Raw genomic sequence first — 72,089 nt, 5'->3', positions numbered from 1 at the left:
GACGTCATGGATCAAAGCAGACGGGCGGGATCGGACGCTTCCGTATTTCCATAATTTTCTTTTCTTTTAAATGTTGGTTAGATATCTGCCGGATTTTTAATGCTATTTGGCAAATGACCAAATAATTTTGTGGCAACATAATTCACACCTTTTTGTGACAAAGTGAGATTTAATCCAGAGTAGTGAAGATCATCGTTTCTTCTAGTGTTGTAGCTATGCACTTCGCTGTTACTTTTGAATTGGGGTGGGTCATTAATGACAAATCTCATAAATGAATATACGTACGTCGAAGGTACTGTGAATATCTCAAGTTCATTAAATAAATGTCCACAAGCTGATCTTCGGTGGGCTCCAGCTGTTAGCCTGATGCTATGAATACTTTTCCTCTTAGTGACGAATTGCCCCCAAATACGATACCATGCGTAAGCAGTGAATGAAAATAGGCATAGTAGGCTAATTTAATGATGTTCATCACAAATATTTTGCAATAACCGCAGTAGCGTAAGTAGCTCAACCTAACTATTTCAGCAGATAATCGATGTTTCTTCTGACTCAATTTCTCATCAGTGTACACATCCAGAAATTTTGAATACCCTGCCTTAGCAACAGACTTGCGTTCATAGCCTATATTTATCAGTGTTATGCCATTTACTGCACAGAATTATATTCACTGTTTTTTCTCAAAATTTAATAAGTGTCCACTTGCAGAGAACCACTTAGTAATTATGTGAAAGACATTATTTACAATTTCCTTGAGTGTGATTACTGTACTTGTATCATTAGCAAAAAGAACTAGCTTTGCATCTTCATGAATATAGAGTGGCGAGACATTAAAGTATATTAAGACCAAAAGGAAACAGACTGAAGTCTGTGGGACACCTTTCTTGATACCTCATCAGTTAAAGGACTCTGCTGGTTTTCGCAGACTATTTGTACTGTTAATTTCAGCCTTCTGATTTCTTCCAGTTAAATATGAATTAAACCATTTGTGCACTGTCCCACTCATGCCACAATAATTCAGCTTGTCTAGAAGAAATTCACGATTCACACCATCAAAAGCCTTTGAGAGGTCACAAAATATTCCAATGGATGAAGTTCGGTTATTCAGTGCATTTAATATTTGATCAGTGAAAGCACATATATAGCATTTTCTGTTGAAAAGTCTTTCTGAAAACCAAATTGACATTTAATTAGTTCGCCATTTTTACAGATAAGAGATTTTGCTTCTGAATGCATGACTTTTTCAAGAATTTTGGATAAAGATGTCAGAACTAAGACTGGGTGGTAGTTGTTAGCATCAGACCTATCCCCTTTTTTATGCCGTTGTTTAACAACAGCGTATTTCAGTCCATCTGGAAAAATTCATATGTGGCTGAGAATCCTACTTATTTGTTGGGAACAAGCTTTCAGTACTCTGTAGCACAGCAAGAGGTGTAGGTTGGTGTCGAATAAGAAGATACGGCTGAGAGACGGATAAGAGCATAAACGTGAATGCGAAATAAAGGGTGGGGCTGCGGGGTTCGTACGTAGCATGTACTTAATCATAAGAGCAAACCAGATGTAAACAAACGCAAGCGCGATGATTGGTCAGCAGCCGTAGCTCTCTTACACTGGTGGTGTTCCGCTCTTGGAAGTAGGTCCAACTTAAGCGTTCGATACCTTACTACTATGTCAGTGTGGAAGAACCTTTCAGACATTCTGACGTATTAACAGCCATCAACGTCTATCTTAATCGTACTTTACCTACGTAACTTTTATCTTAAAAATTGTGTACAGTCACAGTGTCTCTGTAACCAGTACTTGTGCTCTGATTGTCTCGCTGTTCATACGTACCGCGAAAGTGGACGACACTGCTTCCTGCTTCGTAGTGAAACACGCGCGTGGAACACCGTTAATGGCGAGAAACAAGTAGTTAATGTTCTTCACAAGATTACAGAGAAAAATCAGCTTTTGACTGTTTTTCAAGTAGGACTATGTATCAGAAATAAGGGAGATGTTAACTGTATGCCTGGCCTGATAGACAGGGTCGTAGACTGACCATCGTGTGTGCCGGCGGGCGGTGGTTCTACACTCCACGTGGTGCGTAATTTTCTTTGTTTGGTTTGAATACCTAAAGCATTTAAATATGAAACTCATCACATCTACATATACATCTATATAATTACTTTGCAATTCACACTTAAGTGCCGGGCAGAGGGTTCATCGGACCGTTTTAATACTACTACTACTACTACTACTACTACTACTACTACTCTACCATTCCACTCTCGAATGGCGCGTGGGAAAAAGGAACACCTATATCTTTCCGTTCGAGCTCTGATTTCTCTTATTTTATTATCATGATCATTTCTTCCTACGTAGTTGGGTGTCGATAAAATATTTACACATTCGGGAGAGAAAGTTGGACATTGAAATTTCGTAAATAGATCTCTCCTCAATCAAGACTGCCTTTGATTCAGTGACTCTCAGCCCAACTCCCGTATCATATCAGTTACACTCTCACCCCTATCTCGCGATAACACGAAATGAGCTGCCCTTCCTTGAACTTTTACGATGTCCTCCGTCAATCCTACCTGGTAAGGATCCCGAACCCCGCAGCAATATTCCAGCAGAGGATGGATAAGTGTGATGTAGGCTGTCTATTTAGTGTTCTGCGAACAAAGCGCAGTCTTTGTTTCACCTTCCCCACATTATTATCTATGTGATCTTTCCAGTTGCTCGTAATTGTAATTCCTAGGTTTTTAGTCGAATAGACAGCCCTAAGATTTGTGCGATTTATCTTATACCCAAAATTACTCGGATTTCTTTTAGTACCCATGTGGATGACCTCGCACTTTCCTTTGCTTAGTGCCAGTTGCCACTTTTCGCACCATACAGAAATTCTCTCTAGGTCATTTTGTAGTTGGAATTGATCGTCTGACTTCACTAAACTGTAAATTACAGCGTCATCTGCGAACAATCTATGGGGGCTGCTCAGATATCTCCTAGATCGTGTAGGTAAATCAGGAACAGCAGAGGGCCTATCACACTACCTTGCGGATCGCCTTATATCACTTCTGTTCTACTCCATGATTTACCGTCTATCGCCACGAACTGTGACCTCTCTCGGAGAGGAAATCACGAATCCAATCACACAACTGAGACGATACTCCATAGGCACGCAATTTGATTAATACTCGCTTGTGAGGAACGGTATCAAAAGCCTTCTGGAAATCTAGGAATATGGAATCGATCTGACATCCCTTGTCGACAGCACTCATTACTTCATCGGAATAAAGAGCTAGCTGTGTTGCACAAGAACGATATTTTCTGAATTCGTGTTGGTTATGTATCAATAAGTCATTTTCTTCAAGGTGATTTATAATGTTAAAGTACAGTATGTGCTCCAGAATCCTCCTGCAAATTGAGGTCAGTGATATGGGTCTGTAATTAAATGGATTACTCCTATTTCTTTTCTTGAATATTGGTGTGACCTGTGCTAGTTTCCAGTCTTTAGGAACAGACCTTTCGTCAAGTGAGCAGTTGTATGTGATTGCCAAGAAAGGCGGTATTGTATCTGCATACTCTGAAAGGAACCTGATTGGTATACCATCTGGACCGGAAGAATTGCCTTTCTTAAGTGATTCGAGTTGTCGCAACACCTAAGCTACCTACTTTTATGTCACGCATGGTAACAGCTGCTGTGGTTTTTCAGAGGCACCATCATCGGTAACTTTTCCATCGCTAACGCGCAGTGACGGTTTGACTGTTTTTTACCACTGGTGTACTTTACATACGACCAGAATCTCTTTGGGTTTTCTACCATATTTTGAGACAATATTTCATTGTGGAAACTATGAAAAGCATCTCGCATAGACGTCCGCACTAAATTTCGAGCTTCCCTGAAAGTTAGCCAGTCTTGGGGATTTTGCGTTCTTCTGACTTTTCCATGCTTTTTTCGTTGCTTCTGCAGCAGTGTTCTGATGTGTTTTGTGTACCGTGATGGATCAGTCCCGTCTCTTATTAACTTAGACGGTATGAATCTATTGCTGTCGATACTGTATCTTTGAATTTGAGCCATATCTGGTCTACACTTACATAATTAGCTTGGGAGGAATGGAGACTCTCTCTTAAGAAGGCATCAAGCGAATTTTTATCTGCTGTTTTAAATAGATATATTTTGCGTCAATTTTTAGTGTTTTGGTTGATATGGTTTTGAGCCATATATGATAATTAACTTGTGGATCACCAATTTTAAGAAAAATGCATGCAATTACATATCACACGAAAATTTCTCGTGTTCATTGCAAGTATACATTCTTAATTACAGATATATTATAAAAGATTGCAAAAGATGGTTGAAGATAAAACATTACGCGATTAAATTCTTTGGAGAATAATTAAAAAGTGCTGTTTGAATATGCCCATTGTTTTGTAGGACAGATGTGGTCTCACATGAGCCAGAGTGATAAATGTCGCAGAAAGATGGAAGACAATTTTGATGGCGTCGAGCACGCTGTAGAAATGATTATTTTTAGAGTTGTGGTCGTAACACTGCAGTCTGAACCCGACAAAATTGATATGGAGCCAAGTTAAGGTATTTGTCGCGAGAAATAACAAGACACTACGCTGTCAAACGTACTGCAACTAATGCGCGAAGCTTTGTGACACGTCACTGCCAAACGATGGCGAACTGCAGAACAGCACGTCACGAAAGAGGAGGAGGAAATGTGGACTTTCTGTCGCTTGGGGTTCTGTCTCTGATAGACTCGTTATCAACCTAGCTGTACTGAAGTGTGTTTAACGGTGGCCGATGTGGTAAGAGTTCAGAGATTACCAGACAACTGACTCTAATGCCTTCGGTGGCTTAAGTATTTTACCACATTGCGCTACTACAGTGCGCTTTTACGCCACACACAGCTCAAGTAGAAAAATTACCCTCGTTAGTCAAGAATTTTCATCACTCCCATTTTAATTACAATAGTATGTTCGCTAATGTCGATGGCATGTTATAGTTTCCGTCCGGTCAGCTGAGGAGAAAATCACCCGAGTTTTACCATATATTATTTCCTTCTGTTTAAAAATTCACATCCAAAGCTGTGTTGTCCTCTGCTCGTCTCTGTTTACGTCTGAACTGCCACTGCTCACACCAGTGCACGTTAGCTGGACCACTTGCCCGGCCAGCGCTGTCAGAGCCAAACGCGCCGGTAAAGCTGTTGCCCCGTATTACAGCACAAGTGGATACGCACAGCATAAAACGAAACCTCATCATCGTACTTGATTGCTCTGGTGACCGCTTGGCATCTGCTCCACCTGAAACTAAATCCAAAGAGGTTCCAGCAAACGCGGAAGATTACATAGTGTAATGTTTACATGAAGTTTAATGTGATGAACGGAGTATATTTCGATGTCCAGATTTGCAATATATTCAACGCACTTTGCCGCATATATCATGCCTTCCAAATTAAAATCTAAAACTGCTAGGGCACAACCACGTACCGTAAAACAAGACTCCCCACCGAGTGTCCTAGCTATGCCACACACTGGCTTTGACCTGTGCCGTGATTTCACGGGACTCTCTCTACTCCCAGTACAGAGGCAGAACACAACACTGACCTTTGTTTCCCTCCCACATTGTTGCTTGGAAGGCAGGGTGTGCTGACAGTATTCTGCAGCTGAGACTGAAAGGGCAGTTCGTGATTTGGTGAAGTGTATGAATGTGCTGTGATGGAAACAAACTAAATAGTCCTTGTTACTACACGTATTTTACGCATACTGCATTTTGGTGAGTGGTTTATCCGGCATTTTCGTCGTCGGTCAAAGAAGATCGGCAGCGGTAGCAACAGGTGCGGTATTTTCTTATTCCTAGTGTGGACACATCTCGTAGAGTACTTGTCCGTGTTTCCTTTCACGAAATTCGTGCAGCAAGAATCGTCATGTGCTGTTAAATGTGCATTCAGTCTGCGTCGGAAAACAATATCTTTACTATTCACTCTTTAGGTGTTTCTGATCATGTGATCTTCTGATGCAAACCTGTAAAGTGTTATATGGAACCCAGAATTCAAATGATGGTTCACTCATCGGTATGCAAATGAACAGACAGTAATAAATTTGTCATCGGGATGGAAATTTCATTTTTAGCTACGTAATGCATACGAAGTTGTACGGAGAATTTTCCCGTCATTTAAAGTTAGACGTCAGTAACATTTCTCATGGCTTCAGTTGTATCGCTTTGTGTTTGGTGGGAAACAGCAGTCGTAGTAGACACCAGGTTATATTCAGTTTCCGCGAAGCGTAAGTGGTGCATTTCGGAGTCATTCTTTATTAAATTGCGCACCACGAAACTCTGTGATACATTTTAGGGTACATAGGTATTGGAAAAGTGAAACGCCCTTCGCAAGTGTGCAGTCCAGGCATGCAGTACGGAGCATTGGACAGCGTCTCCAGTACTTGGAGCTGGAACAACGGTTCTGCTCGCTTGGTCGGCTGTGTTCCTGTGAAAACCAACAAAGTAAATGGCGGAAGACCAGACTTGATGTGGGCCGTCAAGAATGGTTAAAAAAAGAAACTTATCACACTGTTACTCCGTGAGTTAACGACATTTGCACGTGACTGTTATAATTATTTATGCATGAAAAAAGTTGTCATTTGTCATGGCTGCTACTGGATATGAGGTCCTAAATTCCGTATTATGAAACAGCACCGTTTCAAGGCAACTGTACATGGAACATTTTTTAAAACACGACACTTTCTTTCTGATGTGTTATAATCATGCGTCATATAAGGACGTATCGGCTGCTAAAGCCTTCATTACATTCAGTTTACGGTGCGGGGGCTGATCTTCCAGCGGTTGTAAGCGTTGAGTCACAGAGCAGAGGGTGGCTGCGGAGGTGACTCGCGTCCTACCATCTCACCTTCACGTTTGCAGAGGTTCTGGGACTTCTTTATTAATTGCAGTTCTTAAATATTAGATATTTTGTACATACAGTAGTTCCCTCTCTCTGGAGGTGTGCGTCTCAGGTCTGGATTGTCGTTGTCAATAATTTTCAAATCTACATATTAAGTGTGACACTCGCAAATGCGAATAAATATTCACACGTTGATCATCTGGCAAAGCAAATTACCGTTCAAAATAAAAAGCATAGAACTCACTGACACATTTGCAACGGAATAATAAGGTGGCATAGAGTCAGCTATACATAAAATGTAGCCATATGTAAAGTGTACAAAAGACAATTTACGGGCTAGGTTTTCTAGGCCACGTCTTTCCCAGATAAACGTCCCAGATTAAAGTACATCTTCAACCACTAAAATTACGCTTTTCTTCATTTTACTACAACTAATGTTACCGATAGTGACGTGTTTTCGAGATGTGCTAGCTGGTGTTAGTGTTTCGAAACGGCATTACTCACTGGACACAATGTAAACGAGCTGATGGTTTACTCCGCCTGTTAGAATGGCTGCCCGCCTTTTCTGACAACGGACCAACTCCACACATCAGCTTTCAGAGCCATCGGTGGAAATATTGTGGCTATGTCAGGCCAATACAGGTGACTTCTTCTTTGTCGTCCGAAGATCGCGATGCACACCAAAATCGGCAAATCGTATTGATACCACAGACGTGAGCGATGTCTTGCTGCAATCCGCAATGACAAATGAGAAAGGCTCCTGAGAACACGCCCTGTCTCTAAGCACTGCAGCGCCATCACACAGAGGTCGGTATTGAGCCAAACAAGGACTGGCTCTGCTCAGTTAGTGACCTGCGATGAAGCAGTCCTCATCTAGTTAACAGACGAGTGCTATTAAAGTCTCAGATGGAACTTTTTTGTAAATGTTGTGCTTATACTTTAAGGGATCGGTTTGTAATTGTGTGCATAAAGTGATGCTTTATTGTTCGAAGACAGTCATAAATATTCGGATCATCCGTGTGGCAAAGGACTGTATAAAGTTAAGTAAATCTTTTTATCATTCTTGTAATAAAGTGAACTAATGTTTCATATGTTATAGTTTCAAGCATACCTCTCCCAGGGCAATCAAAGAGCCTACAGCTACGCCTGAACGACTGTAGTTTCTTCTGGTCGTAACAACTTCTTTAGCCACCTAAACGTCCCAAGACAAAGGGGAATAGCGAGTAAGCAGTGGAAACGTGACTTCATTACCGCCGAAAAAGGTGAAGAGCCAGCATTGGGCAAGGTGCTGGTGGTTTTTTTTATGGTTGGGAGAATTGAGGGAGGGTCTGCCAAGGCGGTGTTAACAGATTATGCTTGTCAAAGGGAACACCGTCACAGGAGCAGTCTACTCAAATCTCCTGACTAAGCATCGTGGAAAGTTGTCCAAGGAGGCGGGTTTCTACACACACCTACAGCAGTATCCAACAAGCCACCTAACGGTGTGTGGCCGAGGGTACTTCTGATACCACTAACTCACCCGCTCCCCCATTCCTTGTTCCACTCACGAATGGCGCGTGGGAAGATTGATTGTCGGTATGTGTCTGTATCAGCTCTGATGTCTCGAATTTTCTCACCGTGGTCATTTCACGAGATGTGGCTGTACGTAGCAGGAAGTAATATCTTGATCGACTCTTCCCGGAAAGAGCTCTCTCTCAATTTAAATATTAAATCATTCAACGAAGCATAACGGCTCTCTTGTAAAATACCTACTGTTGGATTAGTTGAGCAACTCTGTAACGCTCTCGCGCCGACTAAACGATCCTATGACAAAACGTGAAGCTCTTTCTCGGATCATCTGTCCCTCTTATCAGTAGTATCTGTTAAGGATCCCAGGTTGGTGAACACCACCAAGAATCGGTTGAACAAGCGCCTTGTAAGCCACTTCGTTCGTGATCGAGTCACATCTGGTCCGATATTGAGTAAGCTGGTATTTTTTCCACCAAACGGCAGAGCTGGACGGTGTCAAATACTTCCCTGAAGTCAATATATTTTGTTGAGACACTTTAATGAGCACGTTACTGGAGTCTCTGCTGACTTAGCTGCAGATTCTTTTCGCTTGTGAATCAGTAAGTGGTCTCACTTTTGGTGTTGATGAAGGCGTATTAGCAAAAGCAGTTGCCACAACATTTTCAATATGTGTCGGAGCTAATTGTTGCCAACACTTTAATCTCTCCCTTATTCACAGCCCGATCCACACGAATGCAGAACTTCTGTCGTCAAAATGACGTCACGTTTGCAGAAACTCCTGTGAACTGTAGGTTGCCCTTAACACAGCTGCAAGGGCAGACCACATCGCTATCTCTGCGGAAGACGAAATATTAATAGTAACCTCAGACTTTTTTCAGATGATCCAGTTATCTATGATGTATTGTCTGAAAGAAGCTGCATAAATATTCAGTCAGATCTTGACAAGATTTCGTAGCGGTGGAAAGACGGCAACTTGATTTAAATGTTCATAAATGTAAAACTGTGCCTCCAGAAAACGAAAAAAGGTATTATTCTGTGACTGTAATATCATCGAGTCAATGTTGGAATCTGCCGACACATAAAAAGTACCTGGTATGAGATGGAATGACGACATACGCTTAGTTGTAGGTAAAGCAGGTGACAGACTTCCGTTTACTGGTAGAATACTGGGGAAGAGCAGTCAGCGTACGGTGGACTTTGCTTACAAACCACTCGTACCACCGGTTCCAGATTTTGCTCAAGTGTGTGGGACCCGCACCAAATAAGACTAACACTGGATACTGAACGTATACAGAGAAGGGCAGCACGAATAGTCACAGGTTTCTCTCACCCGTGGGAGTGTAACAGAGTTACGCAATGAACTGAACTTCCAGACTTGTAAAGACAGACCCAAACTATCCCGGAAAGTCTGTTAAAGTTTCAAGAAGCTGCTTTAGATGGTGATGCTAGGAATACAGTATACTACAACCCCCTACGTATCGCTCACATAGAGATCGTGAAGATAAGTTTAGAATAATTACTACACGTACAAAGGCATTCAGTCATTCTCTCCATTCGTGAATGGAACAGGAAGAAACATTAATAACTGGTGCAGTGGGACGTACTCTCTGCCACGGTCGTTTGCAGAGCATATAGATGCAGAAGCGGATGTAGAAGATGCTGTTTAGCATCCTATTATCATAGCGTCTTTCGTAGTTTCGGTCCCTTCTCGTTCTCATTTTCTTCTGTTTTTTAATCGCAGTGCATCTTAATTTTCGTTTCACCACAGACGCAGGAATTCTGCTGTAGGTTTCTTCTGCAGTTTCTTGAGTCGGCTATTCATCCACAGTTGTTCGTACCTCTACTTTAGTCGATTCCAAGCTGAGCTCCCATTTTCTCTGTCAGAATTATCTAATTTCATTCCTCGTTTCAACTCGCAAGTACTTTGGATTCCTAAAATGTTTAATGATTCCAGTTTAAGTGGTCTGGCTGTATATATTTATCATTCGCTTAAGGCTTCTGTGCAGGTTCTGTATCTGGAACATGCAGCGTTTCCGTAAGTGTACTTTCCACTTACAAAACTCCTACAATTTTTTTCTCGCCGAAGTGTCTCTGTAATGCCCGTACTTGGATTTCCAATGTTGTCAATGAACGTTGCGTCCACCGGAAGATAATGGCGTATTTACAGCTACACGTGCAAACTGAGGCAGTCTGTTAGTGGTAGATGAGTGGAACTCAGACATCTGACGACAGTGAAGTGACATTCTTTGAAGCCGAGACATTGAAGTTTGGCGTCGGATCACAGTGGAATCCTCTTTTTCACAAGTATTAGGACATTCTTAAAAGTAGTGTGAATAGTTACTGGGAGTTCTTTCAGAAGCAAATGGGTTCGTTTTACCGGCGATGATCTTTCTAGAGTTAATAAACTTTTTCTGAATTGCCGTTTTTATACAAAGCATCATCAGGAAAAGAAGGGTGAAGTACGAATAAAGTTTCGTAACTATATTTTCCACGTCCACTGGTAACAGGTCTACTGAAATTTCGATAGCGTTGCATCTGGCAGCTGCCACGTAGCTCACACAGACTATTTTTCTTCTCAAACGCCCTTCGGGTTGAAGAAAACGTTAAATTATCCTTCGAGATGAAGTGCGCTAACTGAAAGGTGAACCTCGCACCGATTCACGCGAAATAGTGGGACACACTGCGAGGCTAATCTTGTGGCTAACTTTCTTCAAAAATAAAAAAATTAAAAAATCCAAGTGCAGCGTTCAGAGATCTGTTTACTACAGTAGTACGAGACACTTCGAATTACACCCGAAAATATCGGCGTTCAAGGGTTCGCACGGCTTTTAAGTACAAAACATTGTGAGCATTTCAAATCAAAATGCCTGGATGTGAGAACGTACCGTTGTAATCTTAAACTAGTGTAAACTCTAATGCAGTTTCACGCTAGTAACATTCTGTATTATGTAACTTCTAATTTTATAATCAGTTTGAAGTTTTAATTAACGAAAATAGAAAATTTGTATTTTTGGTTTCTGATTGGATGAAAACACGGATAATCACAAGAAGTTAAAATCCGGTACAAAAAAGTGCGAGTTTTCAAATTTCAAATGAAATACAACCTGATTGCTCGACATTGAGTAGTACTGTTGCTGTACACTATAGTTTCTTCTTGAGGGTATTTTTGTTCTGTCGTTGCAACTACAAAAATGCGTGACTCTTTTCACCAGACGCGTTTCGCTTTGTTGAGGAAAAACATCAGCTGTACCTCAGTAAAGCGAAACGTGTCCGGTGAAAAAATCACGTATCTTTGTAGTTGCAACAAAAATACACTCGAGAATTATGAAGCAACTACGGACACTATGGCCACACAAATGAAGAATTTATAGTTTCTTCATTTGAAAGTAAGTCATTTTTCAGTTTACTACAAAATTTTAATTAAATACGAAGTTCCTTATTTTGGTGCTATTATTAAATAAAACACAAGTATTGCTTAATGGCGATCGGGAATCTTGAAATTCTATTTTTTGCAGTGTTGTTTAGAACTGAATCGTACTTCATCAGGAAGCTGATTTCCGAAAACTGATTCTGAAGCCCTGTAAGTGTGTGGAGAGTCAGAGGGGGCAGAGCAGAGCGGCTGGTCAGGCCGCCTGGAGGGACGCCGTGTGTGTCGCGAAGCGCGGCCGGACAGCCCAGCCTGGAAGTAAATGTGACGCAGAAGGGGAGGGCCCAGTTCGAATCTTGGCTCTGGGCCACGACGTCTCGTCGGACAGACGCAACATGTGGCTGTCGTCTTCTTGTAGCAAGAAAGACGACTGACTAAATTTTTCGGAACGCTGACTGCGCGGCAGATGTGTCGCCACGAGAGAGCGGCGGCAGAGCCAGCGGCACGGGCTGAGGGGGGGCAGGCGCTCCGTACCCAGCACGTGGTTCCGGTGGACGTATTCCTCAAACACACGAAAACATTCCATTACGAGGTACATAATATTTAAATAAAAACAATTACGTCAGCGTAACGAATGTAAACACAACAATTTGCATTAAACCTGTGAAGAGTACTCACGACGGACACTTTCACCCAGAAGCCGTGCTTCCCTATTCATCGCATCTTTCAGAGCGATTCTTGTCTAGGTGCCTTACCAGGATAATTTCTTCTCATACTTTTTTATTTAGTCTTATTCCTTCCAGGCCGTCATCGTAAGATTCCGATCTCGCCGTTTCTCCTCTTACAAAATTGTTCTTCAAATATGACTCAATGGCCTTGTGAAACCTTTACATAGATATCGAAACATACGGTTGATGACAATCTTACCACCGATATACGGGTGTACAGAATGTTTTATACCAGGCGAGGGTGTTCCAGCCTTCTGACTGCCTACGCTCTTATCTTCGCTTCCAACGTTACCGGCACGTAGTGGCGTTTCCCGGACAACACTTGACCTTCCCGTACTGGATCTGTGCAATACGCTTTTGCATTACACGTATCTAACGCAGATCTATTTTCCGGTGTTTGAGTTAGAATTTCCATCACTGTTCTTTTTAATTACAACACTGTGTAAGCTAAGAACGAGAGAATCCTACGCATTCTGTTCGGTCCGCCAAGAAGCGTGCGGTATTGCTGGAATAGTGGCGAACATTACTTCATTCTCTTCAAAAACTAAATGACATTCTAAGTTACGTATATTGTCTGCTCGTCCCTTCGTACGATTTAACTGCAGGGTTCAGATCACGGCAGGTTAGTTGGACAAGATCGGCCGGTAAAGCTGTGGTCCCGTATTACCGCTCAGCCGACGTACGGGTAACGCACGGCGCAAAACGTATCCTTACTGCACTGCAGTCAGCTCGGCTGCCGCTCCTCGTGAAACGCGACTCAATGAGATCCCAGCAAAAAGCGGAATAACACACAGTGTACTGTTTACATCCGGTTTACTCTTATGATGGTCGTAGAATAATGTGTTTGATACTGTAAATACCAGAGCTTCTCATGGCAGTCTGGTTCACTTAAAGAGCGAAACCGGGCAACAAAACACACTCAGTGCGACCGGTGGCTACCGTCGAAAACTCCCACGGCCGTCCCAGACACACGGCTAGTCGCTGCTGAGCCGACGGACATGGGGGCACCGGCGGTGGGGACCCGGCGGCAGCCAGGCGGCGGCGCTCTGCTGTTCCCGCCAGCAGAGCCAGCTGCAAGCGAGGCCGGCCGGAGTTGCCGTCTGCACACACTGAACAGTTCTCGGACTCATTTCACACACGAGAGAGCGGGGCATTTGCGGAAATTGGTATAAACAGGACACTGGACAAAAAGAAACTATTCTGCATATATGACTGCATTGCTTTACTAACATACATAAAAACTAAACCTCATACACATAAAGACATTCTAACAATGCACTTCAAAACATGATTGTAACGCCACTGCTTCATTTCATATTTCATTGTTTTTCCAGAAAATGATTACAATTGAAAATACTGAGAAGATGATAGAACGATTTCTGACAAACGAACGATAATGTAGACATCAAAAATAAGCAAAAAGTTCAGCTACTGTACGGCGTGCACTGCTGCTAACTTGGTACTTATCAGAAGACCTAACAGCTTTCGAAAGCTTTGACTAGGTTAGGAGCAGATTCCAGAAATCCTTGCAGGTGAGATCTTCATAACGAGTCTTAACTATTACAATTGCTTCAACAGTTTGTCGTAAAACGGTTTTTCTTAACAATCCAAAAGGAATTCACAGTTGAAAATACTCTTTCCACAACAGCATTTGTGCCTGGTAAAGCACGAGCAAACCTCACATGCGTCTCTATATTTTTACATCAAGTACCTGTACTTTAAAGTGTATACAATACATCACACCATCTCTCAAGAGTTTCCAAATTAGCTTTTTTCCCATTCCTCAAGTTTCTGGGATACAATTTTGTTCAGGCATCCTGTCTCAACTGAAATGTTGCACATCAGTCTACTGTCTTAAGAATTTCAGACAATTTAAAAGTTAAGCCCAAGAAACGGAAATTTTCAGTGCCACCCAATGAAACTATTTCAGAGGATGAAACACACAAGTTCTTCCCTTCTCTAAAAAAGTCACAAAAGTGTCATAAAATAAATTGATAACTGGCTCGTACCGGACTGAAAATGCCTTCCTTTACAAAGTTAATTAAAATCGAAAAACTAACTTAAGTTTGAAGTTTACCAAATTTCCTGTCACCGATTTTTTTTCTTTAAGCAGCTCTACCTCTTTAGCTGAATGTGTAACTGAAATCGTGGTTCTTTCAAGCTTATGGATTGACTCTGAAAAGATTTTCATTAGCTTTGTGTGAAATGAAGCCAAAGACGTGTCCGTGGGTTCTCACAAAATTTGCTCCAATGTAAGGCACCTATCCTGAGACAGAAGATAAGATTTCAGAGGTTTATACAGCTCAATAACTCTTGCAACTCCTGGCAACAATGACAACCGTCTAGTGTTCATACTACCTAGAACTTGTTTGTATTCAGTATCAACGAAATCACAGAAGGATTTCAGTTTCTCCACACGCTGAGTGTAAATGTGAAAATACTGGAAAAATTTAATTCGCTGTCATTTCTGTGTCGGTGGGAAGAATTTCTGCGCTCTACCTCCGCTCTGTGCCACGTGGACAGCACAACGGATGCCTTCTGTGCTCATCTCGAGAACGCTGTTCAGTTTGCAGCAAACATTGTTTGTTCCTGCCATCTTGTGCCTACCAACGTTGAAATTACAATTATATGCACAAAATGTGACAATCTCGTAAACTATATTCTTATTTTTTAAAATACCCAGACTACAGTTAGCCAATAATGCTACCGTTTCTCCGCCATTGTTCTGAAGAGAGATTACGTTGCGCTGACCAACTTTCTGCACGAATGAATTATCCAGCTAGAATCGGCACCAGCTTCCAGGTTTTGTCATTTGATGCATCATCAGCCATCACAGGGACATTACATCTTCAAATCCTGACTGAACGTAACGTACTGCGTAAGGCCATAAAACGTTCACTTAGATGGACTCGCATTTTGTCCCAGAACATACGCGTTTCTTCTCAAACAGGTCTCTGATGACAAGAACCATGTAGTCCTGTAACAGAAAATACGTGTAAGTACGTGTATGTTTTGCGGTAACGGTGCTTTTATCTTCGCCTGTTTGTAGTTCATTCCTACTAACAAAGCAAGTTACACTGTCAGTTCCCGAAGAAACTGCCGACAGGTGCTTCATTTTCTTCGTGTGATGCGTTATATCGGCAAGCCTTCCATGTTTGTTCAGTGGAAAAAACTGAACGACGCAGCACACATTTTACCTTCGCATAGTCGTGGTTTCCTTCAAAAAAGCGAACTCGTCTTCCATGGTTTTGGAGGAAGACGAATTTCGTTTCCCCGTTTTAACGGGCTCAAGTTAGTTTCACACAACGGACAACAGAGAATGGAGCGCACTGAAGCAAGTTTGCCGAATCTAGTGTTGAAACTGCCGTCTGCTTCTCATTGTTCTCTCAAACAGTCCGAAGACATCGTGTCGGTCGCATCTACTGCAAATGTATGTCATCTACCAGTGAATAGCTAGTTCGTAACTGGAAGTACAATTGCACATTGATAGTCCTGTAACGTTCTTTACCGGAAACTTGTTACATCCGTCCGTTATTTCTGCAGTAGTAAATGATGGATACGAATCGCGAAACTCACGCTTGAGTCTTTTTCACCGAGCGTGATGACCGGAAATCTTCTGTTCACACCTCTCCTCATCCTGTGACCAAAATACAGCTTCTGTATTCCATCTTTGAATTCTAGACAAAGCAAGACTCACGAAAATCTTAAAAAAAAGTCTGTCATGCGAAATTGACGTAGAAATAATTAAAAACACAAAATGAAACAATGTTACTTCTGATTACGAAAAAGCCAGGGCATTTGGCATCCCATTGGATAGTCAACGGGACACAGAACGAAAAAATGGCCAGTCCCATTAAAAACGGGGCTTCTGGTGACGCTAGCCTAGGTCCTAGTGTGTACATGCCTTAAAATGGCTTCTACATGCGACACCTTACCGGAAAGACGAAAACATAATTTCGCAAACTGCTTTTCGGTCTCGTGGTTACATGTTAAGGCCTGAAACGCATTTGCTGCCCAGTTAAATATGGCAGCAGGAAAAGAGCTGTTACGGTATCTGATTCAGCCTGTTGCTATTCCTATGGACGTAGACGAGGTGTAAATAGTTGGTCTAATATTTCTACTTGTCCTTCAATGTACAAGAAGCCACTCCGTCCATATTACCTGAAAGTTTTTAAAATAAGAAGAAACGTGTCAGCCCAAGCATGTTTCAAAACCGGATGCGTTTACATGGAAGCGAAAATAGATTGCGGAATTGGAAAACAGGCAACTAGAAGCGGTTTCCAAAAATAGATTTTTAAGGCTGTACATAACCACCCAGAAGCGGTATCGGAAAGTCGATATAAGAAAGCCGGTTTTTGGAACGCGATGCGAAGGGGGCGTCGGAGGCAGGCGGCCTGGCAGTGCCGACACCGACGTAGACGCCCCGCTCGCTCTGCTGCAGCCGTTCCTCGCCTGCCTGGCAACGCCGCCCCGTGACGTCAGAGCTGGGTGGGGGCGGCCGCGCGCCCCGGCTGTCGGTGCGGCCCAGTCGTGACGCAGCAGCCGTACGGGGAGCAGTGCGCCGCCAGAGCATCTCTTCTCCGCGAGAGTTCCAGAGGAAGGTAAGGCGGGCAGCTGGCCTGTGCTGGAATTTCAGGGAGCTGTGGATGTTCTGCACGCTTTTGTCTGGTTTGTCGCCTAACTCACGGCAGACCTGCTCCTAATCCATTGTCGTACTTTAATTACAAAATAAAATTGTTGCAAACAAACGAATGGCGAATAGTGTTACATTTCACTGTCGAGTGTTTAATAATTCGCTGCTTGTTATTTTCCGTAATGCTACAGTCATCTGATCGCCGAAAGCTTCCATTAGAATAATTTGGAACGAACGGAAAATAGTGCCACATTCCGTCGGGCATTGTTTCGATGTGTCTGTAGTCCCTCGCAGGTATACGTTCTGGGTGTTGACAAATTTTTAAATTCAGATAAATGTTATAGCACGAAATTAATAACATCTGCTATCTAACAGCTATGCTCATCAACATTCATGAGCAGCTGTCCATAATAATAGTAATAATAATAGTAGTAATAATAGGCGTCACTTCTCTGCAAAAAGGAAGAAATGGTGTTGTTGATTTTGTTGTTTTGTCCATAATTAAGTAGTTTATGCTAAGAACGGAATAATGTTTGAGCTTCCACTACCCTCCGTTTCGCGTTTTTAGTGTAAGTTTGAGGTTTCGTCGCTTTGTATTTTTTTTTCGGCAAGGTTCATAATTCATGTGTTGTTAGTTAACTAATAAACTTCTGGGCCGAAAATCGGGCGTTCTTACGTTGCATCCACTCCACGGTTATTATACACTTCCCTGTTGGCTTGTAGTCACGCTTGATTTCGTCACTTTCTGTGACAACTGATTTCGTCTTGACTGCCGTAAATTCTTTGCGGCCAACTTTTCCAGGTAATTTTCCTTTCTGTTAGCAGTTAATACACGTTCAATAGAGTTCATGTTGCTACTCCACTGGAAAGCCGATTTCTTCACAGTAGACGGCCAACTCCAGACATAAACAGCAGTTTGCGTAAATGATTAAATTCAGTTGGTACCATCTGCCGACAAGGTGACTTAACTACAAGACAAGTGAGGCGCTAAGAGCCGTAACGGCCAAGAGCACTTAGCCTTCGACCCCCTATATTTAAGTGAATATCGGAGAAACCAGTGACAGCTCTCAGTGAGTGTTGAGATATAAGTACAATGTGGCCCTACAGTACAGATAAACTGACCCAACAGATGTCAGAAGCATGAATAAATGCTACTGTCTAACAATCGACGATTTGGTGCTTCATGGTTCTCAGCTCCACAAATGTATTACTGTACGATAAATTCCAAAACATCTCGTTCAGAATCTCAGAAAGTGTTTTTTTTCCCCTCAGTGTAACATACGCTGATGTCCGATCTGATTTTGCTATGTGTAGTGTGTATCTGTGGTGTACGCTGCCGCTGGCGGGATTTATGGCGAACGTAGATAAATTTGCTGCCGAGTGCTACCAAGTGGTGGCATTGACGTAACAAGTAATTGAATGGTAAGGGCTAGCAGTGCACGCCGCGAACCGCGCACATTGTTCACCAAATCCTATGTATTGGGCCGGTAGGGAATTAAACGTCACGCCAGTTGCGCATGTGCAGAAACTTGTGTAAGGCCCGTTCCCACAAAAACCCACGGGGCTGGGCCTCGGTTGCCACGTGCGTCGCTGTTTGCAGTTTGCACACGAACCGCTGCCGCGCCGCCAATCACAGAACGCGCTGAGCGTGACGTCAGTCACACAACCCCGGGCCACACGAACTTTCGCCGAAGCGCTCTGGCGTAGACGCGGCGGCAGGTATGAAACACTTACCATCCGATTTAAAGGAAACGGTTCGGTGAAAAAATTTTATTCTTCTGCGACTTACGGCCTGATGCCTTTTGTCGATAAAGAACTGAATTTCTTTTCGTTATTCGTCGTGGTTGCGTGCTCCATCGTATTTACGTAAACCACTACACGACTTTTTAATGAGCTTTCTGAGGTGAAAGTCCATTGCGTGGGCTTCGCCTATAGTTCATTTCAGGTAATACATTATTGCGTATGAAATACAGTCAACATACCGAAATTGTTTTTTAAGTTGAGAGCAGAGCGGTAGCTATCAGCGTTCTCGAGATACACGGTGGTACGTCGGCGGGCCGCCCGCCATGCGGCCCACACTTGGCCCCGCTCCTCGTCAGCCACGTGGCTGTTATCGGCCCCAGATTTCCTAAACGGTTCAAGAAATGGAAAGATAACTTCTAATGAGTCCAATATTTGGTCATATGATAAATATCCAAAATTTATTTACCTATCGAGATGTGAAGGTAACTACAGTTTTTCAACATGGATAGATTTAATTTTTTAAACGGTATTTGATAACAAGTGAAATGAGAATTGCAGTGACATGGAACACTTCAATATTTACAATACTCTAGATTGACCTACAGAAGTTAAAACAGAAACTAATTTGATGGTATGTCATAAGATGTAATTTGCTAGGTATCTACAGCTGTTGATCGTTTCCTTTGGTAAGTAATGAATCCTTTTTTCTTGCTGCAGTGTACTTTATTTGCTAAAGACGCGTTTTGCCCTTTGCTTTAAGGCATCTTTGGTGGAATATAGAATGATTCAGTTTGTTTTGATATGTGACGCTTGTAGATCATAAAAGTTAATAGTATTTTTGTGTGAAAAGGTAATTACTTACACTTAAATAGTTTTTGGCGCAAATCTGCGTTTCTTCTCACGTGGTCAACACATTTTTGTGTTCTCTTTTTTTCTCCTGTCAGTAGCTGTTGACATTTTACCAAAAGCTGTAATTTAAGGTCGTAACTACAGAGTGTTCAATTCATGTCTCCTCTTCTTTCGTTTATGTACATGCTGCCAACCCAACGAATTATATGGTGAAAACTGTTTACTTCTGTTCAGTGAGAGTTACAGAAAGTTGGAAGTGAATGCAATAATTGTCAGAGTGGTTGAAAAGTTTGGTGTGCAGCTGATTTCAGTTTTGGTTTAAGTGTTTTGTGGAGTTCATATAAGAGTAATTCACTACTTACATTAACAGATACAATAGTAGAATAACATTTCAAAGGATGATGATTATTACCAGAATACTAACACCCAATCCCTTTGTCCCTACTCTTACATGAACCCTTCCAAAAATATTTAAACAAAAAATCGAAAATCAGCTGAACATGAAAACTCTTAATACGCTCTGGCAGATACTACACTCTCAATCAACGTCCTACAACGCACCCTAACTACACACACACACACACACACACACACACACTCACTCACTCACTCACAAGGAAACAGACTTCAGTTTCAGCATATATTTCGTTAGGTTGGCAACGTGTAGATAAACAAATCAAATAAGAGACATACATTGAACACACAGTAGTTACGACTCTGAATTAATTTTTGGTAAAATGTCCACCGCTAGTAATAGAAGACTAATTGTGCTCCACACCAAATAGCGCAGAGAATATTAAAATTGTAAACAAAAAAAATTAACGTGAATATGTGCTAATGTCGCAGCTTTCACTCAGTTCATACTCTGTAGAAATCAAACCTGCATTTGGATTGGACTTCCTTAACTCTTGTGGAGAAAGGTGTGCAGTATTCTGCTGCATCCATTTTCAATAAGCTACCGCTCGAATTCAAAAATCGTAGTAGTACATCACGCGCTTTCAAATCGAAATTGAAGTGTTTCCTCATGGGTGCAGTCCTTCTATTCTGTAGAAGATTTCCTTGAAAGATTAAGGTGATTGTTGTTGTATTGTTGATTGACTTTATGGATTTACTTTTTCGCGTTCGTTAACATTTTATTTTTGTCATAACTATTATGTTGTAATGTCATGTACTGACAGGCTCCATGACCTTGGAGATTTGCTCCTCAATTTGGCCCTACGGAGCTTGACGTGTAAACAAAAAAATAAACAATAAGTAAAAATGTCTGTGTACTGTCAGTGCATTCTAAAGTCATGGATAGTTTTCAGTTAATTTTTTATAACTTCGATTGGTAAGAACCAACGCTCTAACAAAGGCTGTTGCTGTATCTCGCTACTGTAGCATAATACTGCAGCAATAAAACGTGAACGAGAGAATAGAAAACGAAAATAACACTCGAGTTGCGAAGGAAATGCGCCATGTACAACATACAAACACAGTGCTCATACAAGCGTCTGCCAATAGCAAAATGTGTGAAAGGTTTTAGGAAGACCTCGTGACGACACATTGCCTCCGATGAGCGTGACGTCACAACTGCTTACATTAGATCCTTCTGAGCAGTAGCGAGCGAGCTCAAGCGCGGTTGACTCGCGCATGAGCAGTACCTTCTGCCGTTTCTGGTTACAGAAGTGTGGCAGTTAGTTGTATGAGCAATAGCAGCAGGCAGCCAGGTGCTGCCCGGAAAAATTTCACCGACGCGCCTAAGCTGGCACATTCACGCATGCGTAACAGGCGCGGGTCTAGCGGACGAGTGGCAAACCAAGGTATCTGTCCCGGGCAGCAATTTCGTGGGGGGGGGGGGGGGGGGGGGTAAAATTCGTATTCTTGACAAAAAAGACATCGTTTCTCAAAGCGCCTAGCATCCAGCGCACGTTGGTCTATCGAGTCTTCATATGATTTTGAAACGCATCACTGTAGGATTTGAACATTTTTGAACAAATTGAAAGTCGATTTCTGAGTGAATCATAAGTTGAAGTTTTGTATGCGTGCGTAGCGTACGTGATGTGTATGCCAGGGGAATCCCCGTCGCGTCTAGAAATAAACTTGCCTGCAGACAAAAGGGGACAGGGCTACACAAGCTGAGCGGAACAAAGCCGAACGGGTGAATGCCAATCGCTGTTTATATGGTTGACTAGGATTGCGAATGATCAGCGTTGTTATAATTACAAGCGAAATCCATAGGCTGAGACTACCAGAGCGGAAATAAACGAGTAACAGGAATAAGAGGTAAGAAAGATTACTTACCTTCTCGGTGTATCCATGAAAAGAAAATTTTGACAGGAAAGTTTTGGCCAGACCGTTACACTAGTAAGGGCCAGTCGTACAGTCCCCGGATGGCAGCCGCTAAAGCTGTATTCTGGCAGTGGCGCGGAAAACGCGTTGCTCGAACGCGTAATAACGCCTGACCGGAGAATAAACGTGGGATAACTAAACCGGTGATTGCGGTAGGGTTAGTGGAGTTAACCGGAGAATAATTTTTGACACTGGCAGGAATAGTTACAAAATAAGTGATAACAAGGTTGTTTGTTCGGACGAGGAAGGAGAAGAAACGGGGACATCACACATATTACGGAAAAATATGAAGATTCCAAATTTATATCAAGTTTCGTACTAGTACTTTCCGATCTAGTGCTTGAGAAGCTAGAGAGTGTGATTGAAATGTGTAACTGTTTCCTAACACAAAAACGTTTTGCTTGTAGGTGGCCGAATAACGAATTTGATATTGGCACTTTGTGAATTATGTGGTGTTATAAAAAAATGCCAAAACATCTTGTTTCTTTGGTGTGTGTAAAAACTGCTGCAATATTATGCAGACCTATTTCGTTTAGCAGACAGTGACAAAATACGCGTAATCAGATCGAGAAACCACACCAGTCTTGGTTACTATTTGTATTAACAGCATCTTTCAGTACTAGACAGCGACATGTCGTTTTCTCATTTAGCAAAACGTTTGACGAACTTGGATGAGGTAATAGATTCTTTCCCAGAAAAGAAAGCACGCCATGTAAAGCTGTAGCAAGAGTAGGGAGAAAAATGCTAGGACTTACGGATTGAAGAAATGTGTACTGTCTTACTTGTCTCTTGTCTTTACTGGTTTTATGTATCCTATATATAATTTTGTCACAAAACAGCAAGTTGTTAGCTAATAAGCAATAAAGAGTGCAAATTTTGTAAAGAGTTCTTGTTCTTTGGGTTACAAATAATCCCAGCCAATATTAATTCAGAGTTTTTTTAGGAGGGGCAGGTGAGACAGCGCAGGACATTTTAATTTCCACCGTCTTGAATATAGTTTGATGGCTTCCATTACACAATATTCCATGTTTGAATTTCACAGAGCGAAATACTGTGACGAGCGACAGAAAAATGCTGTGTGAAGAGGCGTGACATTGCACTTTGGCACACTGCTAACCAAATAACATGTCTCACATTTCCTCGAACACGTGTGTTCTATGGATCAGACCCTTCAGAAAGATGTGCGCTACAAAATGAATATATTTTTTGAAAAAAACACTCTTCTATTACCCCGGTTCGGAAATATCGTAGATACGGGGGCTATGCACAGAGCAGTCTTGAGTTGTGGTGGAGAGGTGGGTAGTCTCCACGTGGCTCATGTTTACGTTTTAGTGATTTTGCTGTTCCCTCTTCGTCTATTGCTCTCGCGTCAAATGAAAACAAAACGGATTTTTTCTGTGCCCGGGAGCTATCAAGTGAAATAAAATATTCACATAATTACGGAAGGCTAAAATTTGTTATTACTTTCAGACTATTTTGTTTTCACCTTTCTGACAGTCAACCATTAATCGCCTTGCAGAACAATGAAGTTACTTTTGTCAGTTCGCTAAAGAAATTTGGCTTTATTAACCTTTTCCGCAGAGGCAGTCAACTTATTTGAAACAAAGTGTATATTTCCACATTATTAGCTAGTTTTAACTGTTCGCTGAATTTCAAGTGCACATTTTCATCTTATAGCACGTTTGGCATTATGCCATAATAAAGAACCAAACATGAGATAACACAGTACCGGTACTCCAAAAAATTTTCATCCGAATCAGGACATGCAAATGTGCAATTTAAGCCGAATTATGCATTTTAGTATGGTGCACGAAATTCCCATGCTCTTGGAGTATTCTCTAATGTCTTTTTTCTTTCATGACATAATGTAAGATCTTTCAATGTTTTATACATACGAACATTCGGCCTTCCTGCGTCATCGTAGCTGCGCAAGTGCGGTGACGCCTCTTATCTGTCGCTCTCTGGCAACTGCTGAAACGATCCTATTTCTAACAGGTCGCGGGAAAATAATGCGAATGATTGATTGAAGAGCGTTACTTCATAGTAAATTTCCTTTTACGCAAGATGATGTATGTGCGAGAATGTACGGTGGATTTCTTAAATCACGGAGCCTTTGATCTCATTTAAAAATTAACCCTTTTAGGACGACCATTCAGAATAATTTCGAGCCCAGATCAGACATTTATGTCGTTGTTACAAATTTTACTGGCCCGTTTGTGGAGTGTATCTTAAGTGACACGTGCAAAAAAAGAAACAAGAAAAAAAAAAAGAAAATTAACATTATATGTAAAAGTTTAATTTCTCTTGCAGTTTATTAATCTTAGACAGTAATAGGTGAAAGCTTTCCTTTTCTTGTAGCAACACTATGTATGTTAGTTTAAACCATGAACGTTTCATGTTTGTGTGTTCGCGCTACTTGACAGTAATGTTCCTGTTGGCTGCCTACATCACGTGTCCTGTGCTCTGAATATCCACTACATCGACTGGCGAGATCACGTGACATGAGCTATGACTGGCTTTGAAAACGCATCGCAATCTCGATTTCAATGCTTCAGAAAGTAACAAGCGGTGTTTGGTGGCATTCGAATTGATACCTTCGTAACACGAAAATATACAGTGTACATGTTGCTGCGCATCAGCCATCTTTCCAATAAGTGTTTTTCTCCCTGAATTTCGTTTCCTAAAGTGCCGGGAAATCCTACGCCAGTGTATAAAACCACAACCATTCAAAGGATTGACAAGTTTTACAGTTTCGAGGAATAGTATGTCACATAACACGGAAAAAGTGTATTTTCACCCGGGAGAAAGTTTATTTTTTGCCGGAAAACCCGGGGAAATCCGGGAATTCTTCTTCCTTGTGCACGTATACACCCTGTAATAACCTTCATCATTTGCTGACAGTCGCCATAAGAAAACTGCGTTAAAGTCTTAACATTTCCCTAACATAAGGCTGTTTGCAGAAAATAATAGAGATACATACACGAGTAAATCACAAGTATATGTGCTAGAGGCTACATTAAACAAATATTCTGGCAATAAATACGCAACTGACGTACGTAATGAAAAGTTATGTTATTTGCTGTTGGGCTTCATTAATAAGAAAAACAATTCGTCTGTGTGTTGATAGTGTTCCACAGTAGTCTATCCTCTGCAGGCCTCTTCATCGCCACGTAATTACTTCATCCTACATCCATTCTAATCTGCTTACCATTGGAAAGCCTCGGTCTTTCCCTACAATTAAGCCTCCATTACCAAACTGAAGATTCCTTGATGCTTCACAATATGCCCTGTCAACCAACTCCTCTTGTAGACAAGTTGTACCATAATTTCCTCTTCCTCCTCTATTCAGTTCAGTAACTTTTCTTTAGTTATACGATCTTCGTATCTAATCTTCAGCATTCTTATTTATTATCACGTTTAGAAAGCGTCCATTGTCTTCTTGACAGAAGTGTTCATCGTCCATGTTTCACTTACATAGCTGAAAGAGGCTACGCTCCACACAAATACCATTATGAAATACCACTCAACCATTAAAATTTATTCGATGTGGACAAATGTTCTTTTTCAGAAACGCTTTTCTTGCTACTGATAGTGTGCATTTTGTATCCTCTCTACTCCTGCTTTCTCAATAACTGCTTCCCTTCAAAGTCATTGCAGCTTGGTTTCTTTACAAGCTGTAGATAATCTTGCGTCCCTGTTTTTTACCACTGATACCTCCGGTGCTTCAAAGAGTGTCTTTCAGTTAATTTTGTCAAAACCTGTCTCTAAATATGCAAATGCTATAAACACAGGTTTGCCTTTCTTCAGTCTGTCTAATTAGCTAAGTGGTAGGATCTGTATTGTCTCTCGTGTTCAGACATTTTCCAGGAATCTAACATTGCGTTCATATCAGTTCGTATAGGTCCTCCCCCTCTCCTTTCTACATACTCCTTCCACCATATATCCTTCTCTTATTTGCTTAGTTCTGGTTACCCAAATGAGCTTTCGGCAGTTGCTTCTCCTTTGAGCAAAGTTTTTTTTTTATTCAATGTCGGCACCCAAGTTTTCCAAGTGCAAAATCCCTTTTGCGATTTTCGACTCTGTCAGCGTATTTTTAGACATCTCTGTTCCCCATGGTCTACTTTATTTGCTACGTTTTTATATTTTTTGTCTATTAAATTAAACATTCGTGTTTTATCCAAAGATTTCAACTGTACCTTTTTCCGATTAACATTCTCCGTTGCATTCACCACTTCTTCTCTCAATGAAGATATCTATTCGTATTGTAATCGATTCCTTCCTCTGTTTCAATCAGCCGTTGCCTGTAACATTAACGAAAAACTCTGCGCCTTAACTTATTCAGGTTCCACGTCCTTAATCTGCTTCCGTTTACTGTCACTTTGCGTAGTTGTAAACTGCAGTCCGTAACCAATAAATTATCGTCTGTGTAAGTCTGTACCAGGAAATGGCTTACAGTTTAAAATCTGGTTCGAAAACTCTGTTCCTAGGCCGGCGGCGGTTGCCAAACAGTTCTAGGCACTTCATTCCGGAACCGCGCGACTGCTATGGTCGCAGGTTGGAATCCTGCCTAGGGCATGGAACCTCAGATGTTAAGTCCCATAGTGCTCAGAGCCATTTAAACCATTTTTTTTCTGTTCCAAGTATGTATTATTCTTTCATGGTTATCGAGCGAAGTGTTTGCGATCATTACATTATGGTATGTGCAGACTTCTGTCAGATGGATTCCCCTTTCATCCCTTCACCCTAAGTCTATATTTTCTTACTATTTTCTCTTTTTATACCTGCTACTGTATTCCAGTCTCCCACCACATTTTAAATTTTGTCCCGCTTAACTGAGTAATCTCTCTTACCGTACATTGTTTCAGTCTGTTCATTGCCTGTGGTGTGAGTGATAGCGTTATGTCTATCTTGGTAATGATATCAACGTTAATGGCAATTTGGAGACGGAGCTGAATGTTGTGGTTCTCTCCATTGGTAGTTGCAACAGCCAACCTACGCTACTGTCAAGTAGTAAATGTGAGGACAATCGTAGCATGCTTTCGATTGCGATAGTAAACGCAAATTACGAGTGTATCATTGTAGACTTCGGAAGCAATTGCCGGATATCTGGTGGTGGTGGTGCTGTTACAGTGAAACACCGAAATCTGGACAATGTCGACTTTCACCGGTGAATGTCAACATTCACATAGTCGCTTAGCGTATGTGGAATATTTGCTAAATACCCTTATTTCTGACTTAAACCGGTAAATGTTGACATTCACCATGCACTAATGGTGAAATTTGAACATGTTGGAGATTTATATTTTCTTCTCCGTAATTCAGTCGCTATAAAACGTCACAAGTGTGACGTAACTTTTTCGCCTCTTTCTGAAAGGAATGACCAAGAACTTAAAATACACAGTACATTCTACATGAGAAAAGAAAATAATAGTTATAAAAAATTACTTAATTATATGATTCAAATCTTATTTATTGCAACAACTTGAACTGTTATGACACTTGGAATTGCACAAGAGCCCCTTGCTTTTACAACTGCATTTATTTGTGGAACTCTTCCTTTTGCAACGACGCCTTGTATAGCCTTGTCCCCCGCCTCTAGAATTAGCTGCAGCTGCTTCTCTCAGCGACATTTCTTGAAAAGAAATCTCATCAATGGAAAGTAACTTTTGCTATGCCTCTTTTTCTTTTAACGCCATACATGGCTTCATAAGGACTTTGGCATATTCCTTCGTGGCATGTAGTGTTCTTGGCAAATTGAACAAAGGATAAACCATCTGACCATTTATTTGTGTCGTTACCGTTCATCTATGCAGTTAGCGTATTCTGTATATCCTGAATGGCCCTTCCAACTGAGTCTTGTTTGACTGTGACGAGGCTTTCCATGAACCGTTTTAACATCTGTCCACATAGCGCATATTTCGGATGTGACTTGATTACTAAAATCTCTACCATTATCTGACTGCAATATTGCTGGTGCACCAAATGTTAAAAATATTCAAAGAACGTGATGCGCTACTTCTTCAGCTCTTTTAGTTTTCAAAGGTCGTAGCTGTACGAACTTGGTTAAATGATCTTGATACACTATTACGAACATATATCCGCCATCTCTGTTGGACTGCAGATCTATCAGATCAACTTGACATCTTGAGTTTAATTCAGAACTAACCATTGGCTTCACAACAATACCTTTCTTAGGTGCACTGCTTTTCATTTGACGCTGTTTGCATAAATTTAAATACAACATTACAAGTCCATACGTAATATTTTTGTATTTAACTTGCAACTCTTTAAGCATGCGTGTTCTTCCTCGGTGGCCTATTCTGATGTTTCATATACTAGACTATACTGTACAATTCTTCATTGGTAAGATAATACTGTATGTTTTGTTTCCCCTGGTTTTAGCGGTAGAATTAACTTCTCTTCATCATTAATTTTTAAAACATCAAAACGTTTTAATCGTCAGTGATCCAAAGGTGTGTTGCATTTAATTTTAGCGGAAACCACTTCAGAAAGCGTTTTAGATCCTTTTTCTTGAGAAAAATAAAAAAAGGGTGTCTTCTCCATTACCCGCAATTAATGCATTTAACTTTACATGAAAAAGATCACGATTTACTGCAATATCCATTTAGTATAAATTAGGGTACCGGAAAAAAATTAAGAAAACGTTGCTGGCGTTATCAAAGCTTGCGTAAGACTGACAAAGCTGATTGACTCCGAGCAGAACAAAGGATTTGGCGGGAGAGAGCCAGTCGCTTGTTTTTTTTTTTTTTTTGACTCTTCTGTTTTGGACCTCCACCAGAACATATGTGTGACTGTCGACACACACCGGACAGGTTCCGAATGTACAACAGTGTAATGAAATATTCGATCTTTCACCGACGTATTTGGTATCTGTTGGCATTCACCGTAGAAAGTCGACATTCTCCAATTTCGGTCATTCACCGTAACAGTGATATTGGAAACACAATATTTCACAAAAGGCTGAACAAAAATAAGTTAAAAATGACGTGTGAATCTTGTGTTACGGGTTACAAACTACCGTATGTTTTATAGGACATGAAGCTTTCGCCATAAGGCATATTTCATGAACACCTGTAGCCGGAAGGTGCTAAATCGTGAGAGGATAGTTTTCAGTTATCGGCTGTCCGGTTCTGAAAAATTATGGAGAAATAAAGTTGCTTATACTCGGCACCAAGGAGTCTATCACTAGTTCATCATCCGAAAATGATGCGAGAATGTAAGAGACGAGAACGTTTTTGCAACAGAGTATCAAAATAGATTAACAAAATATTTGTACCTTTATGAACGTCACGGACAAGCACACTGTGGAAAAAAAAAGAAACATCCACTTGCCTGGTCGCGGCAACACCGACTCAGAGGAAGGCCTCGGCGCTTGTTGGTGACGTCACGTCAGCTAGGCACGGCGAACGCCAGGTCTGCTGCAGGCAGAAACGTAATGGTGGTGTCTCCCTCCCTGACACAGGAAAATGTGAAACTATTGGCGGTAGCTGACCAACACACATTGTTCTGAGAGATTTCTGCAATCAATTAATTATGCAGTTCATTACACTTGTTCACAAATAGTGTACTCCCGAACTTAAATTTCCACTTGTTTTAGGGACGGACATACAAAAACAACTTCATGGACCAGCAGCAACAGAATTCGTGCTTCTTTACCTTATTTGTAAATCTGAGGAAGTTACGTTTGTACTGGGTTGCTTTTACACGAAACTGTGAACATATTGGTGCTCTTCTTTAGGTATCTTGGTTGACTATGGGGTGAGGAGCACTGAATGTTAATGAAATATCTTGCGATTGTACACGCTGGAGGAGGGGGTCGGGGACAGAAGAGGAGGCAAGAGAGAGATACTTGTTTTATCAAATAAAATTTTTTTATCTTGTAAAGTTTCTCCTTTCACTTGCAAGAGGCGAATATTTATCTTTTCTAATGTGCATGTTTAAAAAAGTTTAAGCTCAGCAGTATTTTCGATGTACGAAGCTACACTCCTGGAAATTGAAATAAGAACACCGTGAATTCATTGTCCCAGGAAGGGGAAACTTTATTGACACATTCCTGGGGTCAGATACATCACATGATCACACTGACAGAACCACAGGCACATAGACACAGGCAACAGAGCATGCACAATGTCGGCACTAGTACAGTGTATATCCACCTTTCGCAGCAATGCAGGCTGCTATTCTCCCATGGAGACGATCGTAGAGATGGTGGATGTAGTCCTGTGGAACGGCTTGCCATGCCATTTCCACCTGGCGCCTCAGTTGGACCAGCGTTCGTGCTGGACGTGCAGACCGCGTGAGACGACGCTTCATCCAGTCCCAAACATGCTCAATGGGGGACAGATCCGGAGATCTTGCTGGCCAGGGTAGTTGACTTACACCTTCTAGAGCACGTTGGGTGGCACGGGATACATGCGGACGTGCATTGTCCTGTTCGAACAGCAAGTTCCCTTGCCGGTCTAGGAATGGTAGAACGATGGGTTCGATGACGGTTTGGATGTACCGTGCACTATTCAGTGTCCCCTCGACGATCACCAGTGGTGTACGGCCAGTGTAGGAGATCGCTCCCCACACCAGGATGCCAGGTGTTGGCTCTGTGTGCCTCGGTCGTATGCAGTCCTGATTGTGGCGCTCACCTGCACGGCGCCAAACACGCATACGACCATCATTGGCACCGAGGCAGAAGCGACTCTCATCGCTGAAGACGACACGTCTCCATTCGTCCCTCCATTCACGCCTGTCGCGACACCACTGGAGGCGGGCTGCACGATGTTGGGGCGTGAGCGGAAGACGGCCTAACGGTGTGCGGGACCGTAGCCCAGCTTCATGGAGACGGTTGCGAATGGTCCTCGCCGATACCCCAGGAGCAACAGTGTCCCTAATTTGCTGGGAAGTGGCGGTGCGGTCCCCTACGGCACTGCGTAGGATCCTACGGTCTTGGCGTGCATCCGTGCGTCGCTGCGGTCCGGTCCCAGGTCGACGGGCACGTGCACCTTCCGCCGACCACTGGCGACAACATCGATGTACTGTGGAGACCTCACGCTCCACGTGTTGAGAAATTCGGCGGTACGTCCACCCGGCCTCCCGCATGCCCACTCTACGCCCTCGCTCAAAGTCCGTCAACTGCACATACGGTTCACGTCCACGCTATCGCGGCATGCTACCAGTGTTAAAGACTGCGATGGAGCTCCGTATGCCACGGCAAACTGGCTGACACTGACGGCGGCGGTGCACAAATACTGCGCAGCTAGCGCCATTCGACGGCCAACACCGCGGTTCCTGGTGTGTCCGCTGTGCCGTGCGTGTGATCATTGCTTGTACAGCCCTCTCGCAGTGTCCGGAGCAAGTATGGTGGGTCTGACACACCGGTGTCAATGTGTTCTTTTTTCCATCTCCAGGAGTGTATTTTATTTCCTGTTTAGAATTCCTTTCGTTGAAAACGACTGTAATCTAATGACTGGCAACAGTTGGACTTTTAGACATGTAAATTAGTTCACATTTTCAGTGAGGATGTGAAACGAAAATAAATAAAAGAAACGAGTTCATTGTAATGGGGTTGGGGTAAGTTTCGATAACAAAACAGATCAAGTAACTGTAGTTTCTTGAATGTAAAATGTCCGAAGCTTTCAAGGGGGAAATCATCTTCTCATGTTGATCTACGTTTGTTTCAACAGGATTCAGTAATTGAGAAGTATGATCACATTTGTAGCTTTACGATAGTAAGAAAATCTTTCATCTGAATAAAACTGCAGAATCCAAAACAATACCAAACAGTTTGCCCCAAAATAAGAGATTTATAGTGATGAGCACGCCCAGGCGTTTCTGCCTGCAGCAGACCTGGCGTTTGCCGTGCCTAGCTGTACGCACGTCCGCAGCGCCCAGGAGGCTGTGACTCGGCGCGCCTCATCTCTGCCGGTGGCGCGGGCCGCGTCAGCACTGGCCGTGTCCAGGGCAGGCGTGGCGAGCTGACGGGGCTGCCGCCGATGCACACCGTCTCCACACTGACCGAAGTTCGTAACGTGGAACGTAAACACTGAACGCAATTAACGTTTACCCTCTCATGTGGAAATTAAAATACGATTTTTAATGGTTTGTACACTGTTGCTCTTCCCCATGTCCTAACAAATGTTTCAACGTTGTTTCATTGCCCTACCATGGCTCACTTTTCATGGGAGCCCTCTCGTGTGGTGAGTGTAACTACAACCCCGTCCCCTCCACACACACACACACACACACACACACACACACAACAAAAGTTTTGCAGTTCCCAGAACTCCTGAAGATAGACGTTCACTGTTGATATGGTATGACAGACACAGTCCTTTTGACTGTTCAGAGATGTCACCAAACCCACCCAAAAATGTAAACAACTATGCATGGGCAGCACCTATTAGACAGAGCGGGTCCGACAGCCAATCAGTTCCAGCCATTCCACCTGGAAGGAGGTACACGGCTCGTGTTCTATGTAGTTCAGCCATGCCTAGACGGTAAATACCGCAGTTCGATCGCGTCCGCATTGTCCCTTTGTGCCAGGAAGGGCTCTCAACAAGGGAAGTGTCCAGGCATCTCGGAGTGAACCAAAGCGATGTTGTTCGGACATGGAGGAGATACAGAGAGACAGGAACTGTCCATGACGTGCCTCGCTCAGGCCGCAGTGGGTGACTGCTGCCTACGGATTATGCGTCGCAATAACTCTGACAGCGACGCCACCATGTTGAATAATGCTTTTCGTGCAGCCACAGGACGTCGTATTACGACTCAAACTGTGCGCAATAGGCTGCATGATGCGCAACATCACTCCCGACGTCCATCTTCGCAACCACGACACCGCGCAGCGTGGAACAGATGGGCCCGACAACATGCCAAATGGACCACTCAGGATTGGCATCACGTTCTCTTCACCGATGAGTGTCGCATATGCCTTCAACCAGACAATTTGCCCGAGACATGTTTGGAGACAACCCGGTGAGTCTGAACGCCTTAGGCACACTGTCCAGCGAGTGCAGCAAGGTGGAGGTTCGCTGCTGTTATGGGGTGGCATTATGTGGTGGGCCGACCGACGTATGCCGCTGGTGGTCACGGAAGGCGCCGTAACGGCTGTACGATACGTGAACGCCATCCTCCGACCGATAGTGCAACCATATCGGTAGCATATTGGCGAGGCATTCGTCTTGATGGACGACATTTCGCGCCCCCATCGTGCAGATATTGTGAATGACTTCCATCAGGATTACGACATCGCTCGACTAGTGGCGAGCACGTTCTCCAGTCATGAACCCTACCAAACATGCCTGGGACAGATTGAAAAGGGCTGTTTATGGACGACGTGACCCACCAACCACTCTGCCGGATCTACGCCGAATCGCCATAGAGGAGTGGGACAATCTGGACCAACAGTGCCTTGATGAACTTGTGGATGGTATGCCACGACGAATACAGGCATACATCAATGCAAGAGGACGTGCTACTGGGTATTAGAGGTATTACAATCTGCACCACCACCTCTGAAGGTCTCGCTGTGTGGTGGTACATCATGCAATGTGTGGCTTTCATGAGCAATAAAAAGGGCGGACATGATGTTCATGTTGCTGTCTACTCCATTTTTCTGTACAGGTTCCGGAACTCGCGGAACCCAGGTGAGGCAAGACTACTTTTGATTCTTAGTTTGCGAGATTAACGATTCTTTAGTTCGACTTTTATTGAAGTTAGAATTTTGCCTCGTGTAGGTTTTTCAGAGGCACTTAGTATACAGACAAACGTACGACCAAAAACTCGTGGCAAATTCAGTAGAATGGGAAACCAGTCAGAGTAGCAAATTTTTACTTTTAATTTATTCGATGACTAATTTTGTGCCGAGACCCATTTTCAAATCATCGTAAGTCAAAAATAGCATTTACGAACATGTCAAAAATGTTTGTTGCACATTGGTATTTTCGGAAATACCATTTCCGATTATGTTATGACGATTTCAAAATGGGTCTCGGCTCGAAACTGGTCATCGTATGTATAAAAAGTAAAAACTTGCAACTTGGGCTGGTTTTTTATGTACTGATGAATAGTAGTTCTTGCCCTATGGTACTGCAGCATGCTGGAATTTGGCAAAAGAAAATGTGTTTGTAAGGTTCAGTAGCTGCTGTTAATATTTTCTAGAGGAAATCTGTTTCTCACATGTACAACACTCCAGAATGATTGCAGCTTGCCGTACTTCAGACATTTGGTGGGTGATTTGGTACATGTAATCTATACGTCTTGACTTCTGACTAGCTTTTTCCACTCAACTGATTAGTCATTCGACGTCTCTTCACTGATAAGGGATCTGACTTTGAGCCACGAACAGATTTTAAGCAGTCCTTTAAGGACTGCATGGTTTTCGGAGGTTGGTGGTTTGAGTGGGGAAGCAGAGCCACTTTGCCGGAGAACAGGAGAATCTCGCGTGTGTCTTTTTCAGCAGGAAGGCCGTCCTGGTTTTTACCCAGGCGAAGTGTCTCATATGTTACCTACAATGCAATAGTGTTGCACAATCGCAGTTCCCCGACTAAGTGCATAAAGAAACTCATCGTATGTGTCAGTATGGGCACTGATTCTGTTGTGAGTAATTCTGCCCATTGATCACTTCACGATGTCTGCATACAGGGAAAAAAATCAAATGACGAAAACCGACGTTTGGTAGACACACAGCCGTCAATTTATGTGGCCTCACAGTTGCATTTGTGTGCGCTGATGATGTGATGACGTTCAGAGGGAGCACATGGTCGTAATAAGGACTGAAAAAGCCACACACTATGGGTTTCTTCCAGTATTTAACGACCGTTAAGTTGTGAAAGTTCCTTTCAGCTCCGCAGGAAGTTTCAGTACAGTAATGCAAAGTCTATAGTTACCGCAGATGGATGATGTATTGCTCATAATTACGGACTCGTTATGTATTACCCGAGTTGTTTACGTGTGAGAGCAGCAAGGCTCTTATATTTACTGGAGAAACCAATCTGTTAGTCCCTTAAAAGATAGTGTGATTCTTCCTCCTCCCAAACTGAGTCTCATTTATCTACACCCTTGAAACGACTGTGAAGTGCATGGCAGTGAGTACATCCATTGTATCACTTACTAGGACTTTCTCATGGTCCATTCACGTTCAGGGGTGTGTGAAGAATCATTAAAGTGCCTCTGTGTGTGCAGTAATCAGTCTAAACTTGTCTTCGTGATCTGTGCGAGAGCAATACGAATGGAGTTGTGATGTATTCGCAGAGTCAGGATTTGACGTTGGCTCTACAGACTTTTTAAATGTGGTTTTATGGAATATTGTCTCCTCCAGAAATCACCTGCACTCAGTGCAGGCCTTAGCTCCTCGAAAAGCATGCAGAATGGCAAAATTCTGGGCTAATCTAACAATTGCGGCATTCCAATAAACCTTGAAAACAAGTCAGTGAAATCACTCACCCAGACCCAGTATAGAAACATTCCTATAATGCATATGTCTCGTAATCTGCACGAAACACGCCGCGCCGTGTTTGTGTACGAAATAAAATGTTCACATGCGAATCTCTCCTAAAATAAATCACTCACAAATCTCAAGCTTTCACAAAATATTCAGTACTGTAGTCGCTCTTTGTCAACGGCAAGAGAAGCAATAAAACGCGCAAATTTCTTTATTTTGGAATAAATTTGATCAGCGCGATTTAACACAGGCGTTTACCAGAAGATGGCTCCCAAACGACTTAATTGACTCCCAGATAGCAGTCACAAAGCCATACTCGTACGCACGGGATATGCTTAATTCCTGTTGGCTAATGTGTTAAACAGCCAGTCAGATCATTTCGAGCACTTGTATACTTCAGGTATTTTTAATGTCAGCCAATCAGATTACTGCAGGTAATTTAGACGAGAAATCACGTAATTCCGAAACAAAATAAAATTTAATGAAGACAAAATTAGATTCCATTCCGCAACATAAATTACTTACAAATTTAATACTCAACGCCCCTTCTGGCTGCCTTTCACAAAATCTACCTAAGTCGGGCATACGCCACAAATTCCACTATTGTACAAGAAACGTTCTCACACATACATTTACTTAATTTCCATGAAATTTCAACGTATCTCCTCAGACTCTGCAAAACACGTGCGTAGCCAAAACACGTGCGTAGCCAAAACATGACGAGATAATAATTTTCCAAAGTACTTTTTATTTAGTCAGAAATCTGTGGTAATGAAACGAAAGAAAATTCCGGACAATTAGATTTTATGGACCTGTACTTCTGGTTGTAGTTTCAATTGATGCTATAGATGAATCCATCACAGTCGTCCCTTAGGTAAAAATTTATATCTCCGAAAGTACTGAAGTTATTCATTTGAAATCAGCTGTGCCAGCGTGAGAACCAAAATTCTGCTCTCCTCCCAGCTCCGTGGTAAGCTACGCTTTCGATGTAAGATGACAATTCGTAATAATTAGCTACATTGCAAACCCAGAGAGTGGTTGAAAAAGTGTTCATATAGCTGACATGGCCAGTTTCATCTGGTTGTTTCGTTCAACTGATAAAACTGACCGAGTGAGTAAACAGTTGATCAGCCACTCACGTCTTGCTGCATCAGTGACCTGCCCATCATCCGTGTACTGCTTGCCGTGGAGTGCATCCTTCGTTGGACCAAACAGACGGAAGTCGGAAGGTGCGAGATGCGGATTGTTCAGCTCTGAGTGATCCACCGGTCACATTGAAGGAGAGCACGTTCCCACATCGCAGGAGTCACAGCCGTCTGCATCTGACCGACACGTGGAGGTCGGCCAGATATGCACAACCTTGCTGCGACGATGGCGCTGCTAGGCCAGGCGTTGATCACCAGTAAGCTCTTCTGATGCTGACAGACACCTCGCACTAAGCCTCACGGTGCTTCTGTTCACTGCCAAATCTCCTCAGACATTCTGCAAGCGGGTATGAAGATCTCCGATGCTATGGTTTTCATCCGAAAGAAGCTCAGTGACAGCTCTCAGCTTGGGTCGCACCTCCTTTACGGACGCCATTTTGGAGGCTATATACGGTGCTGTCAGCTGTTGGAATTTCATGAAGCTGTAGGGGCTGAATAGGGACTATTCCACGATGTCTCACAAATTTCACATTTTTCCAACAGAAATTGGCCGAGAAAAAAGTGTAGAGTCGCAGATCGAATGCCCCCGGAGTTTTATAATTAGCTTAGTTGGATGATTATTCTTATGTATTTTAATCAGGGTCCTTGATCTTGGTGTGGCTAGATTCTTCACAATGCCTGTCTTCTTCTCAGCATCTGGTAGCAAGAAATGCGTGTGTTTGAGAATAGCTCCTCCTTAGATTTCTCCCTGAGGTCACTGGAAATTTGTTTAATATCGTTCTCGGCCGAAAACACTAACATGTTATTGCTATCTGAGCTGCACAGTGAAGTCGCTACCACAGCCAGGACAGACACACAGCCAAACCAGTTACAGAAGTACTGGCCTGCACGTCAACTGGTTCCGAAAATGACGAAGAGATTAAGGAAATGCTTTTTGAGAGAAAAGAAATTGGTCAGATTGCTAAGCGAGATGAAATCTTGTGATGGGGCACTCGAAATCGATAGTCGGAATACGAAGTGGAAGAAAAGTTTGGAGGAAAAAGAACTGAAGTAAGGGAATGAAAGGGGAAGCTGCCTGGCAGAATTTTGCACAGAGCACAATTTAACCACTGCTAACAGTTGGTTTGAATCATGAAAGACAATTGTGTACATGTTAGGAGTCAGAATGCACCTCACTGTTTGAGACATACTATATAGTCCTAATGTTTACTATGACAAAAATGTGCTCGGATGGAACCCTGCTTCTCTCATAATGACTCTGGAAATTGCTAATGCCCATTCCAATCAGCTGGAAATTTATTTCCTAAACCAGAGATTACGAGTTGAAATTTTCATGTTAATCAACGACGTGGAAAGAAGTCCCCTCTTAAGAAAAACGAAGAAAGACATTGTTCTCTAACAATCTATCCAGAGTACGATATATTGTCTTAGAAATATTGGATAATGGTTGGTTGTCTATTCAGAAAATACTGTCTGAAAAACTAGTGTTTCGTCGATTATTTGACTATTTCTGGACCAGTTGTTGGTTGATGACGACCAGATGCCATCAGATATGTGGAATTGCAGTGGAAGGCCCCATCACATCGAAAACGCCTCTGAGGGGTGGAAGAAAGTGATACATTAATATCAAAAGCTCAGCCAAATTAATATCGAAAGCTCAGCCAAATGTTTACTCATTAACAAAAAACCTTCGAGAGGGTGTAGAGTGCTTTCGCTGATTAATTTCTAATTCGGATGGAAAAAGAATAAAGAAGTCTGCAATTCATACTGATGAGGCGACTGTAAAGATTCCAAATTGATGGCACCGTGAAATCGTTTCTGACTTGTGTGACCCACACACGGAAATTACACTGTAGGTGGAAACATCACCACCATTGGAAATTACATAAATATTGAAAACTAGTTTAATGCACGTCGTACTCATTGGAAAGCTTGTAAACAACTTTAATGATGGACGAAATGAGACCACTTCCTCATGGTTTTCCTGGGAAACGACACACAGACAGCTAAATACCTGTTGCAGTTTGTGGAACATTCGGTAATGAAGACCGGTAGGGCTACCTTAAAGGTCATGCCTCTCCTAGGGCACCATCACGGCACTCCTATTGAGAGAGACTCTATGAAGAAAAACCTGTGTGGGTGGACAGCAAACAGAAAACCGGTGCAGAAGACACAAATGACAAGCAGCCACGTCCACGCATTCGTCCTTCGTCTGCAGACCTGCTGCAGACCACTGCACGGTGTGTGGTCGAACCACTGTCCTCCCGAATGTGAGTCCAGAGTGTCTCACCGGCGCGCCCTGCATACCCAGTCCACTACTTGCATTTCACGCACGTTTCTCTGTCGGTTACACGTCGCAGACACGCACGAAGATTCTCTCTCCAAAATATGCTGAAGGTGATAGGGACCATGGCTCTCTGTCTACTAATAATTCAGACGCGATCCCGCTCAGTATCTTGGCAAATTTGTGATTACCTAGAAAACCGTTTGAGTGAAAGAATCTGTGAAATTTCAGTGTAAACTACAGTCGCGTTGCGAGTGTCACAATAAAGTAGAATACTACACAACTGATCTTGGGATACATTAAAGATTTATAAGACAATGACGTCTGTTTCTTAGACGAGGAACATGTCGATGCTCGAAGACTGTATGGAAATGTGAACGGCTTTACAGCTTTTACCACTTCGTTTATTGACTTGCAGCAGCACTCGGATGTAGGAAAATACGGTAACAATACCTGTAAACAACAGTAAAAAGTCGTTAATTATGCGATTACAACGCCAGCGTCAAGAGTTTTGAGCCTGTAACATTGAGTGCATAAAAAACGACAAAGCTATATAAAACGGAAACAAGTCTCCAACTAACTAATGAGGGATGGGAAAGGAAGACTTGGGTTGGTCGGGTGGCTTCCAGAAGCCTGCAGTGTACGTGTTGGCCTGCGACCCTGCGTTGACGTCCGGCGCTACGCTCTGTACAGCACTGCCTCGGCGTCTCCATCCACGTCGAGCTGGCGTGACAGAAGCCTTGGGACGAATTCTTAGGCGCTCTCCTGGCACCGCAACGGTCCGGCAGACGTCTTTCGCTGGTGGAATGGAGATGCTAATTCGGCACGATTCGAAAAAAGTGGACGCCGTTCTCGCGAAACCCACTTGTCTGAATTTCGGAAACCAGTTTACACTGTAGGTTGTGGAACTATTTCACTGACTCCGTCGTTTGCCCCCTCATACGACCAGGAGAGTCAAGAGTGATGTCGGAGCTGTGATAGAGCTTACTTTGGTTTAGCCATGACGTATCTGTCATCTAATAAGTATCCGAACGTTCTGTGGGGCAAAGATGCTATACAAACACGTCCACGCCAAAAGGAGATGCAAATATATATTTGTGCGAAAGTTCCACAACACACGTTCTGGAAATGGAGGCAACGAGTTTCATTTCTAAACTGCTCAACCTGGAAATACCTTGGTGCACCATAGCTCGCAACAATCGGATAAAATGGCGACATGATTTATGATTGTATTATGCAGCATTCTTTACCACGGAGGTGGGCGCTGCATCTTTTTCTTAAGAAAGAAGACGCAGATATCAATCTGTTCAAAGGAGAGTTAAACATACCAATGAATTTAGACAGTTACAGTGGTTCAAAACGGTTCAAATGGCTCTGAGCACTATGGGACTTAACATCAGATGACATCAGTCCAATAGAACTACTTAAACCTAACTAACCTAAGGACATCACACACATCGATGCCCGAGGCTGGATTCTAACCTGCGACCGTATCAGGCGCGCGGTTCTGGATTGAAGCGACTAGAACCGCTTGGCCACCATGGCAGGTCAAGTTTAATCGTGCCTACCCTGAGAAATTCACCGAGGAAACTAATTTCTGCATTACATGTGCATTGCTTCTGATGAGGAGTCACGGATCTGAGGAACCTGAGATAAGGAGGAAGAAAATTTTTCTCAGAGGTGCCACGAGCTTGGATTTAGGGCTGAAAGAAGTTTGTTGCTTTGCCAATTTTTTTGCTATGACATAAATAAACCATCTTTTAAATGAGAACGATAACATTTTTAGAAGGTGAAAGCAGTCTATCGTAGCACCGTGCTGGTAGTTACAAACTTTAGGTGATCACGAAGCAGTACGGACCCTTGTCATTTGAAGGAAACTGGTGACGTTGCAATTGATTTAGGGTGTACAACACTTTAACAGCTGTTGTTTCATACAAGTATGCATGCGCCTCGTACAAGTGCTGAGGGTGCAGTGCGAGGGCTGCTCAGTGGCACTGTGTTTCAGGACCACCCACCATGTCGGCAGTTACGGAGGTTCAGAACACCACAACCGAGGCCCTGGCCGCCCTGCTAGACGGGGGTGAAGGCTCCCTGGTGACGCTGGTGGCGGGCGAGACGAGGGTGGCGGCTCACAGGGCCGTGTTGGCAGCCGCGAGCCCCGTGTTCGAAGCGATGTTCGCGCACGACATGCTGGAGGCCAGCTGCGGCCAGGTGAGCATCGACGACGTGGAGGGCCCGGTGCTGAGGCTCCTGGTGGCCTACACGTATACCCTGCGGGCCCCCCAGCTGCCCGACACGGCCCCCCAGCTGCTCTCGGCGGCCGACAAGTACGGCTTGTCGGCCCTGAAGGCTGCCTGCGAGCGGCAGCTGATCTCACAGTTGGCCGTGGAGACCGCAGCGGCGACGGCCGTCAGGGCAGTGAGGCACTCGTGCCCGGACGCCACCAGGGCTGCCGTCGGCTTCATAAAGGACCACCCGCAAGTGATGGCCACGCGGGGCTGGGCGGACGCTGTGCTCGAGTACCCGCAAGAAGTCATTGAAGTCAGCAGTATGCTCGGTGAGCCACCAGCAGAAGCCACGTAAGCACGATTCCCTTTTTGGCAGTGCTAGTGTGAATTTGATGTCGTCCTAGCTTTGTTCGTCCTAGCTTTGCTCGTCCCTGCTTTGCTCGTCCCTGCTTTGCTCGTCCCTGCTTTGCTCGTCCCTGCTTTGCTCGTCCCTGCTTTGTTCGTCCCTGCTTTGTTCGTCCCTGCTTTGTTAATGTCATCTACTTATTGATCGTCGGTCACGATGCTAAGTCTCTCACTGTTTCCACTTCTTCTGCTTCTTATCAATTTCGCCTTTCTCTGATTTACTCTGATTCCATATTCTGTACTAATTAGACTGTTCATTCCATTCAGCAAACCCTGTAATTATTCTTCACTGTCAGTGAGGGAACCAGTCATCAGCAAATCTTATGTCATTTCACCCTGAATTTTAATTCCACTCTACAATCTTTCCAATATTTCCGTCATCGCTTCTTCAATGTATAGATTGAACAGTAGGGGCCAAGGATTACATCCCTGTCTGACACCCTTTTTAATCCGAATACTTCATTCTTGGTCTTCCACTCTTATTTTACTTTCTTGCCTCTTGTACATATTGCAAATTACTCGTCTTTTCCTATAGCTTACATGTATTTTTGTCAGAATTTCTAACATCTTGCACCACTTGATACTGCCGAACACTTTCTCCAGGACCACAAATCCTATGAACGTCACGGAACTTCAATTTTCTTTTCCATTCTCCTGTGTATTATCCTTGTCAGAAACGTGGATGCTTCAGCTGTTAAGCTGATTGTGCGATAATTCTCACGCTTCTCTGCTCTTGCAGTCTCACAAATCGTGATGATTATATTTCTCTCAGTCAGATTGTATATTGCCAGACTAATACATTCTATACACCAGTGAGAATAGACCTTTTGCCACCTCCCCCAGTGATTTTAGAACTTCTGATTGAATGTTGTCTATACCTTATGCCTTCTTTGATTTTAAATTTTCCAAAGCGCTTTTAAAATCTGATTCTAATCACCAATATTTTCCATACCGACACCTCTTTGTTCTTCTGTCACGCCATCGGACAAGTTGTTCCAATAAGAGAGGCCTTCAGTGTACTCTTTCCAACTATCCGATCTCGCCTCTGTATTTAACACTTGAATTCCCATTGTGCTCTTAATGTTACCACGTTTGCCTCTAATTCCGTGGAAAATTGCTTTGACTTTTCTATATGCTGTGTCAGTCGTCCCAAGAATCATTTCTTCTTTGATTTTTTCACATTTTTCGTGCAGCCAATTCACCTTAGCTTCTCTGCACTTCCTATTCATTTCATCCTTACGTGACATATTTCTCTATTACTGAATTTTCCTGAATATTTTTGAACTTCTTTCTTTGATTGATCAACTGAAGGATTTCTTATGTTTTCCATTGTTTCTTCGCAGTTAGCTTCTTTGTACCTACGTTTTTCCTTCCAACTTCTGTTACTGTTGTTGTTAAAGATATCCATTCCTCTTCAACTGAACTACCTATTGAGCTGCTTATTATTGCAGTATCTGTAGCCTCAGAGAACATAAATCTCATCTCTTGTTTCCTTAGTACTACTGTATTCCACTTCTTTGTACATCGATGGCTGCTCACGAGTCTCATAAAATTCAGCCTACTCTTCATCACTGCTAAATTGTTATGACTCTATATCTACTCCTGGGTATGCTTTACAGTCCAGTATCTGATTTCAAAATGTTTGCGTGACAATAATATAGTGTGACTTCAAACCTCCCATATTTCGGTCCTTTTCCAAGTATACCCCCTCGTCTAGTGATTCTTGAATAAACTATACCAGCTATTACTAGGATAAATTTACTGTAGAGCTTAACTAGCCTTTATTCTCTCCTATTCCTATTATCAAGTACATATTCTCGTGTAACCCTTTCTTCTACTCCTCCCCTACGATCGCATTCCAGTCCCTCCATGACTATTACATAGTACTGAATTACCTGTTCAATATCCTCACTTTTTCTCTCTCTTGACCTTCAACTTGCGATGTCATCATGTATACCGGAACTATGCATGTTGTAGGTTTGCTTTTGATTCTCAACAGAACATATCTATACTCACTTTCTGTCCTGCCTTTCTATTGATATTGAATCCTACTGCTGTTGCTACTACCCTATTCTCATGTGACCAGAAATCCGTTTCTTATTTTCTGGCTTCCCAACCACATTTGAACTCCTCACTTTCCAGCTCCCGAATCATAGAATGTTATCCTTTCGTTTGTTACTCAACCTTTTTCTCGTGATCACCTCCCTCTTGGGCCTCCTCGCCTGGAGGTTTGAATGGGGGACTAGTCTTTTGCTAATGGAGAGACTGTTATGGCTCTTTTTGAATAACATGCCACATGTCATGTTGATGCACGTTATGTATCTTTATGCAGTGGTCCTCACGTTGTTGATCATTGCCAATTCTTCATCATTTAGGAGCAGTTTCAGGCCTCAAGGGAAAGAGAGTGCCCTGAACCTCTGTCGGCCCCTCTGCCCTCTTTGGAAAGGCTGTTCGCTGAAAGAGGGTGACACCTGATGCTGGAAGTCTTCAGACATCAATGCTGATTATTCGTATTCAAAATTCAAGTGATAGTGAGGTTCAAACCTGGGCTGAAGACTTTCCTGATTACCCAAAGAGCGGGGTATGACTCCCTGAGATGAGATGTCCAGTAAAGCAGGAGCTATGAGCACTGGGGCTACTCATGCACACTGGGGGCAAACAAGAAGAGAATGCTCCAGGCAGCACAATAACATTGTCACACTCAATGCTGTGACTTACAATCACATTTCCTTCTCGTCTCTGTTCAGCTATCGCCCTGAATATTTTCCGTGCATTCCCTTTCACTAAACAGACAGGAAATCTCTGCCCCCCCTGTCTTGTTTGAAGTTCCCTGTGGTGTTACCAGAGGTCGTCCAGGGAATCGTATCAGGTTTCCTGCTACTGGGATACAGCGGATTATATTCGCTGTCCACCTACAGGTGTAAGACATATCTCCCACAACGTCAGTATTGATGTGACGTTTTCATCCAGCTATCATTTGTTGCCTCTGTCTCTCGGATACATATGCTCCATACAAGTCTACTTTGTTTCCTTTTCAATTAAAAAAAAAATCCATATTGAATAAACTACAGGTTACTTCACAAGTTGTAAACATTATCCATCAGATAAAATTGCATACACTGCGTAACCCATTTTTTCCTTTTAATGGTGGCCTCTACTGCAAACTGCTCAACACGAAAATTGGTGTTTAAGAAACACATCACCACTGCTGTCTTTTCAATGAATCGAATTGTGGAGACATTACATGCATATATATAGTTCTATTTGCTTTACTCAAATGCAAATTTTGAATATACTCTTGATAACTTTTATAGCATAGCTCTTGTAATTCTTGTCCATCTTCTTCATTCCCTTGGGCTTCACATCAAACAGCCCTTGCATATCCATGACCGTATAGTTTCAACAGTAAGTTGATACCCCAACTTACCAGTTTGTTTCTCTATCGCTGGATCTCTGCCTCTCTCTCTCTCTCTCTCTCTGCCTTTGCCTCTCTCTCTCTGCCTTTGCCTCTCTCTCTCTGCCTCTCTCTCTCTCTCTGCCTCTCTCTCTCTCTCTCTCTCTCTGCCTCTCTCTCTCTCTCTCTCTCTCTCTCTCTCTCTCTCTCTCTCTCTCTGCCTCTCTCTCTCTCTCTGCCTCTCTCTCTCTCTGCCTCTCTCTCTCTCTGCCTCTCTCTCTCTCTCTCTCTCTCTCTCTCTCTCTCTCTGCCTCCTGTGATATAATTCAGCATCCATACATCCCTCCAGTGATATAATTCAGCATGCATACATCCCTCCAGTGATATAATTCAGCATGCATACATCAATTTTCAAATTACCGCACAACCAAAAGTAGCAGCCAGTTGACTTTAACTGCTTCTAAATTCTGTCTGATAGTTGTTCTGTCAGGGCAGCAAAATTGTTGGTCCTTATGTTTGGGATTTGGTTTGTGCTTCATTGTGAACAATGTGTTGTTCTGCATCTTAAGCTACGCCAGTGGAGAATATAGCAGAAGTAGTGCAGAAAAAGACCAGTTAATTGGTGGTACAGTCACCTTAAGTGACAGGCTGGTGTTGTTGGCACTGTGTGTTCTGTTGCCCCGGTGGACAGTCCCTCAGCTGTACCGCCTGCAGTGAGCCCCTGTGTGAACACGCCCACCCACACAGTGTTTCTCTGTGCAGCTCGCCGACCGACACAGGGGGCGGGCCCACCCCCAACTCTGACCGTCAACCCCACAGCGGCCACAGCCGGACTCCTGCTGCAGCTGCGCCTCCCACATCTGCCCAACACACCCCTCCACCTGATGACGCAGCCGTCTCTCGCTTCCGGTGAGTTGTGTTGCCACACGTGCCCAAGTCTTACCCTCACAGTACTGCTTATTTTGGCATTAACCAGCCGATATAGTAAATAAAATAAAATACAGATTCCTTAAGTTTTTGGATAGAGGTTACAGTTGCCATTAAACATTACTCCTTTCTCACTTTTTTGGCTATGATATTTTGAAGACTGAGCACATATGCAGAAGATTTCTCGTTCTCTGTATTTGCCGTGAGAATTACGTTCGGTTCAGAGTCACTCAACTGTAGTTATGTAGGAAGTGTCCCATTCAAATTATACCCATTTCCAAATTCTTTATGTATTGATGTGTTTAATCTAGATTTTGTTTTTAGTGACGTTTGTGTGTCTTACAAATTGATTCTGAAGTAAATGGGTGTGGATTTTTCACACAATTCCACTCAACAAAACCTATGTGAATGGTTGTAGATATAAGTTATTGAAGACACTCGGGAAGAAATGGCGAAAGAAAGGTAAACAGAAATACAAGTAAGAATGACAAAGTTAATATTTAGTACAGTAATGAGGATACAGCTTGTTTTGAGTATGGCTTAAAATGTAATTCGAATATTCCTTAAATGGTTCTCTGGTCGGTTACATCTGTAGTGACTATTGGAAATCTGTGCCGCACTGTAACAGGAACCCATATTAGCTGCTTATTGCAGGCAGTCTCCTTGAGCAGTAGGCTGCCTGAGCACACCTCATCGACACTTGCTCTAGAGTTTATCCACTTTTGGGAAGAGTAGCAAGAGGGAAATTGAATCGGTGGATGTGTTATCTTACTTCAGAGGATGTACATCAGAATCTCTGGTGGTAGTGTTAGCAAATCATGGGTAAAAAACATCATCCACAATGGTAATTCCATCTACGCCAGCAAACACACTCAGCTGGTCTAATGGTTGAGGTATCTGCTCTCGAGAAGGGAGAAATGCAGTGGGTGTGGCTGAGTGGAGATGCGTACAGCACTGTATGGCTCGTCACTCGTAAACAAACTCCTGTATTCGATGGAGGTCACCAGGTGTGATGAGTAGTGGATTTCATTCACCGAGGAGAAGTTTTGCATAATTCTATGGTATAATTAACTATTATTTTTAGAAAAGGGCAACCGACGTGGGCAAAGATAGTTGGTCCTACTGAAAATATACTGCCATCTCAAAGTGAACTGACATGTTTGCAAGATGACTCAATGTTGTTGTTGTGGTCTTCAGTCCTGAGACTGGTTTGATGCAGCTCTCCATGCTACTCTATCCTGTGCAAGCTTCTTCATCTCCCAGTACCTACATCCTTCTGAATCTACTTAGTGTATTCATCTCTTGGTCTCCCTCTACGATTTTTACCCTCCACACTGCCCTCCAATGCTAAATTTGTGATCCCTTGATGCCTCAAAACATGTCCTACCAACCGATCCCTTCTTCTAGTCAAGTTGTGCCACAAACTTCTCTTCTCCCCAATCCTATTCAATACCTCCTCATTAGTTACGTGATCTACCCACCTTATCTTCAGCATTCTTCTGTAGCACCACATTTCGAAAGCTTCTATTCTCTTCTTGTCCAAACTAGTTATCGTCCATGTTTCACTTCCATACATGGCTACACTCCATACAAATACTTTCAGAAATGACTTCCTGACACTTAAATCTATACTCGATGTTAACAAATTCCTCTTCTTGAGAAACGCTTTCCTTGCCATTGCCAGTCTACATTTTATATCCTCTCTACTTCGACCATCATCGGTTATTTTACTCCCTAAATAGCAAAACTCCTTTACTACTTTAAGTGTCTCATTTCCTAATCTAATTCCCTCAGCATCACCTGACTTAATTTGACTACATTCCATTATCCTCGTTTTGCTTTTGTTGATGTTCATCTTATATCCTCCTTTCAAGACACTGTCCATTCCATTAAACTGCTCTTCCAAGTCCTTTGCTGCCTGTGACAGATTTACTATGTCATCGGCGAACCTCAAAGATTTTGTTTATTCTCCATGGATTTTAATACCTACTCCGAATTTTCCTTTTGTTTCCTTTACTGCTTGCTCAATATACAGATTGAATAACATCGGGGAGAGGCTACAACCCTGTCTCACTCCCTTCCCAACCACTGCTTCCCTTTCAGGTCCTTCGACTCTTAAAACTGCCATCTGATTTCTGTATAAATTGTAAATAGCCTTCCGCTCCCTGTATTTTACCCCTGCCACATTTAGAATTTGAAAGAGAGTATACCAGCCAACATTGTCAAAACCTTTCTGTAAGTCTACAAATGCTAGAAACCTAGGTTTGCCTTTTCTTAATCTTTCTTCTAAGATAAGTCGTAAGGTCAGTATTGCCTCACGTGTTCCAACATTTCTACGGAATCCAAACTGATCTTCCCCGAGGTCGGCTTCTACCAGTTTTTCCATTCGTCTGTAAAGAATTCGCGTTAGTATTTTGCAGCTGTGACTTATTAAACTGATAGTTCGGTAATTTTCACATCTGTCAACACCTGCTTTCTTTGGGATTGGAATTATTATATTCTTCTTGAAGTCTGAGGGTATTTCGCCTGTCTCATACATCGTGCTCACCAGATGGTAGAGTTTTGTCATGACTGGCTCTCCCGAGGCCATCAGTAGTTCAAATGGAATGTTGTCTACTCCCGGGGCCTTGTTTCAACTCAGGTCTTTCAGTGCTCTGTCAAACTCTTCACGCAGTATCTTATCTCCCATTTCGTCTTCATCTACATCCTCTTCCATTTCCATAATATAGTCCTCAAGTACATCACCCTTGTTTAAACCCTCTATATACTCCTTCCACCTTTCTGCCTTCCCTTCTTTGCTTAGAACTGGGTTGCCATCTGAGCTCTTGATATTCATACAAGTGGTTCTCTTCTCTCCAAAGGTCTCTTTAATTTTCCTGTAGGCAGTATCTATCTTACCCCTAGTGAGACAAGCCTCTACATCCTTACATTTGTCCTCTAGCCATCCCTGCTTAGCCATTTTGCACTTCCTGTCGATATCATTTTTGAGACGTTTGTATTCCTTTTTGCCTGCTTCATTTACTGCATTTTTATATTTTCTCCTTTCATCAATTAAATTCAATATTTCTTCTGTTGCCCAAGGATTTCTATTAGCCCTCGTCTTTTTACCTACTTGATCCTCTGCTGCCTTCACTACTTCATCCCTCAGAGCTACCCATTCTTCTTCTACTGTATTTCTTTCCCCCATTCCTGTCAATTGTTCCCTTATGCTCTTCCTGAAACTCTCTACAACCTCTGGTTCTTTCAGTTTATCCAGGTCCCATCTCCTTAAATTCCGACCTTTTTGTAGTTTCTTCAGTTTCAATCTGCAGTTCATAACCAATAGATTGTGGTCAGAATCCACATGTGCCCCAGGAAATGTCTTACAATTTAAAACCTGGTTCCTAAATCTCTGTCTTACCATTATATAATCTATCTGATACCTTTTAGTATCTCCAGGATTCTTCCAGGTATACAACCTTCTTTTATGATTCTTGAACCAAGTGTTGGCTATGATTAAGTTATGCTCTGTGCAAAATTCTACAAGGCGGCTTCCTCTTTCATTCCTTCCCCCCAATCCATATTCACCTACTATGTTTCCTTCTCTCCCTTTTCCTACTGACGAATTCCAGTCACCCATGACTATTAAATTTTCATCTCCCTTCACTACCTGAATAATTTCTTTTATCTCGTCATACATTTCATCTATTTCTTCATCATCTGCAGAGGTAGTTGGCATATAAACTTGTACTACTGTAGTAGGCATGGGCTTTGTGTCTATCTTGGCCACAATAATGCGTTCACTATGCTGTTTGTAGTAGCTAACCCGCACTCCTATTTTTTTATTCATTATTAAACCTACTCCTGCATTACCCCTATTTGATTTTGTATTTATAACCCTGAAATCACCTGACCAAAAGTCTTGTTCCTCCTGCCACCGAACTTCACTAATTCCCACTATATCCAACTTTAACCTATCCATTTCCCTTTTTAAATTTTCTAACCTACCTGCCCGATTAAGGCATCTGACATTCCACGCTCCGATCCGTAGAACGCCAGTTTTCTTTCTCCTGATAACGACGTCCTCCTGAGTAGTCCCCACCCGGAGATCCGAATGGGGGACTATTTCACCTCCGGAATATTTTACCCAAGAGGACGCCATCATCATTTAATCATACAGTAGAGCTGCATGTCCTTGGGAAAAATTACGGCTGTAGTTTCCCCTTGCTTTCAGCCGTTCGCAGTACCAGCACAGCAAGGCCGTTTTGGTTAATGTTACAAGGCCAGATCAGTCAATCATCCAGACTGTTGCCCCTGCAACTACTGAAAAGGCTGCTGCCCCTCTTCAGGAACCACATGTTTGTCTGGCCTCTCAACAGATACCCCTCCATTGTTGTTGCACCTACGGTACGGCCATCTGTATCGCTGAGGCATGCAAGCCTCCCCACCAACAGCAAGGTCCATGGTTCATGGGGGGGAGATGACTCAATAGCTGGTGGATTTCAAAATAAAGTATGGAGCAATTTATGCTTCAGTAACACACACACACACACACACACACACACACACACACACACACACACCTGGGACCAACAGCAGTGAGACTCTTAGACATGCCTTTTGAAATTAACCAGAGCAGAATGCAATAAGCTATTGTATAATACAGAAATTTCTCCCCTATACAAAGGGAAACGTGGGAGCCAAACAAGTAATTTAATGTGGATAATGTGGCAGGAGTCTTTTGAATGGACTTGACTTATTCCCTTTTAATAGTTTCCACAATGAAACATTGTCTCAAAATGTGGTAGAAAGCCCAAAGACATTCTGGTCGTATGTAAAGTACACCAGTGGCAAAACAGTCAACACCGTCACTGCGCGATAGCAATGGAAATGTCCCTGATGGTGGTGCCACTACAGCGGAGTTACTAAATACAGTTTTCCTTAATTCCTTCACGAAAAAAGGCAAAGTAACTATTCAAGAATTCGAAACCAGAACAGCTGTTAGCATGAGTGACATAAAAGTACATATTTTAGGTGTTGTGAAGCAACTCAAATCACTTAAGAAAGGCAAGTCTTCTGGTCCAGATGGAATACGAATCAGGTTACTTTCAGAGTATGCAGACACAATAGTGCCTTTCTTAGCAATCATATACAACCGTTGACTTGATGAAAGGTCTGTTCCTAAAGAATGGAAAGTAGCACAGGTCACACCAATTCTCAAGAAAGGAAATAGGAGTAACCTATTGAATTACAGATGCATATTACTGACCTCAATTTGCTGTAGGATTTTGGGGCATATGCTGTACTCTAACATTATGAGTCATCTTGAAGAAAATGGCTTTTTGATACATAACCAACACAGATTCAGGAACTATTGTTCTTGTGAAACACAGCTAGCTCTTTATTCCCATGAAATAATGAGTGCTGTCGCCAAGGGGTCTCAGACCAATTCCATATTCCTAAATTTCCAGAAGGCTTGTGAGGAATGGTATCAAATGAGACTGTTACAGGGTGTATACGTCCCGGGACATCTGGAAAAGACTCGGGAATTTTTTCATCCGGAAGAAAACTGGGAAAAACCTGGGAATTTTTTAGAAATCTGGGAGTTTTTCATTGCTTTTGTTTTCAGTTAATTTTTTGTCATTTTGACTGTTAAGAACCGATACTCTAACAAAGGGTATTACTGTATCCCGCTACTGCAGAATAATACTGCATCTACAAAATATGAATGAAAGAATGAAACTTAAATTGCAAAGGAAATGTGTCATATATATATATAATAAAACACAGTGCTCATACAAGCGTCTGCCAACAGCAAAATGTGTGAAAGGCTGTAGGAAGACAATGCAATGCTTCGTAACAACAAATTACCTCTGATGAGCATGACATCACAACTGTTTACATCAGATTCATTTAAGCAGTTACGAGTGGAATCACACGCATGTGCAGTTGAGTCGCGTCTGAGTAGTACCTTCTCCCGCTTCTGGAAACAGGAATGTCGCTGTTGGTTGTGTACGCAGCAAACCGGAGTATCTGAACCGGGCGGCAATTTCGGAGGTGAGGGGGGGGGGGGAATTCGTATTTTTGAGGAAAAATAACCTTGTTTCACAAAGCAGCTAGGGTGGCGCCACCATCTAACCGTCCAGTATTGACCTGGTACGAAATATCATAGATCTGGGGCTGATGCGCAGAGCTGTTTGACTTACAGTGGTTTGGGGGGGGGGGGGAGCTCCACGTGATGTGTGTTTACATTTAGTGATTTTGCTGTTTCCTCTTCGTTTACTGTTCTCACGCGAATGGAAAAAAAAATGAATTCTGTCGTTGGGAACTACCAAGTGAATTAAAATACATTCACATAATTACGGAAGGCTAAAATATGTTACTAGTTCCAGATTTTAATATAATATCCAGCTTTCTGACTGTCAAGCATTAATCGCCTTGCTTAACAACGAAGTTATTTTTGTCACTTTGCTAAAGAAATTCAGCTTTTATTTATCTTTTCCACTGAATCAGCCAGTTTGTTTGAAACGATGTGTTTAATTCCACACTATCGGTTGATTCAACTGTTTGCTCCATTTCAAGTGCAAGTTTTCATTTTTTAGCACGTATGGCATTATGCCATAATAAAGAACCAAACATGTGACAATACAGTGCTGGTACTTCAAGAAAATTTACACCCCGAAAAGCACACTGAAAAGCTTAATATCAGATCGAAGCCCACTTCGTTTGGAATCTGGACATACGCATGTTCACTTCAACACAAATTATTCATTTCAGTATGGTTCAAGAAATTCCGGGTCTCTTGTAGTATCCTCTGATCCCTTGTTCCTTTTATGACATAATGTAAGATGTTTTAATGTTTTGCTCATAAGAACATACGGGCTTCCTACGTCGTCATAGCTGCGCAAGCGCGGGGACGCTTCTTACCTGAAGCTCTCTGGCAGCTGCTGGAACAAATCTATTTCTGACAGATCGAGGGGAAATATTACGAATTGTGGTTTGAACATCATTATCTTCAAAGTAAATTTCCTTTTACGCAAGATGAACTGTTGTTGTTGTGGTCTTCAGTCCTGAGACTGGTTTGATACAGCTCTCCATGCTACTCTATCCTCTGCAAGCTTCATCATCTCCCAGTACCTACTGCAGCCTACATCCTTCTGAATCTGCTTACTGTATTCATCTCTCGGTCTCCCTCTACGATGAACTATGTGCGAAAATTTACGATGAATTTCTTAAATCGGAGAGGGTTTGGCTCTAATTTAAAGACCAACTCTTTGATGACAAGCTATTTAGAAAAATTTCGAACCCAGAACATCAGAGATTTATGTTGGTGTTAAACATTTTACTGGCATATTGTGTGATGTATCTTAAAGTGCAAATGTGCAAGAAAGATAGACATTATATGTGAAAGCTTAGCTTCTCTTGTAGCTTATTAATCTTCGTGACAAATATTATATTTGAAAGCTTTGCTTTTCCTGTACCAACACTATGTAATTAGTTTAAACCATTAACTTGTCCAGTTTGTGTTTTTGCCCTAATTGAGTGATGTTGCTATTCGCTGACTATATCACGTGTCCTATGTTCTGAATACCTGCTGTCATCAGCTGGCGAGATCACGTGACATGAGCTGTGACTGCTTACAAAAGCGCATAACAATGTCCACTTCAATGCTTCGGAACGTAACATGCAGTGTTTTGTGAAATTCGAATTTGTACTTTTGTAATACTAAAATATGCAACGTATATGTTGCTGCACATCAAAGAACTTCCCAAAACGTGTTTTTCCCCCCTGTGTTCCCTTTTCTCAAGTACCGGGAAATTCTAATCCGCTGTATAAAACCATAACCATTCAAATCATTGATAAATTTTACAGTTCTGAGGGAAAGTATACTCTCACTTAACACGGAAAAAGTGTATTTTCACCTGGGAGAAAGTTTTTTTCACCCGGAGGAGTGTGTATTTTTAATCGGAAGATCTGGGAAAAATCCGGGAATTTTTTTCCTTCTGTGCGTAGACACCCTGCATTAATCAAATTGGGTGCGTGTGAAGTATCGCCTCAGTTGTGTGACTGGATTCGTGATTTCCTCTCACAGAGGTCACAGCTCAGATAGACGGCAAAACATTGAGTAGAACTGAAGTGATATCTGGCGTTCCACCAGGTAGTGTCAAAGGCCCTCTATTGTTTCTGATTTAAATAAATGGCCTATGAGATAATCTGAGCAGCCCTCTTCGATTGTTTGCAGATGACACTGTAATTTATAGTCTACTAAAATCATCGGATGATCAATTCCAATTACAAAATGAACTAGAGAGACTTCTGTGTGGTGCGACAAGTGGCAATTGGCACTAAGCAAAGAAAAGTGCAAGGTCATCCACATGGGTACTAAAAGTAATCCGATACATTTTGGGCATACGATGAATCGCACAAATCTAAGGGCTGTCAATTCAACTAAATACCTAGGAATTACAATTACGAGCAACTTAAATTGGAATGACCACACAGATAATATTGTGGCAAAGGTGAAACAAAGACTGCACTTTGTTTGCAGAGCACTTACAAAAGGCCACAACGGCATTTTATTAAATTTCGATACATTGGAAACTACATTTTAAAAATACGAACAGTCATAAACAAGTTCTATAATCCCGCAATTGAAGCCTGTTAATTCCCGTCGTGCGGCTATCAAGATGGAAACCCTTTCCCAGGAGTCACCTCAGTACAGGTGACAGTGCCGCCAACACACTGCCCTTTTATACCTTGCATACGCAATACTGCTGCCATCTGTATCTGTATCGCTATCCCATGACCTTCTGTCAGCTCAGCCTGTCTCTGCCTGGAAGCACCAGGGTGGTTCTACAGCGCAAAAGACCTGCTGTCAGTTAGAAATTAGAAACTGCTCGAAATTGTACGTAGACGGAATAGATTTTAAATAAGCTAAACATTTATTCAAAACAACTGATGCCTTGTCATCCACAAACTAAATACTTTCCTTAGTGAAGTGTGGTTTCACATTTTAATGAACAATATGGTCAAATTGCACACCATCGACTGCTAGACACATTTGGAATAGCTGTTTGAGAGAGAGAGAGAGATGAACTGGACAAGCTACATTGGATGATACGTCGTTGTGTGGTCTGGCGCGCATCATCTGACACACCTGGGGTTGATGTCAGACTCTATCTTTCAGTGCTCCCCGTAGAAAGAAATCCATTTGAGTCAGATCAGGGTACCTGGCTGGCCTTTGTACTGCAGCATTCCGTGCCATACAACGGCTGGGAAACTTTCCATTCATTGGTCACTGGAGCAGGGGAGGGTCTGGGCAGCGGCCGTGTTCGATCCACATACACTGTCGCTTGTCCACGGAACTACCTCTAGAAGGACAGGCTGGATGTTAGTTATGTTAGAATATGTGCATACGTATTTCTATTTAATCACCCCGTGGATGAAGTGAGGTCCCATAATGCAATTTCGTATCGTGCCAATTGATACATTTATAATAAGAGCCTGGTACTTCTGATGATTTTCAGAATCGTCTGCCATGCACTGCAGCGCAGAAAGACAATATTTTAAGCCACGTTCGAAATCACGTCCTCAGGAGTTCCCTGTGGAGTGTCAGATGGTAAGGGTGGCATTAATGTAAATACGAGGTGGGAGTGACACTCGTCTGCTGACCCCTCGTTCCTCGGCTGTACGTCTGGTGCCACTGTGCCAACTGATAGGCATCGCAGCCAGAGCAGCTTCCTCCAGTGCCCTGTCGGCTGCAGCCTTCGCCCTCGTCCTCTGTGTGACGTCGAAGCTGCCTCTTCGCACTACTGACCTAATAATGTGTGCAAGGGTCCGGCGCGATGTACGACGACGGAAAGGACAGACATTCCAGTTTCGACAGAATTTGACATTCGCCATATAAAAGTAGTAGTCTAACTTCGCCTCATTAGTGTACACGTCTGCATGCAACGTAAATTGTACCAGAAATGACCTGCATATAGACGACACAGTTGCTTAGTAGTTCTGCAGTGCAGACAAGTAAACAGTGGAGGGGTCTGGTACAGTGGCGTAGCCTAGCCTGGCCGTGTTTTGTTTACAGCGGAGTACCGTGTGTCTGAAACCTCGTGAGCGAGCGAGCTAGCGAGTGCCCACCCTTCCTACCCAGCTACGTCACGAGCTGCTTCTACGCGATATTCCAGAACAGGGGGGGGGGGGGGGGTCACGGGGGGCACTCAAGCGAAAACGCTTGCTATTGGGTGGAGCGCCGTGACGTCACGACGAGGACCCTGGCGCGGCGCAGCCGTGTGCTTAGACGGCAAGTGCGCCGCACCACAGACTCGGTGCCATGTTACTCGTTCACTTTACTTTTGCTTTCGTTCGATACGCATCTGTACAAGTCAAAACAAGGGGCACGACAGGTTTTGTACACATTAACAGTAAATAGATGATAAATAAGTTGAAAAATAACTCACTCGTTTGATGAAGAAACAGATATGAATGTAGTCTGTTTCTACTGCCGTTTATCAGACAACGATGCAATCCATAACTGCTTCGTCTTTGCGGCACATTTCTTCATTGCTTCCAACTTTGCTCCTTGATTGAGATGCCTAATCCTTACAAATATTCTCGTTTTTATGTAAGGAGTAATAACTGCTTCATGAACCTCAGGAAACTTTTGTTTTGTAATAGACCACAGAGACTTGACGACATTTTTTTGTTTACACAGTCCATTTCCGTGAACAGCAGCAAATTCTTCTTCAAACAGCAACACTGTTGTTTTCCCATGCTGCCATTGGAGTGTAAAGACCACCACGAGATGTAATTGATATCCAGTCTGCAGCATGATCTCCTTCACTTTTTGCTCCTGGAAAGCCCAGTGATTTATCAATGTTGTGGCACTTAAATGCAATATAGCCTTCAATGTATTTTACCGCATCTGGAAGAACATTTGAGGTTACAGAGTCGTCCCCCATTGTTACTAAATGTCACTAAATTTTCTTCCACATTCACAGTTTCTGGGATTTCTCATAGTGGCGCTTAGTCAGCAACATTTACACAGAGCTCACTGGTAATGAAACTTGGGGATGCAGGATCCGTGTCGACGTCACATTGGGACGACTCCGTGTTTAATTCTTTAGTAACTGGCGTGTTCCCAGAGAGAGAGATATCACTTGCATTACCCGTCAGTATAAGGATACGTATCCTGTTCCTTCCTTCAAAAGGTGTAGGATTGTTATGAAATATACCTAATCCTCATACCCTAGGAAAAAAACTTTCCACGCAATCTTGATTCAGTCTACAAGTTAATATATAGCTAACTTACACACTTTTCATACTTTCGAAAAGACCAAAGAGAGAGATTTCATTGAAGTTATAAAACCTTTTTGGAAAGGCAACATTCTTTCTTTGTCACCAACGCGCATTGCTGGACAGATGTCTAAGAATCTGTTCAAAGTATTTTCTCAAATTGAGAGATTTATTCCAAACCCACTACGCAGGGATGAGCATTCATATTTTGGAACTCCAGAGTTCAAGACATCAAAGACGTCGTTAACGAGTTCAATAAAATTACTTTCAACGTCTTTATGGAGAATATACTTCAAAGCCTGAGCTGTTTGTCGTGAAAATAGTCGCGCTGCCGTCTGTACATTCTGCCTTGCTTGTCGAGTTACGTTTAAGTGCGCTTCAGTAATGTGGTGTGTTATCGTTAAGTCACTCTTCTGATGCTTTAAAAGTTCCTGTAGAGCTGCCCGAGATATTTTGGACCCATCACGTAGCGTAATGCCTGTATCCAAGAAACGATTCAGTAATAACTTTAACCGATGTGGTACATCGAAGAAAACCTATACACTCGTGGTGTCGTCTGCTTTATTTACGAAATAAGTTCTCTCTGTATCGACAGACAGTTCCTTCCAAACTTTTATATTTTTTCCGCCCATGTCACACGTCACAGCAACAACACCGATTCCTGATTCCTCAACTGCCTTAATGATGCTCTGAAGCAAATTACTGGTCATCACAGTGTCGAAATCATAGTAAACTGGTGGTTTCCACTGCTTACACAACCCACGTATCGTGCAAACTTGCGCATTGGAATGTTGTCCGACTACTACGTCTTCAGATGAATCGTAACATATCTGGCCATCAACATTGATTCCGTGAAAAGTCAGAACAGCTTGTCTCTCTCTCTCGAGTAGTAAAAGTGTGTGACTTGGCTTTCAATAAACACAGGATATCTTCAAGAATACTCGGTCTGCTTTTAAATTCCTTCGTCCATTTGTGAAGGGTTGCCCTGCACGGCAAAGGAATTTTTTGCTTTCGCAAATAAGTGTATGCTTTAGGTGACAGAGCTCTTAAAAGTTCATGCATGGGCCATGTTCTCTGAATTCCACTTTACCCTTTTATTTTTGTTTAATAGGCATCTTATTTGCGCCGGTGTAAAACAATTTGACAATACACTATTTACACTTTTGTGGAATTTGACTTTTTCTTTCGTATCAGATGACTCTTCTGCCCGCTTCAGCTAAAGAACACGTCGGAGATCGTTCGTTAAGTTCAATCTCGGCCCTCAGTTCCTTAATTTCCAAATCCTTATTCAGTGGGTTCATGAACGCAATCTGTACATGTGGTTCGGTCGACTTTTTTTTTCTTTTTCTTTCTTTCTTTCTTTCTTTCTTTCTTTTTTTTTTTTTTTTTTTTTTTTTTTTTTTTTTTTTTTTTTTTTTTTTTTTCCGGTGACACAGTTTCTAAAGCCGTCAAAGCTTGCTTTTGCAAACTTCTTGCTCCACAGCGTTGTGCACGACTTCCAGATGCCTAAGAAATGAATTTGATTTTAATTTTGTTATTCCTAAAATTATTTACCAAGTAGGCCTACTATTCCTAAAATTTTTGACTAAGTACTACGCAACTGCATTAATTTTTCACTAAAAATCAGATCAATTGACAAAAGCGATTAAATATCAGTGGCATAAGCGGCTACAATAGCCTAGTTTGATAAAATGTAAAAATACAGTGTAAGAGGAAATACAGGTATACGAACCCGTAACCTCCAACATGGGAGTCAGAAACCATACCACTACGCTGCAAAGTCAACTGGTCAGCATCAGCTATTGTTACAGAAATAAATGTAAACAAATTACACGAAATATGCTAATTTTGTCATTTGAACTATATACTAGCTTTAAAATAGTTAACATATCGAGAATACTTTAAAAAATGGCTATTTCTAGGACAAATGTAGCTATTATATCCAGGAGGAAAAGCAAATACACTTAAGCAACATTATTTATTGCCTGTACAATATAGCGAGTCATTCACTCCCGTAAAGCAATATAGTAATGCGTCAAAAAGCGTTGCATTTATGTGAATTCATTTGTATTGTGGTAATTTTTCAGTTTCAATTATTGAAAGTGTTATGTATGTGCAGACGTCTTACCCTTTCGTTTGCATCACCGCTTTCCACAATTTCTTGTCCACGCCAGTTCGGAATGTTTATGCAGGGGATTGCTGCTGATGATAACTTCTTTCTTGAAGGTAACCCTTGAAGCTCATTTCTCAAATCCCGTTCATAATCTTCTGGCCGATAAGGAGCTGACCACACACTTGCAGGTTTCACATTCACTTTGTCCTTGCGTTTGCATCGAACCATCCATTCACGTCGCAAGTGCTCATCCTTGGGAAAAACGTGATAAGTAACGTCCGTCGTCGTCTGATTACTATTAATGCAATGTGCCACGGTACCGTTAGAGCGAGTCTTGCTCGTGACTTAGAGGTCTGTTCCAGGTAAATCACATTTCATGCAGTGTCTTACGCTAAACAGCTTTCTTGCAAGGAAAATAATGTTTTTGTTTTTACAGCAACAGCTAATTTGTGTAATGTCAGCACTATTTTTTTAGCCATACAAACGTCACTATGGTTGATCAAATTACCTATTTTGAGAAGCTGCCTGCAATGATGGATTTATTCCCCAAATTTCTTAGTGGAGTTTCTTGGCGGCTCTGGCAAACCGTGTGGTTTATTTTCGGTCGCCTTTCTGATGCGTCCAATAGCGGTAAGGCTGACTTTTGTGTAAACTACAATCCTTTCTTTTTGGGACGGGCAGTATTTGCCCCCAGTTCTTTCTGTGCCGACTCTTTAATACAATCCGTGATTGCAATAGAGGTGACTGAGCCATTTTTACCCCAAAGATCGCAATTCTTTGCATTGTGCAGATTTTCCTGTGATGTGGTTCACTTATCGATCACCTCTGAATAACATATTCGTACATGTCCTCAGAGTATTTGACATGGTGAATTACTGTTGACTGTTGAAAGAGATAGAAACGTATGGAATAGGTTCCCATGTATGTGAGTGGACCTGAGCTCTTAAGTGACAGAACCCAGTATGTTGTCCTCAGTGGCGAGCGTTCGCCAGAGGCAGGAGTGCTCCATAAAAGGGTGGTGGGGCCGTTGTTACTGTCCGTATACATAAATGGTCTGGTGGACAGGTATCTGCGGCTGTTTGCTGATTGTCCCCTAGTGTACAGTAAGATGTCGTCGCTGAATGAGTGTAGGAGGACACAAGGCGAGTTGGACAAAATTTCTAGTTGGTGTGACGAATGGCAACAATCTGTAAACGTAGAGAAATGTAAGTTGATGCAGGTGAGCAGGAAAAACAGACACGTGATGTTGAGGTACAGCAGTAGCGGTGTTCCGCTAGACACAGAGGCGTCGCTTAAATGTGTGAGCGAGAGTTCGCAAAGTGATACGAAATGGAACGAGCATGAGAGGACTGTGGTTGGGAAGACGGGAGGTCGACTTTAGTTTGTTGGGAGAATTTTAGGAAAGTGTGGTTGGCCTGTAGATGAGGCTGCACGTAGGCCGCTGGTGCGACCTATTCTCGAGTACTGCTAGAGTGTTTGGTATCGGCAACAGGTAGAATTAAAGGAAGACAGCTAAAGGACTGACAGCTGGGCTGCTAGATTCGCTGCCGGCAGTTTCGAGCGGCGCAGAGGTATTGCGCAGAAGCTTCAGGAACTCAAATCTGAATCAATGGAGGGGAGGCGAAATTCTTTTCGAGGAATTCTGTTGAGAAAGTTTAGGGAACTGTTTTTTGACGCTGACTGCAGAACAATTCTAGTTCTGGCAATGTACACTTGAGACAAGGCGTGTGAAGATAGGGTGAGAGGCATTATCGCTCATACAGAGGCACACAGGCAGTCGTTTCTCCCTCGCTGAATTTGCGAGCAGAACGGAAAGAGGAAATGACTGCTGTCAGTTAGGATAACTTTCTGTGTGTACCAGTTATTAATTTTGTTTCATATGGTTGCTGCTCCACCTACATTGATTATTTTGAACTAAATGCACCAGTTTTATTACCTCTGTAGTTTCTAGTTAGTATTTCACTTGTCTTTGGAGCTTCTTACTGGCTCTCTCTTGGGATTAGCCTTTGACTTGCATCAGCTGTGGGGAGAGGTTCTCGCGACATCGGTTCAAGTTCAGCAATGCCAGATCTGTACATGTATTTTGATATTTGTAAGTGAACATGCGATAATGAATCAACACTGTCTGTTTCTATTTCTTGCACGCACCTGATTTCTTTCTGGCATGATCTAATTTATGCATAGCATTAGATGCAGGAAATATAGTACATTTTTGAGACTGGTCTAAAGTTACGGTTTAAGTGTTTCTACTACTACTGAAACAGAAATTTTACTCAAGAGCAACATAGTTGGTGTACGTTTACAGTTCCGAAGACCTTTTTAACTATAAATGTAAAGTGTTACGCTGCCTGTAGCGGTGTGTAACTTAGTTTGTGTCCAGAATTTTCAAAAATTGCAAAAAGTTACACAAAGTTAACATGACGGAGGATAGTAGTTGTGCAGGATACCGCCTACCACAGACCATATGGTGGCTTTCAAAGTGTGTAAGTAGATGGAAATGAATGTTGCAGTGGATGTATCTCTTGTTGCATGTGTGTGTGTGTGTGTGTGTGTGTGTGTGTGTGTGTGTGTGTGTGTGTGTGTGTCAGGGAGAGTCTACCTGGTGCCCTTGTTGTATTTGAAATATGTCGACCAACTTATTGTGTACGAAGCAGTGACTTATATTTTTTGTCGGTATGTCAGGAAATTTCCATGTTACTGGTCTGAATCACTTAGCTATCTGGTGAGGAAATTGTATTTCAGTACTTACAGATGTGTATAGTTTCTAGTGTTTTCTTCCTAAGTGACAGAAGGAATTGGTACCCAGAGAAGGTAGTTTTAGGGGTGTGTTTGAATGTAGATGAAGGATTGGGTAGCAACTGCATGCCGAGGTGAAAGGAGGCGGATCTGTGGAGTGAATTACGAGGAAAACCAAATGAATATGTTAAAAGATGGAGTGCACCTATTTTTAATGGCAGATGGCTGAAGTTTTTTTATTATGGGCTAGTTCTGTGGATCTGTCTGTAATACGCTGGTTAACGCGTATCGCAGAAGCGAGATTTCTAGATTTGTGATTTGTCGCTCAGAAGAAGTGTATTCAGAATTGTTGGCAGTTTTGCGGCTGTGACAGTTTTCTTAATTTGGTGTGTGTGTCTCGATAGTAGAGAGTAAGAGTGTCGATGTTATGTGCAGGAGCCTTTCTGATGCAGAGCGAGGGAGGAGGCTGATACAGGCGGCTGAGGAGGGGGCGGTGGAGGAGGTGCGGGCGTTGCTCGCGGCTGGGGCGGACGTGGGGGCGAGGGGCGGGGGCGGGGACACCGCCCTGCACTCGGCTGCAGAGAGAGGCCACGCGGCTGTGCTGCGGCTGCTGCTCTCTGCGGCGTCCGACCCCAACGCCAGGGATCAGTGGGGGTGGACGCCGCTGCACGAGGCGGCATGGTGTGGCCACGCAGAAGCGGCGGCTGCGTTGCTGCAGGCCGGAGCCGACAGGGGGGTGACGAGTAATAGTGGGAGGACCCCCCTGGACTACGCCAGGGAGGAAAACCATCAGGAGATCGTCGAGATGCTAACAGAGCGTTAATACGTGCCACTAGAGAAAATGACATCCTGTACTTCATTGTACAAGATATTAAAATAAAAAATTGAAAAAAAATCACTTTGTCTATTCATTTCTACCTTTCGCAGTCCACACAATCACCCCAGTAACACCACAACTAATGCAACAACAGGAGATATCTGTAAACCAACGTGACAAACCTTCCTTTTGAGAATTCACTATGTAAAACATTTCACAAGCAATTTCTGCAAAAGCTCAGCAACAATTGCAAAATACTCCATCATTTATAAACTCCACTTCTCTCTCCCTCTCTGTCTTGTGTTTCTCGTCCCACATACAGTATTCAAACAGCTTACAAGAATACAGCCGACGTCTCTCACAACTGCCTGTATTTCGAAACGTAAAAGCCCAATCTCTTCCAAGAGACAAATCCGAGAATAGCGGTTGTTGTGTAACACGTCTCCCAGCCGCAATAACGTCACTTCTTCCCAACAGTCTGCTACATTACCTAATTACTGCAAACTATTTGCTAGCAGTGTCTATGGCGCTAAATTACATCAGTGCAAACTGCACCATACACATATTACTGCCATATAATCTGTTCACTTAGAATCTATCTTCACTTCCGATTTCACACCGAATTCACTTATGTGCGTGCACCACACAAGTACTTTTCATGTTTAACTGTAATGTCACATTGGTAGCAGTGCTCACACCACATCATGCTCACACCACCTGCAGCCTTCTTGCCAGCTCACCTTCAAATAAAGACAATTGAAGATCCACCTAAAATCATTCCTCTCCCACACACCTCGCTTGCTGCTCTTACAGAACAAACTACCATCTCTCAGGGAATTATACTCAATCACGTGAGACATGGAGCGATCACTGGAATTATACGGCAGTTTCCCAAAGTACAGTTTTGCATCTCTATAGGTGTTTTGGAAGCAGACCACATTTGGAACATTCATTCCCCTGTCTGCTGTGATACAATTAGACTTTGCATACCCGTGCGTGCATGTGTGACCAAAGTGGCAGACTGCATTCTGAACAAGACCTTCTGTTGCCCTCATCTGGCGGCGTTACACACGGAAGCTCCTTAACATTCTCTACGAGGAAGCAGCAATGCCAGAAGGCAGTATTGACTTGGTGAGTGACCTCCACGGCAATGATGAATACTTCAGGCTCTGCCAGTTGATCCTCAACATAAATAAATGTAATATACTGCGCATACACAGGAAAAGAAATCCACTACTGTACAATTGCACTACTGATCACAAATTGCTGGAAACAGTAAGTTGACCAGCAGTAACTATCCAGAGCCACTCCTACGTGGAATGACACCACTTACTAAGAAACTGCGGCAGATCTTTCTCAGCGATTCCACAATCATATGTTTTGGGCTCCTAAATCCAAATTTCGTGCTTCCTGCCCTGTAGTACGTCGGCTTCACAACGAAAGCCTCAAAATTTTCCGACTTCTCAGATTTTCATGTATTTCACAGACTACGTGTTTCTCAAAGTTGAAAACCCAACACAAAATTAAATTGGACAAACTCTTCTACAACATGCAGCAATCAGCAGAGATTTTCTGACGGCGAGCGGTGACCGCGCTAGAGCATCCTAAAAGAGAAAACGGCGACTCCCCAAAAATCGGATCGCGCCTAACGCCATTCACCTGTTCCACTCTGCTATTACGGCACTTTGGAACGGTAGGGCACGCGTCAGCAGACGGAAAACAGCCCAGAACTCCACCTGTGTTCTTCGCATCGTCAAACACAATAGCACTCACGGCAGACATCCACTGTCGAAACGGACGTCATATACACTCCTGGAAATGGAAAAAAGAACACATTGACACCGGTGTGTCAGACCCACCATACTTGCTCCGGACACTGCGAGAGGGCTGTACAAGCAATGATCACACGCACGGCACAGCGGACACACCAGGAACCGCGGTGTTGGCCGTCGAATGGCGCTAGCTGCGCAGCATTTGTGCACCGCCGCCGTCAGTGTCAGCCAGTTTGCCGTGGCATACGGAGCTCCATCGCAGTCTTTAACACTGGTAGCATGCCGCGACAGCGTGGACGTGAACCGTATGTGCAGTTGACGGACTTTGAGCGAGGGCGTATAGTGGGCATGCGGGAGGCCGGGTGGACGTACCGCCGAATTGCTCAACACGTGGGGCGTGAGGTCTCCACAGTACATCGATGTTGTCGCCAGTGGTCGGCGGAAGGTGCACGTGCCCGTCGACCTGGGACCGGACCGCAGCGACGCACGGATGCACGCCAAGACCGTAGGATCCTACGCAGTGCCGTAGGGGACCGCACCGCCAATTCCCAGCAAATTAGGGATACTGTTGCTCCTGGGGTATCGGCGAGGACCATTCGCAACCGCCTCCATGAAGCTGGGCTACGGTCCCGCACACCGTTAGGCCGTCTTCCGCTCACGCCCCAACATCGTGCAGCCCGCCTCCAGTGGTGTCGCGACAGGCGTGAATGGAGGGACGAATGGAGACGTGTCGTCTTCAGCGATGAGAGTCGCTTCTGCCTTGGCGCCAATGATGGTCGTATGCGTGTTTGGCGCCATGCAGGTGAGCGCCACAATCAGGACTGCATACGACCGAGGCACACAGGGCCAACACCCGGCATCATGGTGTGGGGAGCGATCTCCTACACTGGCCGTACACCACTGGTGATCATCGAGGGGACACTGAATAGTGCACGGTACATCCAAACCGTCATGGAACCCATCGTTCTACCATTCCTAGACCGGCAAGGGAACTTGCTGTTCCAACAGGACAATGCATGTCCGCATGTATCCTGTGCCACCCAACGTGCTCTAGAAGGTGTAAGTCAACTACCCTGGCCAGCAAGATCTCCGGATCTGTCCCCCATTGAGCATGTTTGGGACTGGATGAAGCGTCGTCTCATGCGGTCTGCACGTCCAGCAAGAACGCTGGTCCAACTGAGGCGCCAGGTGGAAATGGCATGGCAAGCCGTTCCACAGGACTACATCCAGCATCTCTACGATCGTCTCCATGGGAGAATAGCAACCTGCATTGCTGCGAAAGGTGGATATACACTGTACTAGTGCCGACATTGTGCATGCTCTGTTGCCTGTGTCTATGTGCCTGTGGTTCTGTCAGTGTGATCATGTGATGTATCTGACCCCAGGAATGTGTCAATGAAGTTTCCCCTTCCTGGGACAATGAATTCACGGTGTTCTTATTTCAATTTCCAGGAGTGTATTTTGAAACGTTCGCATTTATTTAAACTAGTGCTTCAAAGTGTGTGGTTGGTATCTGAGAAATGGCTAAAATTTATTTTGATAACGAAATACGTAAATCTCAGTCCGGTGCGACAGAAAACGGTAAAAATTAAATTTCGTACGGAAGTATGCGAAGCACATGCTACACGATGCGAAATCCACGCTAGCCGGTACATCAAACAATTCGCCTGCGAGAGAGGAAGTCGTTTTCAATGTAATTTATACATATCATTTATCTGCAATACAGATAACTCAATTTAAAATATTGGTCCTGAATATTGTAAATCTTTATCTTCAGACTTGTAAACAATAACTGCACCAGATCTGCTGTCGTGTCAATTGTGCAAATGAAGATAAAATGTAACGCATCCCGTTTTGTGTCAAAACTGCTCCAAAATTCACAAGATAACGCCTTTCTGAAATAATTTACCGATTCGGAAAGTCTGAAATGATAATTTCACAGATACATTCTGGTGTGTGGCGGAGGATAGTTTGAGTACCACAGCTGTTCCGGCCTTTTCCTGTTGCAGTCGCGATGCTAGAAATATCTTTGAACTACTCGTCTATTAAGAGCTCTGAATGGAAAGTAAGAAACCCGGAGAACATCTGGGGTGCACTTCCTGGTTATTTATAGTTTCAGATGGAACCTTTAACCTGCCACCTCTGCAGTGGGAGACTCGGGTAGCCGGGGCTGGTGGCAGGGCCAGAGAGTCATAACAAACTGATCCAAGTGGTTTACCCAAAAACTGCCTCGAGCCATGAATCTGAGAAACGAGTCGTGAAGACAGCATCTTAGGCTTGCAAGAGACAAATAGAGCCGAACTTTTCGAATCTGTTAGGGTAGAACGGGGAATCAGCTATGACAAGAGCGTTACAGTGTCACTGAATACGACCGTAACCATAAATAGAAAATAAGTTGGGAATATTATTGTGCTTAGCAAGAGCGACGAGAAACAGGCTTCAGCTTTCCTTTCCTCTGCAGCACCAACAGCGCGGGTATCGGTGGAAGGAGTGGAAGAGCATTGTGAAATACGCTTCAGACAGGTGTGTACCGACCAAATGCGTTTCAAGCCCGCTTTCACAGCGACGAGTTTACGGTACTTTTTTTCATTTAAGTACGCGTCTGCGCACGCCAGATCACGAAATAACAAAGAAATTTCAGAGATCCGAATTTCATCGATAAAAATGACGCCAAAGAAACAGTTATTTCCGGAAAGAGCAACATAATTGTAACATGTTGCATTACTCTCTACGTAACGAAAGCCTGTGTAAACATTCGGTCTTGTCTCTTGGGCGAAAACGCTTACAACACTGTTATTCACGTGGAAAACAGCAACAGGTGGCGTCATTCGCGCTTCAGAATTCCCGTCGTCAGACTGCCCGCGCATGTACTAACACTAAACATTATTTCGATAACAACGTCTGTTACACTTAGTGCGCTAGATGATATAATACAAGATGTCACGTTTGATGTATTATTTTTGCAGCAAGTCTCAACGGCAGGTGTAGGGACATCAGCTGGCTTTCAAGCTGCCATTACTACCGATGCAGAAATAAACAGCGCAACGGCAGTTCTTTTAAGGGATGGGTTCACACCTGAAAACGTCTAATTTTATCCCAGCAGACGTCAATTGCATGTTCTGTCGCTGAGACATTCCGCTTAAATATTTACGCGCCATCCGGGACTGACGTTACACATGCACGGTCGGACTATTTTTAATCAGAATGTCCCATGTCTTTTGGTAAATGTGTGTATGCGAAGCACACACTACACGATGCAAATTAGAGGCTAGTCAGTACATCGAACAATTCGCCTGCGAGAGAGCAGGCCGATTTCAGTGTAATTTGTATATGTCATTTGTTTGCAAAACAAATGACTCTGATTAAAATGTTGGCCCTGAATATTGTTCATCTTCATGTTTAGACTTCATTTACCTGTTTAAAACATCTAAAATGATTTTTTTCACAGATACATTGTGACAATCACTGTACCTTACAGTGGACATGAACGTTGACGGTAATTAAATTTGGTGGCCTAGCTGTGCAAAGGGAACGCTCCTCCGTTCTGGAACCAGTTACTATTAAGAGAGTGACGGAGCTGTCAAAAACGTACGGTACAGGTCCAGCGCGACAGCCATCTGGAGGCAGAAAGGGTACCAGCATCAAAGAGTCAGCAGAGGGATTCTACATCTACATCTACATCTATACTCCGCGAGCCACCTTACGGTGTGTGGCGGAGGGTACTTATTGTACCACTATCTGATCCCCCCTTCCCTGTTCCATTCACGAATTGTGCTTGGGAAGAACGACTGCTTGTAAGTCTCCGTATTTGCTCTAATTTCTCGGATCTTTTCGTTGTGATCATTACGCGAGATATATGTGGGCGGTAGTAATATGTTGCCCATCTCTTCCCGGAATGTGCTCTCTCGTAATTTCGATAATAAACCTCTCCGTATTGCGTAACGCCTTTCTTGAAGTGTCCGCCACTGGAGCTTGTTCAGCATCTCCGTAACGCTCTCGCGCTGACTAAATGTCCCCATGACGAATCGTGCTGCTTTTCGCTGGATCATGTCTATCTCTTCTATTAATCCAACCTGGTAAGGGTCCCATACTGATGAGCAATACTCAAGAATCGGACGAACAAGCGTTTTGTAAGCTACTTCTTTCGTCGATGAGTCACATTTTCTTAGAATTCTTCCTATGAATCTCAACCTGGCGCCTGCTTTTCCCACTATTTGTTTTATGTGATCATTCCACTTCAGATCGCTCCGGATAGTAACTCCTAAGTATTTTACGGTCGTTACCGCTTCCAATGATTTACCACCTATGGCATAATCGTACTGGAATGGATTTCTGCCCCTATGTATGCGCATTATATTACATTTATCTACGTTTAGGGAAAGCTGCCAGCTGTCGCACCATGCATTAATCCTCTGCAGGTCTTCCTGGAGTACGTACGAGTCTTCTGATGTTGCTACTTTCTTGTAGACAACCGTGTCATCTGCAAATAGCCTCACGGAGCTACCGATGTTGTCAACTAAGTCATTTATGTATATTGTAAACAATAAGGGTCCTATCACGCTTCCTTGCGGTACTCCCGAAATTACCTCTACATCTGCAGATTTTGAACCGTTAAGAATGACATGTTGTGTTCTTTCTTCTAGGAAATCCTGAATCCAATCACAAACCTGGTCCGATATTCCGTAAGCTCGTATTTTTTTTTTTTCGATACGCCCGCGCATGCGCAGAAGTACCCGTTCTGCTTCTCGCTCGGGTGGCCACCGGCCAAGTGCAGAGTTTCGTAATGCAGATTTTGCGCCTTTTGCGGTGAGTAACTCTTCACGAACACAGTAACTAAATGATGTAGAAAAAGAGGCGGGAGGACGCATTGTCAAAGGCTCTAAACCTCTGCACTCCCTCCGCATCAAACAAGAGAGCTCCAAGGGAAAGATAGAGTCCCGTATTTTCTGAGACAGGCAAAAGGCGACTTCGTCAGTTATGTATAAAATGCTACACAGGCAACCATGTCCTCCAGATAAACTCATGTGTGTTAACTGGAGAAACACTAGCCACGATGGCTGGAAAGGATCAAGTAGCGGCGAAGTGTTCGACTGCAGGCGACAACCTTCTTGGGCGACATTTCATAAGAAAAATTCCTCCAACTCAGAGCAAAGCGAGGCCGTGGAGATGGTGTAAAGCGTGTGGTGACAAAGTTAAAAAAGAAACTGGAGAGTCGAAACGGAAAGAACATACTTTTGTCCAGTGTGTGATGTTGCGCTGTGCAAGGCAGAATGCTTTGAATCGTTTCACACTCTAACAATACCACCACTTGCAGAGTAAGTTAGAAATCAGATTAATAATGTTGCTCACGCACCATATGTTCCCTTTATCGGGCAGCAACAAAGTTATCCACTGTGGATGGTATCGTCAGAATGGAAATAATGAGGTCACTGAAAAAAGAGTCATTAATTTGGCACTTACCGTTAATGGATTCCCACGTGGATTTCGTCCAAGTTGTTATGGCTCATCTTGTTGATTCTAGGTTGATTCCACTTTGACTGCTAGAAGTTCCAGATCTGTATTTTAGCAATATTTGAACACCTAACAAATGCGTTTTTGGGGAATTCTTAATGATCAAACAATACCAGATCAGAATAAGGGTATGGTACAAGTAATTTTTGACTTGGTGTTCATGATCCACATTTTTATTAAACTTCTGGTAAATTCACATATAAATGGTTCAAATGGCTCTGAGCACTAAGGGACTTAACATCTTAGGTCATCAGTCCCCTAGAACTTAGAACTACTTACAGCGAACTAACCTAACAACATCACACACATCCATGCCCGAGGCAGGATTCGAACCTGCGACCGTAGCAGTCCCTCGGTTCCGGACTGAAGCGCCTAGAACCGCACGGCCACCGCGGCTGGCAATTCACATATACTTATTCTTCATTGTAACATCAAGAAAACAGTTTTTTATCAGTCGTCCTATATTGAATTTCCACTTTAACGAAATATCAGACTTGACTGTTCTTTTATAAAGCGAAATAACAACTTAACTTCTGCCAAAGTGAAACAAAGACTGCTCTGTGCGCATTCACGCGAAAACGGTTACAAGTAAGTCAAAGATTATGAGTCTCACAGAAATGAATACACACAAGAACCATATCACTGTAATATATCGATACATCGGTGTACCTGTACACTAATAAAACCAAATGTGAATATTGTCACAAAAATATGTCTGCTACTTCGCAGAAAAGCAGTACGATATTACTGGCATCGAAAACTGGGGTTGGAGTGCCGTAATGGTCACGTAAATAAAGAACCATTACAACACGAAAGCCAATTACGTATACAAATTATTTATAAAAAATGTAAATTAATTTAGTTGTGTATTGCGATATTTTTTAATAAATGCATTTCAGTTTGTTTTTTATAAAACATAAACCAGTCCAATATTCTTTCTACCTACCATAAATACTGCTGTAAAACTTTTTTATTTTTCTTGTTTCAGCTACAAACTTGCAATAACAGTGTAAACTTAAGTGAAGTTGGTTACTATAATGTGTTACTTCGTTTTAAAGTTTAATGTACAAGGGTAAAACGGAACAAGTGCAACGATTTATCTGTAACCGTTCGTGAATTGTGACTTTTTTCGAAAACGGCAGAAGACCCCAGTCTGGCGTGTTAGTGTGTCATACTGAGCTCCAGACTTTAATAAAGTGTTGATTTGTTGTTCCGGTGAGAGGCAACAAGGCCAGGCTGACTCGATTACGGGGCCAGCGTGTGTGGGCGGTGGGGTTATGACGTCACCACAGCGTGTCGGCAAGAGGCGCCTGCCGCGGCCTTCAGTTGATAGCAGACTGAGGCAAAGAAACTGCAGGGACACTCACTGAGGTCTTGGTGACGCGACACAAAATAACAACGCTTTTCTTTTCCATTATCGGCACAATTATTGTAACATTTTCAATATGTGGAACGTAATATTGAGAGTCTAAACCAGATGTAATCACTTACCAAATAAAAGAAGGAGGTACTGGTTTCTGTATGTTTAAAAGCGTGCTTTTGGGCAGGGCATCTCCACTTTGCATATAAAACACCGTTGTTGACAGAGGAAATGGTGGCAGCCAGAACACATTCATGACATGCTGGAAAAGAACAGTGCTATTACTACAATTCATGTGGGGCTCTGTAGAAAACATTTGAGGCAGCAGAATGTAATGTTTAAAACGTTAACCAGATGTTATTTGTTATAAAATGAAAGTAAGAAGTACTCAAGATCCCTACTTCTCAAAAAGATTGTTCGAGTAGGGCATCTTCCGTTCGCAGATAAAATGCAGTCATCGGCAGAGTAGACTAAAAGACGTCCATTAAATGCTGATAAAGAACAGCAGAATACCCCCTGTTACCACATTCCAAATAGGAATCTGTAGATAATAGCCTTTGACGTCGCACAGAGTAATATTAAAAAAATGTTAACCACATGTAATTACTTACCCAGTGCTAGAAGGA

General features: G+C 42.9%; 1 protein-coding gene across 1 annotated transcript; it reads left to right on the top strand.

The window, feature by feature from the left end:
- The first annotated feature begins 16,890 nt into the window (after positions 1-16,890).
- On the top strand, positions 16,891-62,826 carry LOC126108355 (ankyrin-3-like). The gene is made up of 4 exons (XM_049913569.1): positions 16,891-17,092; positions 40,935-41,508; positions 45,719-45,865; positions 62,439-62,826. Exons 2-4 carry the CDS (start codon positions 40,946-40,948, stop codon positions 62,824-62,826), a joined length of 1,098 nt encoding a protein of 365 aa, XP_049769526.1. The 5' UTR covers positions 16,891-17,092; positions 40,935-40,945.
- The last annotated feature ends 9,263 nt before the right edge of the window (positions 62,827-72,089 follow it).

This window comes from Schistocerca cancellata, chromosome 11 (genome assembly GCF_023864275.1).
Source record: "Schistocerca cancellata isolate TAMUIC-IGC-003103 chromosome 11, iqSchCanc2.1, whole genome shotgun sequence".
In the NCBI taxonomy this organism is placed as follows: domain Eukaryota; kingdom Metazoa; phylum Arthropoda; class Insecta; order Orthoptera; family Acrididae; genus Schistocerca; species Schistocerca cancellata.
This window is presented reverse-complemented; position numbering and strand designations above follow the sequence as displayed.

What these genes read in the sequence shown, in the direction of transcription:
- LOC126108355 (XM_049913569.1), top strand. Translation starts at nt 40,946, where the DNA reads ATGTCGGCAGTTACGGAGGTTCAGAACACCACAACCGAGGCCCTGGCC. An exon ending in GAGCCACCAGCAGAAGCCAC is followed by an intron (nt 41,509 to 45,718) that starts GTAAGCACGATT and finishes TTCTCTGTGCAG; the next exon opens with CTCGCCGACCGACACAGGGG. An exon ending in GCAGCCGTCTCTCGCTTCCG is followed by an intron (nt 45,866 to 62,438) that starts GTGAGTTGTGTT and finishes TGTTATGTGCAG; the next exon opens with GAGCCTTTCTGATGCAGAGC.